Raw genomic sequence first — 72,089 nt, 5'->3', positions numbered from 1 at the left:
ATGGATCGACACTTTATGGGTGCACCCTGTTTTCCATTCATTCTGGAAAAAAAATATCGACACAAACTATATTAGTGTCGACACATTATTTAGACATATTCTCACATAAAACCAGTATAATTGTACCGGTTAGATTGAAAAATTACATATTACATTATACTTTTGGGTTCGATGATTTTGGGATCGACACTTTTTATATATGGATCGACATTTTATGGGTGCACCCTGTTTTCCATTCATTCTGGAAAAAAATATCGACACAAACTATATTAGTGTCGACACATTATTTAGACATATTCTCACATAAAACCGGTATAATTGTACCGGTTAGATTGAAAAATTACATCCTTTTGGCCATAACGTAAATTTGCCTTTTACTTCCAAGTATCAACATGACCCTTAATGTGTATAAGAAACATGTACAACAACATACTGCTAAATTTTCTCATCTCATTCATAATTATATTCACATACGAAAATATAAATCGTATACAAAATTATAAATCTTATACAAAATTAACCCTACATTTACATCATTGCATTCTTTTGTTATTCTTATGTAATATTGCAGCTTTTGTTATCTCCTGTCTTCGTTCATTTTGATTGTGGCTTACGAGATCGTTTAATACTCGCGATCGATCCCAGTCTCCAACAACCTATATTCAAATTGTCAGAACGTTAAGTATTGTCAACTACAACATTCAATATACGACTTTTAACAATTTTACCACAAACGATTTTTTCTATCGACTTACAAAATCACCAGTTGCCCCTGTAGAACCGATCGATTCCATCCACATCATCACATACATGCCGCAATCATATCTGTTACAAAATTTGAAAACCACACATGTCAATTATGATGAATACTGCATAAATTAAGCTTTCTATTTGTGATAACATCTCATACCCATTCAATTGCTTATTCTTCTTATGCTCCACAAATTTGAAATTTTTCAAGGGATACTTTCCTAGAGATCCATAGGACTCAACCCAAATGCGTTTCTTATTATAAGAATCTAATATTTTAATCTGCATTAAAATAGAAGAAGTTATGCACCAAAAAAATTATGCATTATAATTTACATAATGTCCTTTCATACATACATACATACCAATCTCTTAGCATCCTTCACTCTCTGTTTAGCTGCTTCAGTTGTAAACATACTATCATATATTGTTACAACATGATCTACCATATCCAACACCAACAGATACCAATGTGAATTATGGTAGTTTATTGTGATCATGATCTGCAACAAATTTCACACCCAATTTGACAAAATTCAACATTCTATATCCGAAAACATCATTTGCAATTGGTATGGTGTCTTACCTTCTCACAGTCGGTGAATTTCACATAGTTATCCAATATGACACCCCAGAAGGTATAAATACCCTCAACACTTTCTTTGTTGTTGGCTTCCAACGCCTGTTGCTGTAATTACGCAACAAACATTATTAATTTACCGTCTATAACACTACTTTTCAATATTTATTAATTTAACTCACCACTAAGAGGTATGGAAGGTAGCCAATCCTCCGGAGTGACTTTTGAGAATCGTAGCATATGGTCCAGGCGAGCAAATCGATAACCTAACAAAATTAATTACACAATCAGAACATATTCAATAAGTTTTAACATTTTCTACTTTCTACTTACCACACCGCCAACCCATTCCGTAGGCTTCAACGTTGCAACGTCGTAAACAGTAGCGAATTGATTTCCCATTGATATTACAGAATATCTGTATGAATCATTAGGATTAATATGTTGTCATGAAATATTTAAATATCACTCACAAAACAATATATTTCACTTACCCCGATTCTAACTCGCTATTCCATAAATAATCACAAATTGCAGCTTCGATGTCATCAATTCCGCTTGGAATATCCGCTTTTTCAACCTACAATTTTGCATACAAATTTTTGTCACAACAACATAATAAAAATCAAATTAAGTATTCTTTTATTAAACTTACCTTCTGCTTCATCTTCTGGGGTGCAGGACATTCCGAATCCAAAACTGCTGCTATAACACTCTCCGGTGTATAAATGACATCGACTTCCTTCCTCCTCATTTCTTCAATCTCTTCTTCTTCCTCCTCCCTCTTTTCTTCTTCATATTTTTTCAGTTCATCGTACTTTTTTTCTACATAGCTCTTCATCTCTTTTATTTCACCCTTCAATTGAGCTCCTTCATCCGAGTATTTATCAACCACCCCCTTCACCCCCGTAAGTTCACTCCTCAAATCCACAACCTCCTTCACCACTCCCTCAAATTTTTCTCCGTCACCATCTTAATATCACCCCTTAACACCCCAACTTCATTCACCACTTCACCCCTCAACACCTCTACTTCTTTCACCACTCCATCTATTTTTCCTTCCACTACCCCCTTATGCCTCTCGAGTGTATCTTCGACTCTCTCGAGTTTCTCTACGACTTGATCAAGTTTCTCTTCGACTCTTGATTGTCTTTGCATGATTTCAAATTGGATTTTTTTGATATCAGCCAATTCAGACATCAAAATGTCGAAGTTACTCTGTTTTGCTTCACCGTCGTCCCACTCACCGTCATCCCCCAATACAACCATCCCTCCTTTCTTCTCCTCTGCCTCCACTGCCTCCTCTACATCCTTGCCAATAACCTTCAAAATTAAATTACAATAGTAAGACATTGATTATATTCTTAATATTATTTAATTACATTTATTACCATTTCTTGCTTCTTCCCTCTATCCAACTTCAACTTCACCATCACTCTAACCACCTCTTCCTTCCCCCATGCACGGATGCGTGCCACTCCGGTTCTTTCATAAGCCGGCACTGCCTCACAGCCCGACCAAAAATCGAACAGTGCAACCTGCATTTATAATAAAATTTATATTTTTATATAAAAACACAAAAAAGTGATTCAACTCATTTACCTCTAAGATTGCTATGCACCCTTTGAGGTATCTCTGCTGCCCTTTTTAAAGGTGATGATTGATTCAATCAATCTCGAATGGATATATTCAGCTCAATTGAATTCACCCTTCAAGCCTTCATCGCAAATGAGCTTCATATATTCCTTGTTCGTTGACGTATCACCCGTTGGACAAAGAAATATCCCGACAAGGTACAGTAGAACTCGGGCCTTCAGCTCATCCCCCCAGTAAGATCCACTTTTGATATCCTCTTCAACTTCAGCATATGTCACCTTATGATTCAAACCATATTTGGAGGCAAGTGCTTTCCAGTTCTTACTCCTACAGACTTCTATAACACTTTTGCCTTTGTTTTGTACCCCCAATACGGCTGTAGCAGCCGATACCCCCAGAGGGAATGAATAATCACCATACTTAGCCATACATTGACTGACGTCAAATTGTGCCATCAAGGATCGACACAATTCCCTCCGAATAGGTCGATCCCTTACTCCGATCAACGATCCAAAACCTATTTCTCCCAGCACATTCAACTGACCCTTCTCCTTAAGGTGTTTAATTAATAAATTCACCCTTTTAATGCTGCATCTTGTCGACACTTCCTACATTTTTTAACAATATATAATGTTATAGTTCTTATATATTTTGTATCAACGTATTTACAAGTTTAATGAATACCTTATTTTCATGTGCTTTCCTCCGTTCTTTGTATTCTTTACTATCATTCCTTGACTGTGTGATGTAAGGTTCCTTTTCAGCATCACTCATTGAATTCCATTTGGACCTCACATCTTTTTTCACCTAATATTAAACATAAACGTTTCTTAATCAATACATTAACACTAAATACTAATACTACTCAATGTCAATTTCATTTTACATACCGAACCGCTCTGTGTGCCATCTCCCTTCATCCTTTTGCATTCGGCCATACTGTTAACATTTAAAATTTGTAATCAATTTAAAGTTTATCGATACTTTAATCCAATTACCATTTCAACAATAATAACAAAAAGACATTGATACTTACTAGAAGTACATATATCCACCATTTGGTTGCTTTCGAGTCTCGGCCTCAATTTCAAAGTCATCTGCTCCACCAACAATTTTCCAACCCATTGACTCCATTTTTCCTTCATATATCAGTTTACGCAAATCAAATTATTTTGTTACATACACTTTTCAATATACAAATATAGATAACTACTCTTGTGGTAAAACGGTTTTCTTCAAAAGAATTTGAATGGCCACACCAAAATGTGTCGGCACATTTATGCAACCTATAATATCATTTTCTACCTATAATATTTAATAAAAGTATCGACATTTATATTTTTCCTTGAATATCTATTTCTACCTGCAATCGGTCCCAAATGCTTCCTTACTCCAAAACCCCAAACAACACATAAAAAACCCTATCGCGATTACTGTAATAATTAAAAATTAGGGTTTCGACAACATACTTTTCGATTCGACTGCAGCAACAAACAAACAAACTTCGCTTTAGAAACGCCTTCTGAAATGCAGCAACAATTACTCTTCGATTTCAAAAACTCTTCGATTTCAAAAACTCGTCCGTTCTATCTTTTTTCAGAGGATATTTTCCTTTATATTTTCATCGGATATGTTATTTATATTTAATCGATACAAATACAAAAGTGTCGATACTTTTATGTCAGGTGTCGATACTTTCGAAAGGATAATTTCCTATTTCTTTGAAAGTGTCGATAATTTATTACACGTACTTACGAAAGTATCGACACTTTCAATATATCCGGTATCATTTTACCGGTTTTATCATTTTGATACCGGTTTTATCATATTTTTACCTGTTATATCGTTGTGGATCGATATATTTTTTTAAAGTATCGACACATTATAGGCGCTATAACTGCTTCTCTTTTAAATTCACAAAGTGTCGATCCTTATATAACGTATCGACACTTTTAAATTTACCGGTTTTATCATTTTGTTACCGGTTTTATCATATTTTTACCTGGTATATCGTTTTGGATCGATATATTTTTTAAAAGTATCGACACTTTTTAGGATTTATAACTGCTTTTAAAGTTATGTAATTTATGTTTCAATTTATTTAATAGTGTTTCATGTTTTCCACCTACAATATTAATTTAATAATTTAATTTACACAAAATTTTATTTGATTGTTTTGATATTTTATAAAATATTATTTAGAATTTAAATTTAACAATATTAACCAAATATAATAATAAATATGTTTTCAACAGTGAAATAAGTATGGACACTTTTATAAAAATGATATATACTTTTTTGAAAGTTATGTATTTATGTTTCAATTTTTTTTAATAGTGTTTCATGTTTTCCACCTACAATATTAATTTAATAATTTCATTTACACAAAAAATTATTTGATTGTTTTGATATTTTATAAAATATTATTTAGATTTTAAATTTAACAATATTAACTAAAGATAATAATAAATATATTTTCACAGTGAAATAAGTATGGACACTTTTATAAAAAGGATAGATAATTTACAATATAATAGGTAAAAATATGACAAAACCAGATTCATTATGACAAAACCGGTAAAATTTACTTAATATGTTAAAAGTATGGACACTTTTATAAAAAGGATAGATACTTACCGATAACCAAAGTTTACCGGTTACCAAATTTTTTAATAGTTTTTCATATTTTCTACCTAAAACATTATTAGTTGTCAACATAATAGGTACCGCTAAACCGAATTTATTAAATACATTTTAATGTATCCGGTAATGCTGTATATTAGCCGTATATTAACCCGCCTTTCCTGAGACATTCCCAAATTTTGAGGTTAAAACTTAATAATTTATTCATAACCACTGCCTTTTATTTAACATGAAAATTGCATCTCCAAACACACGAGTGTATCCCACAAACCAAAACATCAACAGTGGTAATGGTTGCATTGCATTATTGTTACTTATTTTAAAAAAAAACAATCATAGTAAATGTCACAGTAATTGTTAAGAATTTACTACCTCTCCCCAACAAGTGTATTGTTTCTTCCATGAAGTTTCCAATCTCGACTCAAATGTAAACGCAGAACTTCTGGTCAAATATGAATTTATTTTTTTGCTAATAATTGCAACAACGGTTCTTATTGTGTACCTCATTTTATATGTTACCTAAAAAAGCCCATTTTCTTTCAAATATATATATATATACTCACTTTATATGTTACCTAAAAATTATCAAATTAATTTTTATATATTAACGTTAATTTAATATTGTGAGCTTTTACATGTTGAAAATGACCTTTTACATGTTCTTCATGACTTCTGAGTTCAAAAATACTTTTGACCCCAAAATCATTTTTAAAAACAGTGCAGATCTAGCTTACATAGATAAAAAAAATAAGAATATCCTTTTTTTCGTTTTACTGAGCTGAGGTGCTTGTTAGAACATATAAAAGAAAGTTTTTTTTATTCCTTGCTTAAAATGGAAATTTTTAAGTTTTTAAAAAATTAAAAGGCTGTGATTTTAAATTATTTTACATTTCATTCTAATTTTCTCTCATTTTATTATTTTAATTTAGGATAGATGTATATATATATATATAGAACAACCAGGAGCTTCATTAACCAAATATAGCATCAGTTACAATAACATTAGATAACCAAGGAGGAAAATCATATGTAAAAGATAAGAGTTGTAGAAGCATAATGTGCCAAAGTATGCACTGCGACATTTGTCGTACGTCGAATATGGTGGATACGGTAGGCGGTATGAGAGTCAAGAAGGTGCCTTGCATCAGTCAAAATAAATCTAATAACCGACAAGTCAAAGCGGTGATTAAGTAGCTGATTTACCACGTTAAAAGCATCACTTTCCATGATAACCTTCGAATAACCCAACTCATTAACCAAGCGCAGCCCAAAAACCTGGTGTTGGTTTCCAGTACCAGAAACTAGAATGAACAGAAGAAGCTGATACATGAGCTGTGTGAGAAAGAGCAAGAATAGCAAAGTCATATGCCCGTTGCATTGCCCGACACGAACTAACTAATTGTCATCCGGGTAACATCCGTCCCTCGTGCACAAAATTTTTTCGTCTATTCCAAATTTGATAGAGTAACACCACCAAGAAAGTGAATAAACGATTATCCAAAGTATCCAACACAGAATCCAACCATGAACCACAACTTGTGAACAATCCATAACTTACATGTGACGGTAACCCTGCCAAAGAAAAAATTGGTTGGATAGTGGAGCAGTCCCTTAGAGCATGCAGAACTGATTCCTCCGTTAACTCGCAAAAACTACACCGACCATCGGACACACCAGCCATGCGAAGCAGACTACCAATTGGCAATGCTTCATAAGCAGCCCGCCATCCAAACAAACGAATCTATGGTAACGTAGAGAGGCGAGAAAGTGTGAACCATAATGAAGTTAATGACATCAGAGGACATTGTCGTTTAGACAGTCATTGATACCCGAATTTGACCAAATAAGCTCCCGATGAATGCCCACTCCAAACTATAATCGAATAGTTTAAGATTATAGTAGCACCAGCATTAGAGAAAACCTGCTGGACAAGACTGGAATTCCAACGTGGAGTCCCAGGAAGCATGAAATTGCCCACTCTTACCGGATTAAAGGAGCTATCATTGTAAATGGTCTCTAAATGTATAGGAGTCGTGCCTCTTCAATTATCCACATGCATAATGGAACTGTCAATCTCAACTTGCATAAAGAAACCCGACTTGAGCTCTTGAATAGTCGCATGCAATAAGAACTTCTCATGTCTTCATACTTGTGCACTAGGCATTGCATTTAGTTAATGCATGTAGTATAGTAAAATTATTAGTTAGACACTGAGCTAATAAACTCAGCGTTCGAAATGTGTTTTCATGCGCAGGTTCTTAGGAGGTCGTTCGAGGGGAGTTATTGTCGCTAGATATTCCAGTGCAGCAGTCCAAATTAGCCAGAAAAAATTTTAAAATTTTATTAATTTTATATTTAATTTTATGAATATTTGAATAATTTTATATTTAAAATTTAAAACAATTTTTTTATTGTTTTAAATATTAAATAAGTCATTGAACTTAAAAACAATTTGATCCCAAATAAAATAAAATAAAAATCATTTTAGCATATATGTCAAGTCATTAGTCATAGTGGACTATTATATTAGTATTGTGGATCGTCACATTAATATCGTGAATTATCACATTAATACTGTAACGGTTAACAACATAAAATATTGATCAAAATGTCATATTAAATTTATTTTCTAGATTGAAAGATTATATAAAAAATATTTAGATCAGATTATTTTTTTAAAAGTATATAAAAATATAATCCTCAAATACCTTCTTACCAAAATAAAACTTTTTTTTTTTAATTTCGGAACCGAAAATAGAAATCATTTTAAAACTAAATCCCAGAACTGAAAAAATAGGAAAATAAAAAGACTAAAAACTCATAAACTGAGCGCAGAGTTTTACTAAATGCCGCCAATCCTCTAGATTTCGAAAACAAAATCACAAATGGCGCTTCTCCTTTTACCCCTTTAATCTATATCTCTTTCCCTCACAACAGAGCACCCACTCTCTTTCTCTCCTCCTCACTTGCTACTATTCCCCGCTTCCTTCTCTCAGCATCTGCAAAGGATTAGCTGAAGTGTAAGGGAGTAAGAGGCGATGGCGCAACAGGAGAACTGTGTCAGAGTGACAAGGGCGGCCTCCAAGAAGCGGCCTGCCGAGTCGGCGGGGTTAATAGAGGAGAGAGTGGTGACCAAAAAAAGAGTTGTTTTGGGGGAGCTTTCCAACTTGCCTAACGCTGTTGTCTCGGGGAAGGAAAACCAGAAGAAGCAGCTTGAAGGGAAGCTGAAGGCAAAGACGGGAGTTGTAAAGCCGGCTTCGAAGGTGAGCAAAGAAGAATCTGAACATGATAAACAGGCTGATATTGATGCTAAATCTGATGATCTACAAATGTGTGGCCATTACGTGTCTGATATATTCCAATATCTTCGCCAAATGGAGGTATTTTCTCTCATTTTCTATTTTCATATTTAAAAACTCAGTCACCTTCTCTGAAGGCATTATTTGAAACGTTACGGGATTTAATCTGAAACATTGCTTTAATCTTGTCATGGTAACTAAATTAGGGAATTTGGTTTAGCGATATATTTGTAATGTCAGTCTGTTGACAATTGCGATTTATGGTCAGTTCACTAAACGACTTTCCCTTTTTTTGGGTGATGCAATTAAAATTAGGTGGATCCAAAGAGAAGACCTTTACCTGATTATATTGAGAATGTGCAGAAGGATGTTAGTACAAATATGAGAGGGATTCTGGTGGATTGGTTGGTGGGAGTTGTAGAGGAATACAAGCTCATTTCAGATACTCTGTATATAGCGGTTTCTTACATTGATAGATACCTATCTTTAAATGCTCTCAATAGGCAAAAGCTTCAACTTCTGGATGTATCTTCAATGCTGATTGCCTCGTAAGCTTCTGATTTTGCTTCATAGTTCTATATATTTTTTCTATTTGAAATTATCGTAAATGTTGTACTCAATTTTTCCCTGTGGTTGTTTCAAGTAGAAAGTATGAAGAAATCAATCCTCCAAATGTGGAAGATTTTTGCTATATAACAGACAATACTTACAGGAAAGAAGAGGTAATCTTTTCCCTTTTTATACTTGATTGTCTTTTTCTTTTTCGTTTTTCATATTTATAGTTCATTGCTTCATTCATTTCCTGAAATTTGTTGCCTAAATGCGAAGGTGGTCAAAATGGAGGCAGATATACTCAAGGTCTTGAAGTTTGAATTGGGGAATCCAACAGTTAAAACATTTCTGAGGTAAGAGTGGTTTTGAAAGTAGATTTCTTTGTGGTTTGTGCCAGCTGCCTGAAATTTAATGCTTTATTTGTGGATTGTGTTTATTTTGATGTTTTTCAGGAGATTTACCAGAGTTGCAGAAGAGGGTTACAAAGTATAAAAAATGCCCATTTTCCTTGCATTTGTAAATTCAAGATTATCCTGTTATTGACTGTAGAATTTATTTTGATCTTATATAGGCTTCCAGCTTGCAGCTAGAGTTCCTTGGATGTTATCTTGCGGAGTTGAGTTTGTTGGATTATGGCTGTGTAAAATTTCTACCATCAAGGGTTGCTGCTTCTGTTTTGTTTCTTGCAAGTTTCATAATTCAACCTAAGAGACATCCTTGGGTAAGACTCAAGAGTTCCATCTTTTCAGGCCATTTTATGCTGTTGATTTGACTCCATTCGTGGCAATAATTTGCTAATCATACTAATCATCTGTGTCCTTACCATACATGACTTGTATTTGAGTAGAAAAGGAGGTGCACTTCAAGCAGTTAGAGAGAAATACAATCAACATAAGGTACGTACATCTGGTACTAAGCATTGATATCCGATAATAATCTATATTATCACGTTGAAATCTTATTGAAATCACGTTGATTGCTCTGGGAACAGTTCAAATGTGTGGCAGCAATGCCTCCTTGTCCAGAGATTCCAAATTCTTATTTTGTAGATGTTCAAGTTGTTGAAGCTGTGAAAGCTTGACATGTGATCTCTGATGTGTTGTTTCTGTAATTCGGCTTCTTGGAGAAGGCCTGAATGTTTGTGAAATGAATATTTGAGCATAAAAAAACTAACTAGGGAAACGTTTCCCAACACGAGTAGAACTAGAAGACTTTAGTGATGCTTAGAACAGATTCATGTCGATTGGCAGATTGTAAGTTGTCCTTTTTGCCTGGTGCTCAGATTTTTGGTAATCAGAATATATTGTATTTAAATTATATATTGAAATTTTTGGATTAAATGGTTCTTCGGTTCTTCCTCCAGGGTACTTGTCAACTGTGTTGTGTACACTTGAACGGTAACGGAGAATTGTTTTATGCTACCTTATATATGCAGAGCAACTTGTAATCAAGTTCATTATTAATTAATATTTGCAGCCTGTCACATGCACGTTTTAACTTGCTTTTAGCTAAAATCTTTACAATCTTTATATCGTTAGTTAGTGCTTACTTCATTGATCTTAAGTTATGATATTAAAGTCTAGTGTGCAACGCACTAGTTTTTTTAGGATAAACTAAATATATAGTCACTGAACTTTAGGGTGTTTGTATTTTAGTCACCAAACTTTTAAATTTTGTAATAGTCACTGAATTTTAACAAGCTTGTATTACGGTGGTTGTCATAAAAAAAAAAAAGCTAACCTCGCACGTTATCTTCTTCCACTCCCTTTTTCTTCCACGACCGAACGTTCCTCTTCAATGCCCGACTTTGAACCGCTTGCCCACCATCCCTCTCGGCTTCCCATGATGAATTTTGTGAGTTAATCATTTGAAGGTATCGATAGAACTTAAAAAATAGCATTATTTAAACCCTAAACCCTGCAACAAGTCATTTTTTTTGTTCTCATTAAAGTCCTTTCAGCTAAGACCCTGCCAGAACATAAATCTCAAATAATAGAGTAATTACATTAATTGTTAATCTTTTTTCTAATTGATCTTTTTATATATTTTTCTTTGTAATTGTAAGGGGTTGTTGTTAATATTAAGAATATGAATTCATATGCAAATTTGGAGCTTGAATTTTATGATAAAATCTTGAATTTTCAAAAGGTTTTTCCTTTTTTCCATTTCCTGCTTACTAATCTTCAAAATTAATCCTATAAATTGAAAAGGTGATCCTTTCTTAAAATATCTGTTTTCATATTGCTGATGACAGATTGCAAGAAGTAGAGAGACTTTGAGGGAAAATGAATAATGTTGCAAACAAGATGAAAGGCAAATCGGAACCTTCGTAACTTCAAAAGCTCGTTGGAAGGATATTTGCTCAAGTGTTTTGCTGTTTCTTAGTGTCATTTTGTGCTATAATTACCTTTTTTTTCTTTCCTCTTTTTTGATTTTATGAGCCAGGAAAGAATCTTAACAAGCACTTTTAACTTTGTAAGAAGACCTTGTCAATCTAAGAGATGAGCTTTAGCTAGAAACTTAATGTATACCAAAAATGATTAATCTGGTAGTTCTAATTGGAGGCGAAGATCAATGATAAAAACGTTAGAAAAAAATATTAATAATTCAATATAATTAATTTATTATAAGAGATTTCTGCTGCAGGAGCAGCAACCACAACCTAAACCGAAAGGACTCTAAGGAGAACAGAAAACTAATTTGATATTTATAAGAGCAGAATTTGACCATCCTACTCGAAGAAATTTGCCACCTAGTCCTCCTGCTTTGCCAATCATAGGCCATCTCCATCTTCTAAAACAATCTATTAATCGAACTCTTCATAACTTTCAGAGAAATATGGCCCCATTCTGCTCCTTCCATTCGGAACTCGTAAAGTCCTCGTAGTCTTCTCAGCATCAGCAGCCGAAGAGTGCTTTACAAAAAATCATATCATCTTTGCCAATGGCCCTCAGTTGCTTGCTGGCAAACACATGAATTATAACAACAGCACGATTGGATTGGCTCCCTATGGTGATTATTGGTGTAACCTTAGGCGTCTCACCACCATGGAGCTCTTCTCCACAAGCCGACTGGCCATGTTTGCTAGCATCGGGCATGAGGAAGTTCAGTTGTTGCTAAAGGAACTATTCCAGGCCTCGACCCGAAACCGGCTCAGGTGCAACTTACATCAAAGTTTATAGAGGTTGTTTTCAATATTATTCTAAGGATAATCGCTGGAAAACGGTATTACAGAAAAGATGCAGTGGACAAAGAAGCAGAGGAGTTTCGAGACTTCATGAGAGAGGGTGTGGAGATCCATGGAATCGCACATATGAACTTTTTTCCTGTTCTGCAGTGGGTCGACTTCCAAGGTGTGGAGAGGAGGATGAAAGGAACCATGAAGAAACTAGACAAGTTCTTTCAGGCTCTTGTTGAAGAGCATAGAAAGATGAGGGAAGATTCAACCGATCAGCCTTTGGGTTCATCTGATGGAAGCCACAAAGGGACAAAAACAACTTTAATCGATATCATGTTATCCTTGCAACAAACAGAACCATAACTCTATACCGATCAAACCATAAAAGCAGCTATCTTGGTAAGATCCATGAACCTTAAATCCTTTCCCACCAACTTCGCAACCTCCCCCGGAGGGTCTTGGAAGACTGTCATCCCTATCTCTTTACCTCTTGCCAAAACAGCCAGTTTGTCAGCAACACAATTGGCTTCACGCTGGATGTGCGTGAATTTGGTGCTCCACTCCCTAAGCAGCAAGCTACGTATGATAAAAACAAGAGCACCATTCTCACCCTATTGGTTTGGGCCGTTAAGGATCTCCACTACCTTCAAGCAGTCAGATTCAAGTTCGACTCTCCGGTATCCAAGGTTCCATGCCTGGTTTAAAGCCTCAAAAACAGCCCGTAACTCTGCCATGTGGATAGATCAAATACCCAGACTCGTAGCAAAGCCAATGATCCAACGTCCATGCTCATCACGCAAAGCGCTCCACCAACCGCTCCATCCGTATTCACCTTTATCCAAGATGTAGGTGTTGAAAAAACAAAAGTCATACTTTGCTGCAAATTTGAATTTTAAATTTGGCAGTTTCAATGTGCGTGAATTCGGTGGTAGCACATTTTTATTGATTTTTTATATGGTAAAATTGTTAAAATTAATCATTGTACTTTAGGGTATTTATAAGATTAGTTCTTAAACTTTAACTATAAATACCCTAGCTCATTTAGTTTCAAAATCATCCCAAAGCATTCTAACTTTCTTCTAATACTAGAGAAAATTTAGAAAGTTTCTTGAGAGTTATTTTCTCCTTTTTATCAAGAGATAATTATCATTGTTATCTCCTTGGTAGATCGAGAGAAGTTGTAATTCCTATTTTCTCATAGTGAAATTCTTCTACCGTTGTCCGTTGTTTTTACCCTATATTATTTAGGGGTTTTCCACGTAAATTTTGTATCTCTTTTATCATCATTTTTATTTTCTCAAATTATCAGTTGCGATTTTGCTCTATCCGATAGCCGTATTTCGCAACAATTGGTATCAGAGCCAGATTAGAGTGTGTAATATCTACTTATTGTCTTTGTGATGGCCACCAAAAGGTGGATCCTCTAACATAAGAAAGTAAGAAGGTATTACCCATTTTTTGAAGGTTCCAGAAAACTATTCACGATAGTGAAATAATAGGAGCTATACGAAATAGAAGCTATGACAATGAAATTTGATATTGAAAAGTTCAATGAAAGAAATTTCTCATTGTGGAAATTGAAGATGAAGGCCATCCTGAGGGAAGACGGTTGTCTAGCAGCTTTCAGTGAAAGGCCGGTGGATTTCACAGATGATAACAAATGGATCTAAATGGATGGGAATGCTATGACAAACTTTCATCTAGCATTAGCAGATGAAGTATTGTCAAGCATCGAGGATAAGAAGACATCTAAGGAGATATGTGATAATCTCACCAAATTATACGAGGCCACATCGTTGCACAATAAAATTTTCCTATACTCTCCGTATGTCAGAATCTACTTTAGTGACGGAGCACTTAAACACATTGAACACTCTATTTTCTCAGCTTACATCCTTAAGCTGTAAAATAAGAGAACAAGAATGTGTTGAACTTCTACTTCAAAGTCTACATGATTCGTATGATCAATTCATCATCAACTTGACAAACAGTAATGTCACCAGTCTAGTCTTCGATGACATTTCAGCTGTTGTTCTACAATAAGAAAATTGACGCAAGAACAAGGAATACAGACAAGTAAATATGCAACAAGCAGAAGCGTTGACAACGATGAGAGTGAGATCAACAGAACGTGGCCAAAGTAGCACAAACATGGTAGATCGAAGTCGAGAAGTAAGAAGAATTTAAAGTGCTACAACTATGGAAAGAATGGTCACTTGAAGAATGATTGTTGGAGTCTAAATAAAAACTCCAATCCACAAGGCAATACCGCAAACACTTCAGATGATGGAGATGCTCTATGTTGTGAAGCATCAACCACCGTGGAAAGTAGAAAAAGATTTGCAAATATATGGCTCATTGATTCGGGAGTAACATATCACATGACCTCAAGAAGAGAATGGTTCCATCAGTATGAACCTGTCTCAGGAGGATCTGTGTATAGTTGCAATGATCATGCCTTAGAAATCATTGGCGTGGGAACCATTAAATTGAAGATGTATGATGAAATAATTAAAGTTGTTCGAGATGTGCGGCACGTGAAAGTCCTAAAGAAAAATTTATTATCTTACGGATTGTTGGATAATAATGCAAGGAAGATTGAAACACAGAAAGGAATCATAAAGGTGTTCCGTGGAGCGCTTGTGGTGCTGAAAGGCGAAAATATAGCATCAAACTTGTACATGCTGAAGGGAGAGACTATGCTAGAAGCAGAAGCCATTGTTGCCTCATGTAGTTCAGATTCTGCAATGTTATGGCATCATAAACTTGGACACATGTCAGAACAAGGAATGAAAGTCCTTGTGGAGCAAAAGCTACTTCCAAGCTTAACAAAGGTATCACTTCCTTTATGTGAGCATTGCATAACAAGTAAGCAGCACCAGTTGAAATTCAACACATCAAATTCTAGAGGCAAAGATGTTCTAGAATTGGTTCACTCTGACGTATGGAAAGCACCAGTTACATCCCTAGGCGGAGCAAAATACTTTGTCTCATTCATTGATGACTACTCCAGGACATGTTGGGTGTACCCTATTAAGAAGAAGTCATATGTGTTTTCAACTTTCAAAAACTTCAAAGCACGGGTGGAACTTGATTCTGGAAATAAGATCAAGTGTTTCAGAACAGATAATGGAGTGGAATACACAAGTGAAGAATTTGATGACTTTTGCAGAAAAGAATGCATCAAAAGACATTTCACAGTGGCGAACACTCCTCAACAAAATGGAGTGGCAGAGCGGATGAACAGAACTTTGTTAGAGAGAACAAGAGCAATGTTGAGAGCTGCAGGCCTAGAAAAATCATTTTGGGTAGAAGCAGTCAATATCGTCTGTTATTTGGTGAATCGAGCTCCATCAACTGCAATAGAGCTGAAGACACCAATGGAGATGTGGACTGGTAAACCAGCTGATTATTCAAACCTCTATGTATTTGGAAGTATTGTGTATCTGATGTACAACTCCCAAGGAATTTCAAAGTTGGATCCAAAGTCTAAGAAATGCAAATTCTTGGGGTATGCTGATGGTGTAAATGGGTATCGCTTGTGGGATCTCACTGCCCGTAAAATAATCATTAGCAATGATATTATCTTTGTAGAAGATAAACTAAAATGAAAAGAAGAAGATGGTAGCGCTGAAAAGTTAGAGACTACACAGATACATGTGGAAAAGGAGTTTGAACAAGGAGATTCTTATGAAGCAGAACCAACACATGATGAACAAGAACCATAGAGTTCTGAAGCTCCAACAACTCGTCAATCAAATAGTGTGAAAAGGCGTCTCAATTGGCACTCAGATTATGTTATAGAAGGTAATATTGCATACTGCCTTTTAACACAGGACAGTGAGCCATAAACATACCAGGAGGCAATAAACAGCTCAGATGCTTCACTATGGATGATGGCAATGAAAGAAGAAATTGAAGCCCTTCATAAAAATAATACATGGGACCTTGTGCCACTACCACAAGGAAGGAAGCCAATTGGTAATAAATGGGTCTTCAAAATCAAGTGAAATGGTGACGATCAAGTTGAGAGGTATCGTGCAAGACTGGTGGTTAAAGGATATGCTAAAAAAGAATGTATTGATTTCAATGAAATCTTTTCTCCTGTCGTTCGACTAACAACAGTTCGAGTAGTGTTGGAAATGTGTGCTACATTGAACTTACATCTAGAGCAGCTAGATGTTAAAACAACTTTTCTTCATGGAAATCTTGAATAAGAGATTTATATGCTCCAGCCTGAAGGTTTTGAAGAAGAAGAAAAGAAGAACTTGGTTTGCAGGTTGAACAAATCTTTGTACGGTCTAAAGCAGGCGCCGAGGTATTGGTATAAGAGATTTGATTCCTTCATTATGTGCCTTGGATACAACAGACTTAATGCATACCCTTGTGCTTATTTCAAGAGGTCTGGTGATAACGATTTTGTTATATTATTGTTGTATGTGGATGACATGTTGGTTGCAGGACCCAACAAAGATCATATAGACGAATTGAAGGTACAACTGGCTAGGGAATTTGAAATGAAGGACTTGGGATCAGCAAAAAAGATTATAGGGATGTAAATTCACACAGACAGAAGTAATAGGAAGATTTGGCTTTCACAAAAGAATTACTTGAAGAATATTTTGTCATGATTCAGCATGCAAGATTATAAGCCAATTTCTACCCCTCTTTCTATTAACTTCAAATTATCCTCCAATATGAGTCCTATCAGTGAAGTAGAGAGGATGAAGATGTCTCGAGTACCGTATGCATCAGCAATGGGAAGTTTAATGTTCGCTATGATATGCACAAGACCAGACATTGCACAAGCAGTGAGAGTGGTTAGTCGGTACATGGCGAATCCAGACAAAGAGCATTGGAATATAGTAAAGAGGATCCTGAGATACATCAAAGGGACCTCAAATGTTGCATTATGTTACGGAGGATCAAATTTACTTATCAATGGGTATGTTGATTCTGACTATGCAGGGGATTTGGATAAAAGCAAATCTACTACAGGATATGTGTTCAAAGTTGCTGGTGGAGCTGTAAGTTGGGTTTTAAAATTATAGTTAGTTGTGGCTTCATCCACAACAGAGGCAAAATATGTAGCACCTACACAAGCCAGTAAAGAAGCAATTTGGTTGAAGATGCTATTGGAGGAGCTTGGGCACAATCAAGAGTATGTCTCTCTGTTTTGTGACAGTCAAAGCGCCTTGCATCTAGCAAGAAATTTAGCATTTCATTCAAGGACAAAGCACATACGAGTTCAATACCATTTTATTCATGAAAAGATGGAAGAATGAACTGTAGATATGCAAAAGATCCATACCAAAGACAACATAACAGATTTCATGACGAAGACAATCAATGATGATAAATTTAGCTGGTGTAGATCCTCTTGTGGCATGTTAGAGACATAAGCAACAAGAAGGTACAATGTAGAAAGAATGGTGTGAAGATATGATTGTTCAAATCAAATCTCCAAGTGGGAGATTGTTGAAAAAATAAAAGTCATACTTTGCTGCAAATTTTATTTTCAAATTTGGCAGCTCCAATGTGCGTGAATTCGGTGGCAACACATTTTTGTTGATTTTTTGTATGGTAAATTTTTTAAAATTAGTCATTGTACTTTAGGGTATATACAAGATTAGTCCTTAAGTTTCAACTATAAATACCCTAGCTCATTTAGCTTCAAAACCATCCCAAAGCATTCTAGCTTTCTTCCAATACTAGAGAGAATTTAGAGAGTTTATTGAGAGTTGTTTTCTCCTTTTTATCAAGAGAGAGTTATTATTTTTTCTCCTTGGTAGTAAAGAGAAGTTGTAATTCCTATTTTCTCATAGTGAAATTCTTCTACCGTTGCCCATTGTTTTTACCCTATATTATTTAGGAGTTTTCCATATAAATTTTGTGTCTCTTTTATCTTCATTTTTATTTTCTCAAATTATCAGTTACGATTTTGCTCTATCCGATAGTCGTCTTCTGCAATAGTAAGGGGTCGAATCCACTTCACAGTAGTACGTTGAAGCCTGCGATTCTTTACTTTGCTCATTTCTCAAAGAAATATTTTATCTTGCATACTCGGATATAAATTTAAATATTGAAAATTAGTATTTGTTTAATATATATATAAAATGATTTTTGTAAATTCGAAAAATTCTTCGGAAGATTAAATTTTATATACACAGTTTTTATCTCTAGATTTTTAAATTTCTGGGTCTTTGAAACTTGTCAATAGACAATGATAGGTACTGGGACTGAACCTTCATCCACTATCATACAATGGACTATGTCACTTCTTCTTAATCATCCTAGAGTCCTGTATAAAGCGTGGACTGAAATAGATGCCGAAGTTGGAGAAAACAAACTTTTTAAGAAGCAGACTTTCCGAAGTTGAATTATTTACAATCCATAATTTCTGAAAGTATGAGATTATTTCCACCAACCCCATTGCTCTTACCACATGAATCATCAGAAGATTCCATTGTTTGTGGTTATAACGTTCCACGTGGAACAATGTTATTTGTCAATGCGTGGACTAGCCAAAGAGACCCCAAGCTTTGTGAGGACGCCAATAGATTTATGCCAGAGATTCAAAGGTGGTGAACCTGAAGGGCATAATTTTTTTCCCTTTGGTGTTGGAAGACGAGCATGTCTCGGAGCTAATATAGGTAGAAAAGTGGTCCACGCCCTTAGTAGCATGTCAGATTTATGCGTGGACTCACCATGCCTAAAGCTGAGCCCTTAGTAGCATTGTGCAGTCCCTGCCCTGGCATGGTCCACGTACTTTCCACAATCTGAGACGCTAGCACTACTAACATCTACACGAGCATAGCGGGATGTACTTCGTTTAACTTAATGCATATATTTTTTGAAAATTAAACAAGTGGCCAATCACTTTTCGGTGGGATTTTGGCAACACTTAATTTCGGTGCAAGACAACCAATTTTAGTTGAATTTTGGATAATGGGATAATCACATTTGGTCATTGTAATTTAGGGTATTTACAAATTAGTCCTTAAGCTTCAACTATAAATACCCTAGCTCATTTAGATTCAAAATCATCCCAAAACATTCTAGCTTTCTCTCAATACTAAAGAATTTAGAGAGTTTCTTGAGAGTTGTTTTTCTCCTTTTTATCAAGAGAGAATTATCATTGTTTTCTCCTTGGTAGATAGAGAGAAGTTGCAATTCCTATTTTCTCATAGTGAAATTCTTCTATCGTTTCCCGTGGTTTTTACCCTAAATTATTTAGGGGTTTTCCACGTAAATTTTGTGTCTCTTTTATCTTCAATTTTTATTTTCTCAAATTATCAGTTAAATTTTTACTTTATCCGATAGCCATCTTCCGCAACAATATTCACTGCTAAATTATAAAAGTAAATCAAAAAAATTTAAACTGCATTAAATATGAATATGATTAATTACTTTTATTTTATCTCAATGTCATGCACGACGAAAAAGAAGAGAGAGAGAGAGAATATGGATGGATAAAAAGAGTCCAGATGTCATAAAAGCATATCAAGGAAACAGACCTGAAGAGAAAAATGACCCAGCAAATTAAGAGGAGGTCACACACTAGATTACCTGCATTCAAAACCGTTGAAGTTAGTTTTGGCAAGCTGGAAAATCTAGCTAGAATAGTACAATACTATAATCGAATAAAATGAATGTATTAGAATGAATTTCATCATCTGAAAATTGAATAAAAAGATTCTTTTGAAATCTTAGTTCTCTATGAGTTTTCTTATCGCTAAAATTCTAAATTTCTTGGTGAGTTCACCACACTCGATCTCGTGTTTATCTATAACTTCTATATTAAGGATAAAACGTATTTTTCGACATAAAATTTGTAATGACCCCAACACTAACGGGCCTTAAGAGTGTACCTTCCACAACCATATTCGGTTTTGAAAATATCCCTTCTGTCTTCTTGGACATTTCTCTTTTGTTTTGGGTGATGGCAGCCAATGCCCATCGTGCTCGCATTAAACATGTGGAGATCGAAATTTATTTTGTTCGAGAGAGGGTGCTTGCTGATCAACTCTTGGTTAATTTTGTATTGTCGGCAGAGCAGGTTGCCGATGTTCTTACCAAATCCGTTCCTCCGTCTTAGTCCGCTGACATGCGTTATCGTCTTGGAGTGTTGCCCTTCAAGGTTTTGTAAGAGCAAACAGGGAAGATATCAGAGTAAAAAGAATGTAGAGAACTCTTGTCAAACAAGCAGTTAGATTTATGGGTGTTTATCGAGCGAATCGATTGTGAGTTGGGTAGTGTTCGACTCGTGCTTGTTAAAATATTTTGTTGCTCGGCTCGGCTCGACTCGTTGTTCGTTAAGTTCTTTAAAATTCTGCTCTACTCATGCTTGTTAAAAAATTTTGTTGCTCGAGTCGTTGCTTTTTAAGCTAATTAAATTTTTGCTCGATTTGTGTTCGTTAAAAAATTTATTGTTAAATCGTTGCTCGTTAAGCTCACAAAAACTTTTTATTATAATAAAAACTTATTATAAACATAAATTAATAAATTTAACAAAAAAATTATCAAAAGAGTGCATGAAACAAATTCAAAGTCTAAACATCAAAATAACAATCTATAAATACATTAAAATAATAATTAGAGTTTAATTTTTTTGGTGTAGTAAAATAATTATTATTAATTAGTAATTTAATATATTTAATTATCTATTAAAAATTAATAGATTAGTAATTTATCATCTTTTTTATTGTCTATTAGCAAATTAGTAATTTTTTGAATAGAATAATTTTTTAAGATAACTACTAAAAATTAATAAAAAAAATTAACGAATTGCTGTGAATTTATCGAGTCGAGTTAGATTTTTCTCGACTCATCTCGTTAAGGTCTCGAGTTAAATTCGAGTCGAATCAACCTGAATCGAGTCAAGTCCGAGCTGCTCATGAGCTGCTCACTCTTATCTTAGGTTGTTAATGAGTTGTTGATCAATTGGGCTAATTGTAACCGTTTAACTCGTGCAGTTATAATGTTGTGTTGGGCTATATATAATGAGGGCCCGTTCTGTATTACAAGCATGGAAAATTAATAATGAAAATATTTGTGTTGTTTGTAATTTGCTTAGTCTGACTTCATCTTCTATCAAGCAGTAAGAGAAAAATACAAGCAACATAAGGTATCCACATTTTATACTAGGAATTGATGCATGATAATCTCACTGGAGTAATGTTGATTTCTCTGGGAACAGTTCAAATGTGTGGCATTTGAGATTCTATTTTGAAGATGTTCAAGAAGTTGGTGTTTCATAAGTTGATTCTGTGAAAGTTTTAACATGTCATCCACGTATTGGTATGCTCTAAGGTTAAACAGATAAAAGCAAGCCGTACAGCTCATTTGAAATAGAATACAATATTAATTAACACCTCTAAGGTCAAACAGATAAAAGTAAACCATACAGCTCATTTTATTGAATATGATATATAACCACTCTGATATGTACAGTTGTCATCTATATATTTGTAAGCTAAAAAATAATTTGATATTTATAAGAGCAGAATTTTCCCAGGTTCTTCCCCCTGTAAAATTTAAAACGAGAGAGTTGTCTATTAGAATGAATTCGCCGGCGTTAGAAAACATGGAAGTTGTTAGTTTGTTCAATATCATACTCATCATCTCCTTTCTCCTCCCTGCGTTAATTTTCAAATCCATCGTACAGAAACGTAAAACTCCAAGGAATTTGCCACCTAGTCCTCCTGCTTTGCCAATCATAGGCCATCTCCATCTTCTAAAACAACCAATTCATCGAACTCTTCATCAACTTTCAGAGAAATACGGCCCCATCCTGCTCCTTCAATTCGGAACTCGCAAAGTCCTCGTAGTCTCCTCAGCATCAGCAGCCGAAGAGTGCTTTACTAAAAATGATATCATCTTTGCCAACCGCCCTCAGTTGCTTGCTGGAAAACACATGGATTATAACAATAGCACGATCGGATTAGCGCCCTACGGTGATTATTGGCGTAACCTTAGGCGTCTCACCACCATGGAGCTCTTCTCCACAAGCCGAGTTGCCATGTTTGCTAACATCCGGGGAGAGGAAGTTCGGTTATTGCTAAAGGAACTATTCCTGGCAGCGATCCGGAAACCGGCTAAGGTGCAACTTACATCAAAACTTATAGAGGTTGTTTTCAATATTGTTCTAAGGATAGTTTCCGGAAAGCGGTATTACGGGAAAGATGCAGTGGATAAAGAAGCAGAGGAGTTTCGTGACATCATGAGAGAGGCTGTGGAGATCCATGGAAGCGCACATGCGAATGACTTTTTTCCTGTTCTGCAGTGGGTCGATTTCCAAGGTGTGGAGAGGAGAATGAAAGCAGCCATGAAGAAACTAGACAAGTTCTTACAGTCTCTTCTTGAAGAGCATAGAAGGATGAGGGAAGATTCAACCGATCAGCCTTTGGGTTCATCTGATGGAAGCAACAATGGGACAAAAACAAATTTAATCGATATCATGTTATCCTTGCAACAAACAGAACCGGAATTCTATACCGATCAAACCATAAAAGCAGTAATCTTGGTAAGATCCATGAATCATTATGCGATTTTTTTTCGTTCTGTAGGTCCAACATGCTCAAAAGTCTCCCAACTTGTGCGTCATTGATAGTTACCATGTGAATAGTTATGTCATTTGTTTGCATTTTTTTCTAAAGTCCACTTTTCTCGAAGAAATATATTTATATTTTTCAAAGATTTTTATAAATTAATATATTCTTTAAAAAATCAAATCTTATATACACTATTCGTTTTTATCTCTATAATTTTTAATTTTCTATATGTTTGAAACTTGTCAATAGTCAGTGATAGGTGCCGGAACTGAAACTTCATCGACTATCATAGAATGGACTATGTCACTTCTTCTCAATCATCCTGGAGCCCTCTATAAAGCTTGGACTGAAATAGCTGCTGAAGTTGGACAATACAAGCTTTTAGATGAAACAGACTTACCGAAGTTGAATTATTTACAATCCATAATTTCTGAAAGTATGAGATTATTTCCACCAACCCCATTGCTCCTACCTCATGAATCATCAGAAGATTGTGTTGTTTGTGATTATAACGTGCCACGTGGAACAATGTTATTTGTCAATGCGTGGACTATCCAAAGGGACCCCAACCTCTGGGAGGACGCCGACAGATTTATGCCGGAGAGATTCGTAGGTGGTGAACCTGAAGGGTATAAATTACTTCCCTTTGGTGTCGGAAGACGAGCATGTCCCGGAGCTAATCTAGGTAGAAAAGTGGTTGGACTGGTACTCGGCGCCCTGATTCAGTCATTTGAGTGGAATAGGATTGGGGAGGAGGAAATCGATATGAAGGAAGGCACGGGACTCACCATGCCTAAAGCTGAGCCCTTGGTAGCATTGTGCAGTCCCCGCCCTGGCATGTTCAACCTACTTTCCACAATCTGAGATGCCATTACCAACACCTACGTGTGTGTACACAAGCATAACGGGAAATACTTTGTTCAACTTACTGCATATAAGCCCTGCTAATTTACATTCCTTCTGTCAAATAAAAGTGAAGTGTGTTTACCCTAAACTGAAAAACAACCTGCAACCATAATTGATTTGACTTCATTTCTATAGATTTACTCCAAACCCAAGCAAAATTCTGTTATTTTTTTCTTTTGCTTTAAAGGAAGATCATTTAAATCCACATTACAGAATAACATATAATATCTTTGAAAGTTAAAATTTGAAAGATGTAAAATTTGTTCCACTTTGGACAAAAGAAAATAAACTTGTGCAGATTTTATTTAACAAATTGTTTCAAAAATTAAAGACTTAACGCAAGAAATGTCTGAACTATAGGTAAACTTAACTTTAGGTGTCTTAAGAATTTTTCATTATAAGTAGAAGTCTAATGTTTTTTCCGTTATATTTTTAAATATCTAAGTAGTAACTCCTATTAAATAACTGTTACAAATCAGTGAACCAATCAATATTTAACACGTGTATTAATTTTTTAAATTAAAAATAATTTTTAAAAAATAAAATTATAAAAAGACTCATATCTTCTCCCATTTTTAACAAACATCCCAAAAATCATGAACCCCCAAATCCTTAACCTAAAGTCTACTACTGTTGTCAATTGTCATCATTGTCGGCAAACACCCACCCACTTTATACCGATTATTCATGGCGAGTTGTCATTTCTTAGTTCATCCACCAGTGGAGGGCTATTTTCCCGGTATATCACTGGTGATTGGTATTATTACCGATCTAACACCGGTCAGACTATATTTCCCGATCTAACATCCTTAGTAGAAAAGTGCCCCCCTGCACCGCGTTATATGTTGATTTGGCGTCACGTGGGTATAGCGCGCGCCCTGTCCCGCGATATACAGTGATCTGGCGCCACGTGGATATAGCGTGCCCCCTGATCCGCGCTATACCTGGATATCTGACACGTGGGGTATAGTGCGGTGCAGGGGGCGCGCTATACCCCTAATTACCAACCCTTCACGTCCCCATCCTCCCTATAAATACCCCTATCCTCAATCACTTTTATCACACCAAATTCTCTCAAATTCTCTAAATTTCTCTCAAATACTCTCTTTTTAAGGTATATTTTATAATATTTTTACTATTATGTTTTTACTTTATTTAATATTTTACTAATATAATTCTTTTGCAAATATATAATGGAAAACATTCTACTTCGCTCGGATGGAAATCATATATCCCTACACTTTGCTGATACGGTAACATTTTAACGTTTTAATTTAATTTAAATTATTAGTAATATTTAGTTGATTTATTATATGCATGATTATTAGATTAAGAATTAAATATCTCGATACTTTGCTGATACGGTAACATTTTAACGTTTTAATTTAATTTAAATTATTAGTAATAATTAGTTAATTCATTTAATGCATGATTATTAGATTAAGAATTAATTTTTGTAATTATTTATTTTTAGGAGAATGACTGTGTATTAGATCCTTTTATTAGGAATCTTAAGTTAGTGATACCCAGTCGTGTCTTGCCGTATTTAGTAGAGGCTGGATTCGGTTACATAGGTAGATATCAGGGTCACTGTAAAATAAAGGCAGACCTGATTTCTGCCTTAGTAGAGCGGTGGAGGCCGGAGACCCACACATTCCATCTTTTGTGCGGAGAGTGCACGATCACGCTTGAGGATGTTTCTATGCACCTGGGGCTTCCGGTGGATGGAGATGTGATATCAGGGATAGCTTCCGGTTCTTGGACTACTTTATGTCGGGATAGTCTAGGACGTGTCACGAAAAATTTTATCGGAGGTAGGATACCGTTAAATTGGTTAGATGCCAATTTTCGGGAGTTGAGCGCAGACACCTCTGAGGATGAGGTTAAGATGTATGCACGGGCATGCATACTCTGGTTAATGCAGGTTAAGCGACGCCGGATCATTCAGTTGGGGCTCGTCAGTTTTGGCTTTGCTGTACAAGGAGATTTGTGGAGCCGCTGACTACAGACGTAATGCTATCGGCGGATGTCTCATGCTGCTGCAGTCTTGGGCATGGTATCGATTGCCCTTTTTATGTCCTGTTGTGAAGAACTCATTCGTATTTCCACTACTTCTGAGGTAATTATAAAACTGATTTTGTATATTAATAATTTTATACAGCGTATAACAAAATTTTTTTCCTTGAATAGGTGGTCTACTGATAGGAAAAATCATCAGGAGCTACCTGATGATTTAGAAAAAATTAGGGTGCTAATCGATCAGAAGGCTGACACACAGGTATGAATTTTAATGTTTAAAAATCGATTTTAGATTATAGTTATATAATTAGATTATTATTTTGATAAAAATTATATATTATTTGTTTTATTTTGAACGGGTGCCATATTCTACTGATGATGTGAGGGCGATGATCCCACCTGAGTTGAGGGGTCCATTAGATGTTTGGATGGCGATGGTTCTTCTGATCTGTTATGCGATCGTCGAGTGGCACTCCACTGATCGCGTGCTCCGGCAGTTTGGTTGTTTTCAACCAATTCTGGAAGCACCTCGCAATATGGACGAGTTGCATAGCTTATATAGACGCGGCAAGACATATACAGATTGGCTGGTGAGGCATCATGGGTGGGTCGTGTTGTGGGAGGATCGACATTGGTGCCTTCCCCGTAGAGAGTCCATTTTTTATGACCTCTTGATGTATGCTGAGGATTATTATGAGTGGTTCAACAGTAACGAGAAACCGTTTCTACTACCCGAGGATGCAAGAGGGCAAACCTTTCCACGACGTCGATAGAGACGTTCACCGATACAGCACCATCGTCCCCCGACTCGTGGACGGAGAGCATGTGCTTCCGGTTCATCCTCAGCTGCACCAGCAGGACCTTCCCAGCAGCCACCGTAGCCATATATGATGCCGCAGCCATATATGATACCGCCATCGCCTTTCCATTACCAGATGCCGCCGCCGCCTTCATATGGTTTTATGACCCCGCCACCGTCACATATGACCCATCTTGAAGGGTATTATGGGTCTATGTTTGTAGATCCGACTTGGGGTTCATATACTGGATATTTGGCGGGTTCATCCTCATCACCTATGGTCGTACCACAGACACCTCCTGTACAGTTTTCACACTCAGCGATGTCTGGGTTTTCCCAGTTTTCCCAATTTTCGCATGCCGGTGGGATAGTCAGTCATACACCTCCAGGGTCCTTATTCTATGGAGGTGCTTCATCGTCATCATCTCCTCATCAACATGATGTACCTGCTCAAGACGACGATGATGACGACGACGATGGTGACGACGACGATGACGATGACGATGACAGCGAGGAGTCAAAACCAATTATACGAAAAAATCCTCCTCGAGACCGACAGCCACCGCCATGCGGAACACATTCGCGACGCAGGCATCGATAGATTTTTTTATTATATTTGTATTTACTTTATTTTGTTTAATTGTATTTTTTATTATTTCTCATTTAATACTTACTTTATTTTGTTAAATTTGTTGGACTTTTTTTAATATATTTTAGTTAATTTTGTTATTACCATTTAATATCAGTTTGTAATTTATCATTTACCATTCTTATTGTAAGTTTGTTGTATTTAAATATCAAATTGTTATTAGTTTGATAAAATTTAATAATAGTGTTCGTTTTTTAATCTTCATCAGCGATTATCGTATGAAACTTGAAGTAAATGCAAATTAAAATACAAGAATTATTTGATAAACAAATACATCATTTCCTCATCAATTGTTACTTGATAACAACAGAAGTGGACATGTTTTCTAGTGTGTCCTGGGTTCTACAATGGCCACATCTTTGTCTGTCTAGATCTTTCTCGAATATCCATATCGCAATGAATTCGATTGGATTTTGGACGACCACGCTCCCTCAATAAACTCGGATTTGGTACAATCGGAAGCCAATCTTGAACCTCATCAGAGTCTTTGTCATTACCTATGGGGGGAAACTAAAATCCGTATACCTTAAAAACTTCAGATAGTAGGTATACGGGATCCACAAAATGGTTATAGTCTTGACGTGTATGCGAGCAAGCTGCTATCACATGAGAGCATGGATACTTGAGAGCTTGAAAAAACCCACAGTTGCACGCTCTATCCCTTAGATTTACTCTTAACGACACAGCTTCAATCCCTTGAAGAGGTCGGGGCAACTGTGACACGAAACATTTCATGCCTTCTAGAGAAGCTTGTTACATACATTCCATTTGATGCAGCAATTTTTTTCTGTAGATCTGCAACTAATCTATGGTGATAGACATGACCGCCTTGCATCCAGGTTTTAGCTTGTCCCCCGAGCTTCGCAAAAAGAGCCCCCAAACGAAAATATGTAGTTTTTACCAAAGCCGCTACAGGTAAGTGACGTGCACCCTTAAGGTTGAATTGATTGCCTCAGCCAAGTTGGTCGTCATGTGTCCATATCGATATCCACCATCATATGCGTTCGTCCACATTTCTTTATCGATGAGGCTAATGTAATCGTATCCTTCCTCGTTCTTCACCTACAAATCTTGAAGCATTGATTCAAACGTTCGAGGAAGTGGTTCGTAACCTGATCAAAAAATGTATAACTTACTAACTTGCTTTCTTTACAAAATTAAAATGATCAAAAAATGTATAACTTACTAACTTGCTTTCTTTACAAAATTAAAATGATCAAAAAATGTATAACTTACTAACTTGCTTTCACTTACCCATGCGCACAATTAATTGATGCTCATCATTCTTCTTGTACCTTCCATGATAGTTCACAGCAATGTGTCGGAAACAATACCTATGTTGGACAAAGGGTGGTTGCCACATTGGACCCAAAGACTCCATTGCTGCTTTGATCCCAGCTCCGCGATCTGAAATGACACAAATTGTTTCCCTCATGATAACATGTGCACGTAAATTTCGGAGAAAAAAAGCCCAAGAATCTGTATCTTCTCATTCGACAAGAGCAAAAGCAACTGGCTGCCAATAATAAAACTTGTTTGTATTTTCCATACAAGAAAGTCCCGTCGATCTGGACCACAGGCTTGCAGTATTGGCAGCATTAACGCACTGTGGGTAACTCCAAAAAACCCGGTAGAATTGGCATCGATCGCGAAGAACTCGATCATTATGGTATGCATAGGAGGTTTCGAAGTCCACAATTGTCCCAGGATTCAACGTCCGCACCAGCCTAAACCAACCTGGAAGTTCGTTGAAAGATGCATCCCATTCGCCATGATGTTTGACAATGGCATTTTGTTTTGCCAACCAAGCTTTTTAATAGGAGACGGTGTACCCATACTGCGATTGTATAGCTGAAATCAACACTACAACAGCTATATGAGAGCTTGCTTTTACCATGGGCATGATGGCTTGGCATATCACTTCAGAGTCCAAGTTCGGATGATCTTGGTTGACCCCTCCAGCACAACATGTATGAGGACCATTGTATACTGTTAGTTCTCATATGTTGTTTTTCCTCTTCATTTTCGATACGCGAACCATCCAATTGCATCCGTTTTTACGTCGGGCACATTAGCATACATACTGTTAGTTCTCATATGTTGTTTTTCCTCTTCATTTTCGATACGCGAACCATCCAATTGCATCCGTTTTTACGTCGGGCACATTAGCATACATATTTTTTTGTCGTCGATCGGTTGACTCTGGACTGAACAGAATTACGAATATTGTAATTTTTGATAGCCATCATCGCTTCTTCTTTGCTTGAAAACTCCATGCCTAAAGATAACTCACCATTATTTATTGATGAGTAATATCCATAGTCACCGAGATGAGGCATATCCGAAAATTCTGGCCCGTACATTGCACCATAATCAGCTTCATATATGTATGCATGAGGGTCAGTTTGTGCCACATTTCCTTGAACTTCATCATCATCGGAGTTGAATTGCGGTGATTCTGGGTGAATGAATAGTCCAGTCTCAGCACCATCCGCACCAGGCTCACGAAGCGGTTCTTCTGGTGGAGATGATGGTTCCTCCATGCTCTCCACATTTAGGTCGAAGAACCTACTACTTGCACGCCTTCCCCTTGAACTGAAAGGCATATCGACATTGAGATCGAAAAAGCTCGCAGTCGAATGCCTCCCCCTAGAGCTTGAAGTCATCGTGTCAAATAGAAACCGCACAGATGGTTGCGTCGATGGCATCTCTATATGGTCAAAGAAATTTGCAGATGAATGCATTCCCCTTGAACTGGACGCGGTGTTGCCATATGGATTGTTCGTGGACCCACGTCGGTACATATCGTATGAAGTTGCGGATGAATGTCTCCCCATTATGGCATTAAAATCATTACACATTATTGTAGTCGGGCTGTCAACTTGATCAACTTGTTCAGCCAGCCCATAGTGTGAGCTTAAAGATTGACCCTAAACAACACGCACTTGAACAAAATATGCATACATCTCAATAGTGGGGTCTGAATAATTACTTTGAGCTTCAACCATCATTTGAACATCATCATTGTTCGAAAGTTCGAACACTGTATAAGTTAATGGCAACAATGATGTTGGAAATATGTATTGCAACGACGACATTCTTCTGTTACTTCCAACATGAATCTTCCTTGAAATCTTCGTTATTAGCTCCTCAAGAGTTATGTTTCTCTTGAATGATATTTTAACACGCTCATTTGATACGAAAACAACGCCGATTTCATCTTCTCGAATTTCATCATCATAATAAACAATAGCTGAAAGTCGCGCCATTCTTTGAGTTTAAAAGTGCGGCAATATTATATCTGTAAAAAAAATAACTTAAACAAACCTGATTAAATAATTTATATATGAACGAAAATATAACACAATAAATTTTTTACACATCAACGTAAATAATTTAAATAATATAATTTTATATTATTACCTGCACCGCAAAACTATTTCGACGTATGCTCCCACTTTTCAATTTTACAAACATAAAAATTAATTGAAAATAATTCGTTAAATATAATTTCGGCGTATAGCGCGGCTCCTGATCCGCACTATACCCCTACGTGGCGTATAGCGCGGATCAGGGGGCGCGCTATACCCACGTGACGCAGATCATCGTATATCGCGGGGCAGGGGCGCGCTATACCCACATGACGCCAAATCAGCATATAGCGCGGTGCAGGGGAGCGCTTTTCTGTTAAGGGTGTTAGATCAAAAAATATAGTCTGACCGGTATTAGATCGGTAATAATACCGATCACCGGTGATATACCGGGAAAATAGCCCCCGTGAAGGAGAAGCAAATGGTAGGAAAAAAACCCAAATCCCCGTAAATGTGTCCCCTCTCCCGCGTTTAATAATGCTGGCGTTCATCAATTGAAATTCTCATGTCCTCCAGCAGTCATGTCGTCTAGCATTCTCTCATTCATCAATTGAAACTCCCATGTCGAACAGAAATTGAAACCCCCCATCATCCAGCAATTTGTTCCTAGTGTGTGAGCCCACCCCTTTACTCCTTCGCCCCTCTCCAGTGACACTACTCCCATAATCGTCAAGACCTCCAGACTTTTCACGTCTCATCAGTGGCCCCTCGACGGATGTAAGTTCCTCACCTCTCACTAATGTAGTCTCCGACAACATGGGAATAAGGATAGAGATTTGGAGTTTTTTAATTTCAAAGAATTTAGAGTTATTTTTATACAAAAATAATATTTTAATTTTTTATTTTAAAAATATCAAAAATATATAAACGCGACATATGTCAGATAACAGTTTTTTTAACGATAATTAAGGCCTAAAGTTAAAACATCGGAAATATTTGACACATTTTAAAAAAAAAAATCTTTAAAATGAAATTATGTTATTGTTAACCCATACACTAAAACATGAGAAAAAAATAATTTTGTAAGGCGTCGTACCACTGTTGAAGGAACAAAATTCTCCGAGCAAAAACATCCAGCACAGCAACAAAACAAAACAATGGTCAATTATCGGAAAAAATTTCAAACAAACAATCCCGTACTCTTGTAACAAGTTTTCCCAAAATGAGTTGCCGGGAAAGCACTTGCATGGTGCTCAATGCTCCTATAGCGAGCAAGAAACTAGGAATAGTCTCAACTCAAAAATCTAACCACGGTGGGAAAGGGAATACGGTTAGTTGGACAAGAGAGCTATTTCGCAAGGCAAATGAAATTGCACAGCAGTCAAGGAAAACTGTCTGATATTGAACTTCAAAGTTCAATCTAGTTGGTTTATGAAGTTATTTTTAAAATATGGCATCCATAATTCAAATTCTTTTGTTTTCCTAACTTACACAATTTTTTCTATATGCAAGAAAAAACTCCAACAATAGGGCGAATGCAGCACAAAGTTTATGAGAACGGAAGCTCACAACTGTCGAGCAATCACCAGATAGAAATGAAGCATTAACAACATAAAATATATAATAATATTTCATCCAATCAAGATGCTAGCTGGAGGTATGGGATAAAGAATGCCACCAGAAATTTGACTATGTTGCAATGCAATGCTTAAGCTACGACAAGAATCGGAAATAATAGTTGAGAGGAAGGCTTGAAGCTGTTAGAGAAATCAAATAATGCACAACCGGCAGAAAAGGACTATGATGCAATGCAGCACAGGGATGTGTGGCAAGCAAAGAGGTTCTGTGTACATAAAAAGAATGTTCATACAAGTCGGAGAAAAGAATCTGAATTGTATTCTTCAAACATTTTAAATGTAATAAAGAATATGACCTATCATGTTCATACAGAAAAGGGATAGGTCGTTCAAATTCAAATATGTATCTACCTCATTCATATCAACTGGATCTTTATATTACAAAGAGATAAGTTCATAAGAATGCATTTCCAATGAATATATACTCTTTCTCTATAGCACCAATACTATCCCTTGCCTACTGGACTGTAATTCACAGCAGAAATCCCCTATAATTTTCATATCTTGATGGCTATAATGAACCTAAGAATTCCTTCAAATGCAAATTAACTTTCCAAACCAACAATTATTCCCCTCCCCAAAAAAAATGGAAAAAAAATGAATTGAAGAAATGACCTAAATAAAATGCAGATACCTATTCCGTAGAAATCCTACATCTAAACTCATACATGATTTTCAACTGGATCACTCCTGATTCCATAATGTTCTGCAAGTTCAGAATAACAGATGTCTAATTCCTATGAAACTAATGACTGAATTTGTTGAAACGGGTGATGAAACACACACAGTAATAAAGTTACAGAATGCTGAAATGCTGATGAGTTACTGGATACAAAATCATCAATGAATAACAATTCAAGCACCCTTCATTTTTCACTGTATCAATGAACAAAGCAAGGATCCATCAAGGTTACAGGAAACACAGAAAAAAAAACGCAAGATACTGACAAATATTATTATCATGCTATATAAGCAAGCAAGTAAGCATCCCGCAATACTTAATGGTCCGAGATCTAATAAAACCCTAGCAATACCGTTTATCAAGCTAAACAACAAAGAGGACCCTAAAGAGACGAGAATGTTCAAACTCAATCCTCGTCCTTGACCGAGAAGGACGAATTCTCCTCAGAAACCGCAGTTCCCACTTTATTCGAGTCTGCCTCTGCCGAACCTGAGGGAGCAGAGTCAGTGGCAGCTCGAGCTTTGACAGTATCGAGCATACGCTTGCTGATTTCCTTGGAATACACCTGGAGAATCTCGATGCCGTCCTCGTCAGTGGAAAACGATTCCTGGGCAACCGAAAAAGCCTCCTCCTCGATCAACTTGGCCACGGCGTAAGCCTCCTCCATAGCGATCGTTCCATAGCGTTTGGAAAGGACGGATTCGGACGACAGCGTCTCCACGAGACGGTTGAGGACAGCGTCACGTGTTCGTTGGGTGGGTGGCCAAATTTTAAAGGTGAGGTTGCTAAGCTTGGCGGCGATGTCGTCTACTTGGGTTGGCGTTGGTGCGGTAGAGTCATTAGCAGTCGGGGATTCAGGATCAGCCATTTCTTTGGGAGGGGAAAGCAGAAATGTTTGTTAATGATAGTAAATTTGAGGGAAGGGGAAAAGAAATAGAATTGAATGTGGGTTGGCTTGGGCCGAGGAAGGTTGAAATGAAAGGGACACACCAACTTTACTTAGATCTGCATCTGCTCCAAATGGAATACTTCTCAATTATTAAAACACTTCAAATTTCTGCGTTGTTTAGGTGTTTGTGATTTGGTTGTCAACAAATCAACTTTTGATTTTCGATTAAGGCAGGCAAGGCAATGGACAACTTTTTATACCCGAAGAAGCAACCCCAAAACTCGAACCCAACTCAACTGCCAAGTGCTAACAACTTAAGCCCCATGGGCTTACTTCGCAACAAACTACCTTATCCCCACAAACCCATTTTACTGTCCCGTCAGAGTTTGCACGTAAGCTGGTAACGTTCCCACAATTTTCTTCTTAAACCAAAAAAAAAGGGGCCAAACTGAGAAGCTTTACCTATGTTGAGGGCCCATTTTCTGATTTTATTTTTAGTTTAATGTAAAAACAAATGTTAAATTATACTTAAAGTTAATCTAATAAAAAATATTTTCAATCAAACTTATCACCTCAACGTGACGACTTTGTCCTTTACCGTAGTAAATGTTGTAGATTCCAAATTAAAATCTTTATTGGCCTATTGGGCCAAATAATTTACCCGCTTCGGGTATTGGACAAAAACACCAAGAAAAAGGCTCATAATATTTAGACACGGCTAGGCCTGATATTGAAGCTGGGGCCCCTTAATAATTTAGTTCTCAGATCATGGGCTGAAATATGCCCCACCAATCTCTAAGGTAACCGGACTTCAAATCCCCAGGGTTAAAACAAAAAAAATTGAAGTCACGAATGAAGATGCGGTTTGGATATATAACGTACAGTAGACAGAACTATCAATTTCTTGGGAGATTTCTACAAAAAAAAAAATCATGTTGCGCAACAAAACAACGTTATATTCACATCAGCTGTATGAAGGAAACATAAACTCCTAAAAACGTGGGTCGGTCCCAATCACGTAACTTGCTTCCACTTTAGCCTGATTGATTATTCAGGTTCAACCATAAAAAATGTCAGGAAAATGAGCATTTGATGTTAAATGATTGAGAATTATCTTTAAATATATACTACCTTCTACTTACCCAGATTAATGGAAAAGATCTCAAAGAAAGTAAATTCAAAATTTACCACTTTATAGATAAGGCATGGTTCTGTCAATCACCTAGCTGTGTCTTATGGGTAGGGTTGGATTATTCACCAGATGGACCTCTCTTCTTTTATCCTAGATTACTAACGTTTGAGCTTGATGGAATTAACATGTGATTTGTTGAGTACATATCCTGTGCTTTAGAAAATTGTGTTAGACTGATACTATCGCTGGCTTCTGTTGATGCTTCATGTATTAATGGTAACAATGTGTTATGTCAATTGTAACGATTAATTTTTTTTAATTTAAGTGAAGAGCTATAGTCGGTTGTTGTGTAACATGTTCAAGACAATAAACTATGCATGAAATGAGAGAGAGAGCTATAAAGGATTGCAGTTGAGAGAAAGAAAGAAATAATAAGGGTCTCTTTGATAGGTTGAAATGAATTTTGAAAAATGAATTATATTTTCTGGAAAAATAATTCTGAAAATCATTTTCTGGTTTTTAAATGAAGTTGTGTAAATTATTTTACGCTGTTTGATAAGTTTTTCTGAAAACAAGTTTCAGAATCTGGTTTTAGTAAAACAAAACATATTATATTTTTTATTATTTGATTGCCTTAATTATATCTAATAAAATTTAAAATTAATATTATAATGTATTAACTTGATCAATAACTAAAAAATTGTATATATATGAGTGTTGAATTTTACCTATATGTAAAAAATCTCATGATGAACGCAACATGTAATGCCCTTAAAAATATTCAGTATCAACTTACACTATCAGATAACAGCCCTTCTTAGCTAGATAAACAACATCAAATCAAGGATGGAATTTATTTCACCATAATCATTGGCCGACAACACAATATATAAGTACTACATCATTGTTCAAGTGCATAAATAAGATTACACCACATTAAAACAACAATAATATTCAAATACATAATTAAAAGTATATCATAATAATATAATAATATCGTCTGAGTACATAGTTAGTACTATAACGTATTAATACATTAATATTGTTTAAGTTCATATTTAAAACAACACATTAAAACTACATATTTCTAACCTCGAGTAAACTTTTGAAGCTGAAGTTTCCTATGCTTCGTTTTCTTAGCCAATAAAACTTTGGCCTCATACTCATTCTTTACTAGAAAACCGAACATTAAATTTGTCATGCAAATCCTTCTTTTTTCATCAACATCACTTCTTTATAAAGACATGGTGTCTTATCCTCGGTAATTTTTTTAATGTTTCAGTAATTTTACCAAGTTTCTCACCCATAAATTGAATATGGTCATCATCAGCACTTTCTTGGATGTTTTTTCTTTTATGTTTCGATGATCTAGATGAAGAATTTTTTATTCTTTCCTCGACAAATTGAATATGCATGCATGTATGTATGGAAGTGATTGACCATATATGGACTATTAGTGTTGTTCACATTTGGTTGATCGTAATTAACCTTATGAATACGTGAATGTTGTATCGGGTTGTACTCTTATATGGTTCTGTGTTTTGATCTAAAATGCTAATGCCACTTCAGTTAATTTTGTGAAGAATTTTCACTCATCTCTCCTGCCATACTCATACAACCAATAGTTTTGGTCACTCATCTAATGAATTTAATCACTATTTATAGAATTTTGCTAAAACTGATTTAATCGATTGAAACAAAAAGATGATTCTTTTGAAAAATCAGATTTCGATTGGTTTTACAGAAGCTTTGGTTAATCAAAATCGATTAAATTAATTAAAATTATTTCTTTATCACATAAACTGATCCTACAATATATAAATCTAAGAAAATAGGCAATCTAGTGATTATCTAAACTTAGGGTTTAAAAACAAAAATTGATTAACAAAAATATCAGCAGAACAAGATACCCAAAGTAATAATGAGGTAAATCTTGAAATTCTTAATAATTAACAAGATTTTAAGTAAAAATTTGAAAGAGTAAAGGATGATTTGAAAAAATCCAAACAAAGTATGCAAACATGTTAGGTTTTTCCCATCTCATAATTCAATAAGTTTTATTCTCTTGAAAAATATTCTCTCGTTCTCAGAAAATATTCTTTTCCTCCCTTAGTTTTTTCGGAGATAGTCGAAGGCAAGGAAAGTTCTTGATCACTACTGTTTTGTTATTATAGCTTATCATCAAGTTATTGTATCTTAGGAGACAGATGACCAAAAGATCTCGAGCACCAAGGAGTGGCCGAAAATCTGTCTTAAGAAAACTATACTCTCGGGAGTCACTACTTTCGGAATCAAGACCAGGAGAGTAGGATTTAATGCCTCAGGTAAGATCCTGCTAAAAAAATAGACCGAGTGTAAGAGATCACCGAGTCCCCCACAATATACCAATTATGCTGGTAGAAAGCGACATGGAGACCATCAACACCAAGAGCCTCCAAAGGGCCAATGTCAAAGATGCTTTCCTAATTTCCTCATTAGAGACGGGGAGAGACAACTTATCATAACTGCTTCTATCCACAATCGGAAAGTAACCTCTAATATTCCAACCATAACCATCGACACCAGAACTCGTAAACAGAGTAGCAAGCAAAGCAAGTTCCTTATTATCAGTACACCACGAGCCGCCATCATTTCTCAAAGCAGAAATAGTGTTCACACGACGTCTGGCCGTAGTGGTCATCATCATAATTTTTAATTTCTTTCATATCTTTAAGATTTATTTGCATTTTATAATTTGTTACATTTTTAAATATTTTTTAAATTTTATTACACTGACATGTCCTTATTAGTTTACATAACTTTTTTAATGATAACATCGAAAGGAGTTGTAGACAAAATAATAGTATAAATGATAAACTAAGAAAAAAACATAATACAGAAGTTAAATTAAAAACTAAGCTAAAGTATAAGGAAAATGAGATATTAAACCAATCGGTAAATATATTTTCTGTAATATTCCTTGAAAAGAAGAAAACAAAACAGAAACAAGACAACAGATAAGCCAGTTGGATAATTTAATGCTAATGTTATGAGTTCTGACTTTAAAAAATTGGGTAAACTAAATTCAAGGTCACTTAGTTATAAGTTTAGTAATAACAATATCATGTTTTAAAAAGTTACAAACAGGCCACTTAATTCAAATATCATTATAAACTAGTCATTTGTCATTAAAATTGAAACATATGATCTATTGTGGTATGATATAATAGCATTTTTAGTCCCTAAACTTATAAAATCTATTAATTTTATCATAGTTTGAAAAAAATCAATAAATATAATATTTTGTATTCTATAAATTTAATCATTTTTCTATGATATTGTCAAACTAAACGAGTCTATTGAATCAATTCAATAGTTGGATAAATATACTTTATCACAAAGTAACAATAACATACTACTAAATTATTTTTATATCAAGAAAATAACATAATAATTTTTCAAGAATAACAACCAATTCAGAAGAAGAACGAAGACAAATAATTCAAATTTTAAATAAGAATGCTTAAATTAAAACGAAGACAAATAATTAAAATTATTGGATCATTTAATATTAGGATGAAATAGATAAATTGTATAATTTTTAAGAATTAAGACTATTTTTACGCAAATCAGATGACTATTATATATAATATTTAATAATATAGTGCTATGTTATAATAACATTTTAATTGAATGATATATTTATAATTAATTCAAAAAATATGATATATTTATTACTAAATTCATAATAAAGAGACTTTATGTGTAATTTAACCTAAAAATAAAACACACCCATATGGCAAGCAAAATAATAATAAAAACAAAACACTAGACAGACATCGTGATTTGTGAATTCTTTATGAAAAAAATAATAAAAGGAAAAGAAAGGAATCGAAACTCGAACCCTCCCATCCCAGCCCCTCAAACCAGGCCAGGGTCAGCGTCAGGGTCAGGCGACCTCAATTATCCATCACTTGTTCTCTTCGATATCCGACAAAACCAGCTCCCATTACCACCCACTCCCCATCCCATTCTCAATTCAATCTCAACCAAAACAGACCAGGCTTCAGCTTTTCCCAATGAAACGTTGTGCCTCGGATTCTCAGGTACCCTTACCCAACCCCAAAATGAAGAAAATTAAACAAGAGCCCGATGAACAGGAAACTGGGTTCATGAATTTAGATGAAAATCTGCTGTACGAGGTCTTGAAACACGTCGACGCCAGGACTTTAGCAATGGCTTCCTGCGTTAGCAAGCAGTGGCAAAAAACTGCCAAGGACGAGCGGCTTTGGGAGCTGATCTGCACCAGGCACTGGGCTAACATCGGCTGTGGAACTCAACAACTTAGATCTGTGGTTTTGCCTCTGGGCGGCTTCCGTCGGCTTCACTCGCTTTACCTTTGGCCGCTTTCAAAGCCCCAATCTGCTTCCGCTTCGTCTTGGGCCCCTCCGTTTCCCAAATTTTTCAACTCCAAGCCTCCCCCTCGGTGGGGGAAAGACGAGGTTCATCTTTGTCTCTCTCTTCTCTCCATTCAGTATTACGAGAAGATGAATTTCACTAACAGAGGCAGATAATTCTAATCACTAACCGACCATATATATATATTTCACTTGATTTCTAGTTCTGGGTTTTGCTTTGTTTTGGGTTCTTGTATCGTTTACTTATATTTGGCTTGTGATTCTGTTTTATTTCTTTAATTTCAGAAATTTATACCTAAGATGGTGTACTATGAACTAGATCTTCAATTATGTACGAATATTAACTTTGAAATGAACCTATTGTTCCTTATATTCATGATTATTAGATTTAGTTTTTCCGTTTTGAAGCAACACGTTCTTGGCCTGAAAAAAATGTCAGGACCAAATGAGAAATGGGGTATTGATAGGATTCGATTTGGGAAGATAAGTCTAAGTTTGCAGAACGAAAGTCTTGGGGGAGGTGGTCCAAATTGGTAGTATTCATTGATGTCTGCTACTGCGAACTTTTATCTGCGAATTTATTCGATGGCCAGATTGTAAGATACAGAGAGAGGTCGATTCTAGTGCTTTGTTATTTGCCTTCTAGATCTGTTCTCTAATCAGCCAAATACCTGACAGCAAGATATTGTCGTATTAGTCTTGTTGTGTTCTCCAAGGAATATTATTAGTACAACCTTTACTTTAGCATCAAGATTGAAGCCCCAAGTCCGTTTCTTGGAAAATAAAGAAGAATCCCATTGAGGTTTTGAAGCCTGAGAAAGCTTATTTCCTTTTGTTTCCGGGAACGACTTTCAGGATTTGAGCTTGTTTTTGCTTGCATATCAGGGAAGACTAGTCACTGTTAGTGGGGATTCCATGTGAGGAGTGTCCTATCTTTGATGGCCAAATTGCCGGTATAGGAATGGGACCGGTAGTTTTGTCATTTTCTCCTGTGTAGTTGGAACCAAGTAATGTGATCTATAGGCTTCAGCCAAAAGCCCCATGCTTTTAGTTCTAGCTATCGAGTGAAAGCATGTGGATTTGACTTAACCTAATGAACTTGTTTTACAAGTTTAATTCAATGCTAGTTTTGTGTCATTCTTTGAAAAAGACTCTTAAAGGAAATTAATACAAGAAAAGGGATACTTTATATGTGAAGCTACAGTCTATCCCTGGGATTCAACAAAAATAAAGGATAGGGTTAAATTTATTCATGTGTTTGGTCAAGACAACCCAACATATCCTTAATATATTTGATTTGATTCTACAAGAAAATACGTCAACTATCTTGCATGATGATAATGTTACATATATAGTTCAACCGAGAGGAGGATATATTAAAGGAAATTAAATGAATCGACTTTCTCCAGAGTTTGTTTTTCATACCCGATCTTCAGAATAATAATAATAATAATATAAATGTTCAACAAATTCATTCAAGTTTTGATTTGAATAATCATTTTGGCATTTCCTACTTTGAAAACTTAATGTACGATATTGGAATCTAACGACTTAGAAATATTAAGTGATGTCATAAGGGAGCAAAAAACTTTTAACCAAAACATTATAGCAATGAATGTTCTTTCTCATAAGTTGAACATTCCTTGTGAAAAGGACATTTTTAAGTACCATCCCAAGTGCTACAAGATAAAAATCACCCATCTTGTGTTTGCTGATGATCTCATGATATTCTGCTAGAGAAATCTTGAATGTCATTGGTGTGTGGAGTATTTTAGAGGTTTTTTACAGCACGTCAGGTTTACAATTGAATTCGACTAGAACTGGGGTTTTTATTTCTGGGGTAATGCAAGGTGATTTTGATTTGATGCTAGCAAAGTAGCAATTATAGGTCTTAAAATCAGTGTCCTCCAATCATATACCTTAATCTTTCTCTGGTTACCAAGAGGCTTACTGAAAAAGATCGTTCTTCGTTGCTTGAAAAAATAAAAAATGGGCTTACAAGTTGTAAAGGAAGGCATCTGAAGATGCAGCTCCTTATATCAGATATCTTTAACTTGCAGAATTTTTGGTGTTGCCAATTCATTTTACTAAAATCAGTTTTGCAACAGATACGTCAGATGTGCCTTTGATTTTTCTGGAAGGGACAGCTTGTTAAGGCTCAAGGTTCTCGTGTCGCTTGAAAGCAAATTTGTCTTCCAAAATCTTAAGGAAGCCTGGGAACTAAGAACTTAAAAGAGTGTTGCAATAGAGTTTGTATAATTTTGTTGATCATAAACATCCTGGCTGGTCAGGGTTCAATTTGAATGGGTTAATGTCTACTTCTTGAAGAATGTTTCCTTTTGGCAAGATCCAGTGAGGGCTAATTCCAGGGAAGAAAAGCTTGAAATTGAGGGATATGGCAGCCTCAGTCTTTAATTCAGTTGATCCTAATTGTGAGAAATTGAGGATTACAAACATATGAAATGTTACAAGGAATGAAGATCCTAAAGTCTGTTGGCAGATGGTAGTTTGGTTTCCTTTCCAATGTTCCTATGTTCTCTTCCATCTCCTGGATGATTATCCTGAACAAGTTGTATACAAAAGATAGGCTGATGAAATCCTCCATTTCAGAGTAAACATTGACTGTCAACTGACATTTCGGGATATGTCCCTTTTCTGCTGCCTTGAGATACTCAAAATGTGTGTTCATAGAGTTCCAATGAACTGGGAGGATGAGTTGCAAGCTTAAGGGTACATCTCTTATTTAAACTATTCTTAAGCTTGATTGGACGGAATTTTTATACCCTATTTGGTGTGAAAGGAATATTTCAACGCTCAGCTGGCTAGCACAGAAGTGATTTTAAATGGTAAGTGTTGGATTAACTGGTGCTTGTATAAATGGGTCGTAAGTTAGATTAGATAAATAACTTCATTTCTGTGAGAAAGACGATTCAAGACAGTTTACCATTACCATTAATCAGTGATAGATGATCTAACTTTGAAGATTGAGAATTCGGACCTACAAGATGATTTGACTCCTCTGTATCTTGTTAGAAGTTTCAGTTCATCTTATCTAATTCTACCTCAGAAAAAAAGGGATTTTGCTAATTTGTAAAATCAAAGAAATATGCATTTTTTCAAATACTTAAATCATCATGCCTCCATATTATATCCGCAACAACATAATGGAAATTTGATATTGCTACCATAACCCTTTTCAAAGTGTTGAAAAATTCCATTCAATGAAATTAATTAATTAATTAGTCTCATCATCATACGCATTTGATAGATTCAGAGAATGGCATGGAATCTGGTAGTCAACTCAACAATACAGTTCCCGCATGGTCCAACCGAGTTGTCATCTATCTGCTGCTGACTTCTCTTGCTCCTTGGCCTCTTGGGTTCATGAGTGTAATAGAGAAAGTTGTGTTAAGTAATTGATGCCTGGGAAGTAAGCATTCATGCCCGTCCTTATTGACTCTGCATCTGTTATTGATAATATTTCTGAAATTTTGCTACAAGAACGACCCTGTCAAACCCAAATAACAGGGTATTACGTTAGCGTCAGCATCACCAAACACCTTCGTGCTCGTCCTGAGGATATTCATATTTATATTGTACGCTTGAATGCCGCTTTGTCTTTTCAACCTTTTGTGATTTTTCAATACACCTTTATCCTCATTTCAACAATTAAAAAAGGGTGGGATTACGAAGTTTCCCATGCATGAATTATGACCTGGATTCCATTGATTCTCTTTAATTCATTTTTAACGGCAGCCTGTCACTTCTGCGTTGGACATTTTCCTCCCATGGAGGCTGGTCCCGACTCCTCTTGCTTTACGCACTCCATGGCGTTGTGCATTTTTTACTATCTTATCAGTTTGATTTTGATTCAAACTCCTGTATTTTCCAGGCAAGTCTAGTAATTAATGACACAAGTAGCAACGATTTCGAACCTCGTACTCAAAAACTACTTGATTTTCATCAACTTACGACCTACTCCTCGCACAATAAAAATGTAGGTGGGTGGCAGCTTAACCCCTAGAAATATGTCACGTGTTCGAAATGGGTCACACCCCTTAAGCTCTGACGAACAGGCTGATATCAGCTTTCAAGTTACTGTTTTGAGGCTGCGTGGAAGAGTAGTATATATAGGCATCTGCATGCAATTTAATTACACACAAAAAATTGGCAATCAACGACCAAATTTTACCTCTCTTAGCTGCGTAAAACAATCCCAAGCGTTTCTCAATGGCCAACTCTTCCTGTTTTCTCCTCGTTCTACTTCTTGTTTCATTTCTTTTCACTTCCGGGGCTCGTCCTCTCAACGGTGCAGTGCCGGGCTCACGCAGCTCTATAACCAAAGGGATGGAAGTTTTGTTGGATGATTTGAGCCTCACCATTGAAGCAATCAAGACCGGCGGTCCAAGTTCCGGCGGAAAAGGTCATGCATTCGTTGACGCTGTCACGGTCACCAACTCAGGCCCAAGTTCCGGAGGAGAAGGTCATGCATTCGTTGACGCTGTCACGGTCACCAACTCAGGCCCAAGTTCCGGAGGAGAAGGTCATGCATTCGTTGACGCAGTCACCAACTCTGGTCCAAGTTCCGGTGGTGATGGACATTAAGCTTAGCGTCTTATGCAAACCCTACTATCGGTCTAAAATTTTAGAGCTTCTATATTATAACAAAATCCTTAATACTAGCTGGGTTTTTTTTTATTCTTCTCAATTAAATGCTTAGTTCATTTTTGTAATGTGTTCCAATAATTATTGTTTATTCAATTAATTTTATTCATAAAATAAACTTTTAGATTTTTTTAAATTGTGCAATTTACGTTTAATAGGATAAGATTTACCGTGACGATATCTTTCAAAATATTTTTCATATGAAAATTTATATCTTATTAAAACGATAAAATACTAAGCTCGAACTCGTTTATGCCATTAACATTTTAACTTTGTCAATTTTAACACTGACATTTATGTTTAACTGCAATCAGTGATATATTGATAAGGCGAGTGGGGGCAGTTGCCCCTGAAATTTTAAAATTATTATATATTTTAGATTTTTTTCTATGTATTTTCTATTGAAAATCTATTTTATCCCTTAGAATTTTAAAAGTTCAAGTTTGCCCCCAACATAGAATTTTGCATCAGTCCCTAACTGTAACTATGAAACTCCGTCGTTAATCCATTAATGACACGATGACATGACATCTTTGTGCCATGACGATGATGATGTGACTTCCTCACCAAAACGTCATCGTTTTAGCGCTGAAAAAACCCAAACGACGTTGTTTTATTAGAATCATTTGATGAAAAATTGCTTTCGATAGAATTCAAACAATAACTCTTCATAAATCAATGATAAACACCCAACCACCAAACTAACTTAAAAACTTATTATATTTTTAACAAAATTAATATATATATTTAATGCTAAACATTCAATCTATAAACGCTTGAGTGATACCAACCAACTTCTTGACGAAATGTCAAATTCAGTGAAAAATATTTTTCTGCTTACGATAATGATTGTTTATTCAAGATAAAATAATTTTTTATTCAATTAATTTTATCCATAAAATAATTTTTTTAGCTTATTTTAAACTGTGTATTCTAATTTACATCTGACATGATGAGATTTGCCGTCACTACATCTTTCAAAATATCTTTCATATGAAAACTTATATTACTTATTAATATAATACTATATGTAATATTTAATTTGAATTAATAAATAAAAAATTATAACTATTTTAAATATTTTCCCCTCAAATACTTTGATTATTGGTCCTTGCAATTACAAGTATAATTATAAATACACAGTACATCTAAACATTAAAAAAATAATCATTATTGAATAAGAATAGATTAATAACTAATTCAATTAAAGTAAATCTATATATAATAAGATTTAAATCAAAATAAAATTTATACTAAATATTTACACAGTAAAATCTTATATTCATAATTTTAAATAGAATTAATATGAATAACTATACAGTTTTAATAATTAAATAATATCAATAATAATTTATTTAAGATTCAAAATTTATCATCTCCTAATTATAAAAAAATGTAAATTAAATTAACGGATTGTACCTTGTGAATCACGTCATATCATCTTATAATTGATTAAAAAGTAAATAAAATAATTGTTTACAAATTATTGAAAAGTGAATTAATATTAATACAATTATTAAAAAGTGGCCGTGGATTCAATGACCAAAGTCGAAAATGGTAATTCTTTTGGGCCTTTAAAGCCAAAATCCAGAATTAGTTATTGCATAATTTTTAAGGTGCCACGAACTTTTATACAAGGGTAAACTACACAATTTCTCACTGAATTTTATTATCTCCTATTTCACTTATTATACTTTCAATTTTTTAATTTACTCACTGAACTTTCAAATTACTCATGTTTTGATCATATTGAATTATTTTATTATTATTTTGATATGATGTGACATTTTTATTATTATTTAATATAAAAATAATTTAAAATAGATGATGATAGTTCACTATTCGTAGATGGTAGTTGTTCGGTTTCAGATTTCATTGGTCGCTTTGTCTTGACTCCCTGAGTTTATGGGTTGCTTCGCCTTGACCCTAAGTTCGAAACCGACTTTCATTTTCTCGAAACATGCTCTAAAGTGACATTTTTCGAGAAAAAACCATTAGATTAGGACTCAACATGTCAAAATGAGTCTCTCGGGACATTTTGAGATCAAACGATTGCCGGTTTCGAAAGCCAACGTTGATCGAAAGTGATGAGAAGATGGTGGAAGGGGAGATGAATATTTTAAATCTTTTTAAATTTAATAATAATAAAATATCATTTTATTATTTTTTTAATTTTTTTTCATATTTTAACAATAATAAAAAATTCCACATCATAGAATAATAATAAAATAATTTGTATTTTTAAGTGATCAAAATAAGAGCAATTCAAAAGTTTAATGACCAAATTGAAAAAATTGTAAGTTCAATAAGTAAAATAGGAAAAAAATAAAGTTTAGTAAGAAACTGTGCAATTTACCCTTATATAATGACTAGAGGTGGGTATATGGGCTAAGGCCCGCGGGCTATCCATTTAACCCGCGGCCCGTGCGGGTTTTGGACATCAAAAATTGAAGCTCGTTTAAATTGCGGGCTTTTTAGCCCGGACCGTTAAACTCGCGGGTTTAATGGGTATAACCGCGGGTAGCCCGCGAAGCCTGCAAAAGCCCGCTTAATTTAAAATTTATAAAAATTTAGAGAAAATAAACTTAAAGAATTTTATAGAAAAAGAAAATAAATTACTTATAAATATGATGTTACTTATAACTATTGTAGTTCTTAAATTTATTAGGACATTTGTCATAATTCTACCATTGCTTGATTTTTTTTTCATTTACAATGTATCAAATTATTCTTCATTTAAAAAAAAAGTTAAAAGATTTATATAGTATTTTAGTCTTATAAAATTTACATCATTATCACTTGGGTATTTAAATATTTTTTTATTTAATTTTGACCTTTATTTTTTTCATGAAGTATGTTATACATTTCGTTCTTTAATTATAAAAAGTCACGTGATATTCTAATAATATATCACATGACACGTAGTATTTGTGTTGAGTTAATCGATCTATGAATATGGCCAAGAGGGGGGTGAATTAACAAATAAAAATTTCGGTGGAAGCTTGTGCAGAAAATTGAAAGTAATTGCCCAGCGATTTGGAGTGGTTCGACTTTCTCAACCAAAGTCTACGTCCACTACCTTAGCTATCCACACTAAGGATTTTCCACAGATTCACTAATTTGTCTTTCTTTTGAGGACAAAGAGTAACCTTACAAATCCCTCAAGAATTATATCCAAATTCTTGAGAACACTCTCTCCCAAAGAGAACAATACAAATTTTGCAAACTTACAAGAAAATCCTCACAAGGCAAGATGTTTGCACAATTCTAGAACAAAGAAAGAACAATCAAGAATAATACAATTGAGCACAATAAGTGTTCTTGAAAGCAAAAATGAATATTGAATGAAATAGGCTTGAAAATGCTCAAACTTGAGGTTTGATGCTTTCTCTTTGATTCTCTCTTGATTCTTGTTGATACTTGTTTCTTGTTATTGATCAATGACTTCTAAGCTTGTTTAAATACACCTTCAATTGATTATGAACGTTGGGGATGATTAGTGGAGTCAATAGAGCCATTTAAGTGTGAAAACAATTAATGAAAGTGGATGGGAGCGTTAGTGCATCGATGCATACCATAGGTGCATCAGTGTAAAATTCAATTATTTTGACCGTTGGACTCTCAGTGCATCGGTGCACTAAGAGTGCATTCGATGTTTCAAAATAGCCAGAGTGCATCGATGCATGGCTGGTGCATCGATGCATCAAATGCATTCGATGTTTTCATAAAAATCCTCAGTGCATCGATGCATGAAATGCATTCGATGTTCAATTTAATTCATGGTGCATCGATGCATGGATTGGTGCATCGGTGCATCACTATGAAAAATTGATTTTAGGCTTGATTTTGGTTCAAAATACTTTGTGAAAATTATTTCAAAAATATATTAAGTATAAAACACAATTTTACACATTTAGTAAGGTTTGAATTTGAACTTGAAAGACTTGGAGTAATAATTTGATATTCGATTAATTAAATCGAATATACTTAGAAAATCATTTGTAAAATCTTAAAATTCATTTAAACTTAATTTGTTATATCGAAACAAAAAAATGTTTTCAACAATTTGGATTAAAAATAAGAAAGAAAAGTAAAAGAAAAAAAATTGAAAACATACTTTTTCAACTTTTAAAGGTTTTTACAAAAGAAAATTTGTTTGATTTGTATAATTTTTGACTTTGTTGAATTTTTTGTTTGAATTTCTGCTTGCAGACACTTATGTGTCTTCATATTATAGCCTTAAATAATAGTGTTTTATAAAAGTATAATGTGGTTATTGTTTTATTTATTTTTCAATTAGGTGATATAAGTTAATATTGTTTTTTTTTTAATTTGAGTTTAAGTAATTATATCGTTATATATATTAATGATTAAAAAAATTAAAAAATATTATTTTATAATCATTTTCTGCTATTTAAAATAAAATTTAAATATTATTTATTATTTTTGACGGTGCTACCTTCTTTTTCAAGTTACTAGATCATTTTTAAAGGTGTAGTAAGTTAGAACATTATTTTTTATTGTATTTAAAACATTTAAAATTATTTTTATTTAACGGGCCGCGGGTAAGCCTGTTTAACCCGCGGGTTAAACGGACGGACCTTAAAATTCAAAACCGATTATGATTGCGTGCTTTTTAAATCGCTCCGTTTAAGCATGCATCGTCAAAACCCGCGGACTAAACGGGCAGGTAGTCTGTATACCCACCTCCAATAATGACCAACAAATTAATGCCATTTTTTGAAAATAGAAAAAAATGGTAAAATACACTATTTCTTACTGAACTTTACTTTCCATTCTATTTCATTCACTGTATTTTTTTTTCAATTTACTCACAGAATTTTTGAATTATTCTTGTTTTGTTCACTCACTAAACTTTCAATTTTCATTGTTGTTTAAAATAAAAATAAAAATAAAAGGTGGTTGTCCATTGCTCGACGACGTTGGACGCAATTGTCTCGATCCCTCAATCCGAATCTGACCTCTATTTTATCAAAACATGCTTCAAATCCGCTTAAAAAGAAGAAAACCAAAATGCCACATGCCGTCAACCGCCACAAATGGTGGTCATTCGATCTTAGATTTCATGGGTTACTTAGACTTGACCCCTTAATTCCGAATCTAACCTCAATTTTGTTAGAACATGCTCCGAAATTCACGAATAGGATATTAAAAGTGAGGAAAACTGAAATATTTCAATCGAGATTCACGGGCTTTGAGATATTTCGGTGAAAGAACCATTAGATTCATACTCAAGGGGATGGGCAAAGTGACTCATGATATTTAGGATCGAACGACTATCAATTCCGAAGGTCGACGGTGGACGGTGATTATTTTAAATATTTTTTAAATCTAATAATAAAAATATTATTTTATTATTTATTTAAATTGTTTTTATATTTTAATAATAAAAAAATTCCACATCATACCAAAATAAAAGTAAAATAATCAGAGTGACCAAAAGAAGAGCAATTCAAACGTTTATTGAGTAAACTGAAAAACGTGAAAGTACAGCGAGTGAATTTAGAGAGAGTAAAGTTCAGTGAGGAATTACGTAATTTACCCATAGAAAATCCCTCCTTGCGAATTTACCTCTGTGCCCCCTCACCGACCTTTTATAGTTCACAGTGAAAAAACCGATCAAGAGAAAAAGGATTCCGCCAACCGATAAACTAAAACTTCGATAACTGAAGCCCTCGAACCGAAATCCCTTCCCACTCTCAAAAATGGGAAGTTCAAACGCTGCCTTGACCGACGACGATTCCGCCACCGTCACCAAGACCGACTCCGATTCCGATTCCGCTACTGAAACTGACGAGGAATTCTGTAAACGTTACGATACCTTTCTTTTCAGAGAAGACGAGAAAGTCCTCGCTTACCATAGCCGCTTCATATACTTGGCTAAAGTAACTAAATCAAAGGAAAATTTTAAGCTTTTTCCTTCCTATTCTCCTTAAAACCCACTTCACTCATCGCTTTACTTGCCAGGTTCTAAAATGCGAAAAAAGGAGCAACGGCTGGCATTATTTCGTTCATTATCTTGTAAGTATAAAAAAATTCCATTTAATCTCTCTTTTTCTTATTTCCCCATAAAATTGGTTGAAATTTAATTCTTTATTAATCAATTTGCTTGTTTGTTTTACAGGGGTGGAAAAAGAAGTAACTCCTCTTCTCTTTCAAATTATATGTATATTTTCATGGAAAATTGAATTCTTGATGCTATTTTTGGTTTTCACAGCTGGGATGAATGGGTAGGTGTGGATAGGTTAATGAAATTTACAGAAGAGAATCTGCAAAAACAGGAAGCACTTAACAAGAAACTGAAGGAAGAAAAGAAGGGTGAATTTCGAACTTCAAAGAGAGGAACATCGCTCGTGTCCATGAGGCATCCCAAAGGTTAATTTTAGTGTTCTTTTATTTGCCAAAAAATATGAAAAAGGAGGGTTCAAGAATTAAGATATGTTTATCTTGCAGGTAGTAGGGGCAAAAAGCAAAACAGTGATTATATTTGCAAGGTGTTTATTCCCCATTGTTGTTGGATATGATTGCCTTAGCATTTTCAATGCTTATTGGTTATTTTGGTTAGAAATTTAGTTTATTTGTATTCATTGTAAACATATGTTACTAGTTAAAAAAAGCTAAAGACATCCTTGATTTAAGCCTAAAGAGTAAGAATCTTGAACTTCCATTATATAGATTTCATGTTTAATTTAGTCTAATTGATAATTGATTGCTAAACTGTTCTGAACTGTTAGGATAAGCAGAATGTACTTTCAGATAGTTCAGAAAAGCTTGTGAACATTCGAATTCCGCTCACTCTGAAGAAGCAACTAATTAACGATTGTGAATTTATTACTCATTTGGGAAAGGTAGGTATATCCTCAGGTTTGGATTTGCAAGCATTATTCCTTCTGTTTCATTTTAAGACTTCCCTGTCAATGTCAATCATCAGAATTGATTTATATCTTATCTTACAGCTTTTTGCACTTCCGCGTACTCCAAATGTGGAAGACATATTGAAGATGTATATTGATTACAGATATAAGAAGGATAACACGTAAGTTTGTTCCCTCCTTTTTTTCTCATTGTTATAACTTGCAGCATTCATCTCCTTTCAGCATGGCCAGCTCCTGTAATGGTAAGCTAGATGAAGAACCAGCTTTATTTAATTCATTGGCACCACTTATTGTCAAGCAACTGTTAAAGACCTGATGGTCCAAAAGACCTGCATGATGCTATTAGAATGTACCTTGAATTGCTGATGTCGTGAAAGATGCAAGAAAAACAACCTAGTAGGATTATTGACACAGAATTCTTTGCACTTATGTACAGTTTATACTAGGTTTGCTAGTTTTTAGTTTCTAATGGAAGAACAATAACAGCAGAAGTATCCACTTGTAAGTTAGTTGTGAGTGAAAGTGCCTCAAATCTTCAATCCTAGTTAATGCCTTCGAAGTTTGATAAATAATTATTTTACCAAGCTCCATTTCCATATTCTTGGCCCTATGTTTTTAGTTTTCTAATAGTTGACATGAACATGTTATGCATGTAGGGTATCCGATTCAGTAAGAGAAATCTTTAAAGAGATATGTGCTTACTTCAACAAAGCTTTACCTGTGATACTTTTGTACAAAAGTGAGCGTAAGCAGTATCGTTGTATTTTTACAGAGGATCTCTGTCCATCCATCGTATATGGGGCTGAACATCTGCTGCGTCTCTTTGGTATGTTTATCCCATCGCAGTAGACAAATTTGATTAACTTGAAAAAAAAAATAAGTACCTTGCTTGCTCTCTAATAGTACATATAGGGAGGAATTCTGCTTGCTAATTCAGAAATCTTTGCCTACTCTGATAATCCTTTTTGTAGTTCGAGTCCAAACTCGGAAATCATGTAATCTTTTGCTATGTCTATACGTGGTATGCATGTTTGTTGCAATTATTGCAGCTCATTCCTGATATACTCATTAAATGTTTGATTAAGGCTACTCCCTAGACTAACGAATTTTCCATGTGATGGATTTTTTTATTATGAAGTTCATTCTTCTGATGTACTGTTCTTTCATTTGCAGTGAAATTGCCCGAGTTATTGATGCGTACAGACATTGAGCAGAAGACGTTATTGGAGTTGCAGCAAAATTTAGTTGACTTCCTCAAGTGCGAACTCTATCCCTCACCTTAGTCCCCCCTTCCCCCCGGATCCCCCAATTATGCCTTTTGTAAGGCACATTATTCTTGCAAAACCCCATTAAATATGTTTATATTGCTTCTGGGAAGGTGATAGTTTATTATCATCAATCTCTGCTGAGTGCTGATATGGATGACGGTGTCTTGTCATTGCAGGTTCTTGCAGAAGAATCAGAATGCCTTATTTCTCTCCATTGACCATGTTGTAGAAGATGTTGAAACGAGCACCAGTAAACATGATAACTAAATGCAGACACTTCTTCCAGACCGTTTGTACAATACACCAATAAGTGGTTGAAAGTTTCTTCCACCTTACATCAATGCTTTTCTTTTGGCTTAGAAAAGAGGTTACTGAAACATGTGTTGTTTGTCTGTAATTGGATTGCCTTTTTAAGAACAGTTTATATCTATATATTTGTAGGAGCTTTTGTGCTTGTCATTGTTGTTTGACTTGAAGGCTTGTGTTCGTTTCCCTTTTGGATACCATCTTTTGAATCCATTGACCAGACAGCCGGTCCTAATCCATGGAACATGCATCAATTCTTAATCAGCCACTCAAAATATTAGAGGAAGGTTGTGTATTATATTTGTGCCTGAATTGTATTTCTTCAGTTCATATCGGTCCATATATTTGACTTCCAAAATTTAAGGCTACTATTACGCTTACGCACTTGTTTGTGCCTCAACTTTTGTATAAGATTTATATATACAGGGATAAGATTTATTTAGACTATGTAAAACTAATAAATTTTATATTATTTTATAATGGTTAAATTTAAATAAATAAATAAATAATTTAGATTTAATTAAAATTTATAAACTAAAAAAGACTTATTTTTTCAATTCACGGTAAAATAGTCTCTTTTTTTTATCATAAAACCCTTCTTCTCGGAGTTCCTTTTTGGATTAATATGAAAATAATTACTTAAATTATATTTTGAAATACGATTTGGTAACTAAACAATTTTTGTTAAAATTAATTGTCTAATATTTTCTCTGTTACATTTTTAGGTGTCTACTTTTATATTTTTAATTTTTTAATAATAACAATATTATTTTTTTAAAAAAAATTAAAAAAAAAACCTCTTCCCCTGTCATCCCTCTCCCTCCTGCCGCCCCACATCTAACGATAAACGATCGTCTTCGATTAGATTTTGTTTGGAGCAAGACGAGGAGCACAAGAATAACGACAGTGTAACGTACGGACTGTAGCCATCAAAATAGTCTGAAGGGATCTAATTAGAGCCCAATCCACATCTTTGAAAAACCCGTGCCTCTTGATTTCAAAAGCACCCCGACCAACTTCCCTCCATTCTTTTGTTTGGATCTTTCACCAGTAGCTTTCTTATCAAATCAGGTGCCTTCCCCATCGACCACTTTCATAACATAGAGTCAATGAGGATGATGATGGTTGGATTCGATGGCGATGTTGTTAATCTCACAGATATATACATTTCCCATACCGCCACCGCCAACTCGATGCAAGAGTTTGAAGAACTGGATTTCGACTCGGTCGTGTTCTGATAAAAGTTGGACAATGGGTGCCCAAGCAGGATGGTTCCTTTGTGGGGTTTGTGATTGGTCGAACCCAACGAAGACGAGGACTAATTACGGCTAAAGCTAAGGTTGTTGTGTGAGGATGAATCTAAGCTTGGCGTTGTCATTGTTTTGAGAAGTTTCGTGTGTTCTTAGTCGAGGATAATGAATTTATAGTCAATTGCTCCCCCAATTTATAAGCCTAAAGAGAGATTATTTTATATAAAGTTATATTGGTGATGCTCATGTTCAAGCAAAAAAAAATGAAGAAAAGCAAAAAGGAACGCTGGAGAAGAAAAGCAAACGGGTCATTCGGATCGGGTTTAGGTATGCTCATTTCGGATTTAGATTATATTTAGTTTAATTTTATTTGGGTCAGATTAGGCCCGGTTTGAATTTAGTTCGGGTGTATTATAAATCGGGTCGAGTCAGGTAGCGTGTCGGGTCAATTTTCGGGTCGACTGACTATCAGATCGGTTATTTTATGGTTTATATCAATATCATATCAATTGCTTTTTGAGTCGAGTTAAAACCAGATAGGTTAGTCGAATTGTGTTAATATCTGATAAGTTGATTTTCGATTTGAGTCGAATCTGTGGAAGACCACCCGGCAGTCAGAATTATGAATTGTCTATCGTGAGACTCGATCCCACGACCACAAAGTTAAGAGCCTTGCGCTCTACCAACTAAGCTGGACGGGCAATTCACACTTTAAATAAAACAATTAATATCAATTATTTACCACTTCTCCTATTATTATTTCTGTTAACTTTTATGAAATATATTTTTTGAATTACAAATGTTTTTAAGATATACGTCACCAAATACCATTGAAATATAGCGTATGTATCGAGTTTACTCACTGAAGGATGCATATTAAGGGTCGATGGGGACGTGTCCACATGATATTTGAATTTTCTTCAATTAATCATTTATTTTATTGATAGTGACCATCCTAAAAATTTATTATGCCTATCCTGAAATATGAAATTCTTCAATTATGACATATTTTATTGATGATGTCCATCCTAAAATTTTATTTATGCTTACCTAATTCAAAAATTTTATATCCTTAACGTATGTGCGTCCGCCCTAAAACATATTCCTAGATCCGCCACTAAGTTTACTAATACACTTTAAATTGATTCGATTAGAAAATTCAACTTCCGTTTTACTGCAATGTAAGTATTGGACCATTAAAATTCTAATGGTATCATAATATGTATAAATAAAATTTTTGTTATCGTGATGCAATCAAGACGATGTCATTTTTATGGTCGTTGATAGCTGTCATTTGACAATTATTGTTACTCATGATAAGTTTGGTATCAAAACATCACTGTTTTACTCTTTTTTTTCCTTTTTAGATAAGTTTTTCGTGAAATTCACTCAAAATAGACGTAAAATCATCTAAAGATTAGACGTACTAACGCTCCGATCTTCTTTGGCCACCATAAGATGGGATTAGTTTTGAAATATGTTCTTCATCTTCTCAAAACAATATTTTTCACAATCAAAGTTTCCAAACAAAACACCCAAATCTCTTAAACCCAAGAAAGCCCCAAACTCCAAAAAAAAAAATAATAGTTTCTTTTTTAATTTTCATGAGTTTTAAAGAAATTTTAAAAAAATTAAACGAAAAATGATAATAAATAATGAGACGAGTTGATCAGTATCTAAGTGGTCATAAAAGGCATTCGAGAGACAATTTTTAGCAAAAACAAAAAATGAGTGAAAACATAAATTTTGACGAAGAAAATGATGAGTTAAATAAAAAATATATATATAATTTTAGCTTTCACATCACTCCCATGTGAGCATCCAACTGTAATGTCAATAGGATGTTAATGAGTTAAAGATTCAGTGTTATATTAATTGAAGTCATTAAATTTATTAACTTATATCACTACCATGTTAGCATCCAAGTGTTTAAAGTTCACTAATAAAATTGATATATCCCTAAAGTTTAGTGATATTTAGTATAATTCGTCATTACTTTTATTAACTTATATAGTGTATGTGATGAAATCTAATATTATATAAAATAAATACAAATTTATTTATTTTTTGTTATAAAGGAAAAACGTTAAAAAATACTAGCTCACAATGAATCCTTTAGTGAAAGAGATTCCTCTATAGTCAGCGTCCAAAAACGACGAGATTTCTACCGGTAGAGAATCGAAAATTACAAGTTCTTCGTCCAAAGAGCAACCCATTTTTGAAAGGATAACTACACATAAGTTTCCTCTGTGATAGGCATGTTGAAAAGTAAGAACGTAAATGTCGCTTTAAAACCATAAAATTATTTGGAAATAAAAAAAATTCTTCTCAAATATAAACCCAATTAATTTTATTTTCATTTATATTCGTTCGCTTGTGTTCATTTACGTTCGCTTATTATTTTAACGAACGAACACGAACAAGCTAAATTTTTAAATGAACGAACATGAACAAAAATTTTTGTTAGTTTATTAATTCGTGTTCGTTGATTTATTCGGTTAAAGTTAAAAGAACGTACATAAACATACATTCATTCGTATTCGTTCGATTCGTTTACAGAAACACCTAAGTTTGATCCTTCTTGTCGCTTATTCTTTGTTTATTTTAACTTAATTAGACCCAAGTTTAATATATTGTTAATTTTAAAATATATTAATAATTCTTAATATTCATATTCTCCCGGGATAGGAGGCCTCGTCGGTGGGATGGTGCAAGGTGAAAATTGACGGGGCAAGAAAATTAACGTTATCATCAGTCACAATATTTGGAAAATTATTCAATCATATAACGGTCCAAAAAATATTCAGTTCCAAAAAATATTCAATTATTAAAGGTTAGGCACTTCTGTGATTCCGTGTGACACTCGAATCCGTTGAATTTAGGTATTACAAACCTACTCTAAATCTATGGTACGAAATACTCTTCTCACTCGACCCAAATTAGAGTCCATGCACTCGTTTGTTGAGAAAGTTGATGGATTTGATCGAGAGGGAAATATTTTTGGAATAGAATCATGAAAAGAATTACAGGTCCAGAGATTGCCATGACATTGGCGAACACCATCCTTGAGAACTCAATATTGCAGCCATGTGTGTTTGTTTGTTTATCAAAGAAATGAGTGAATCAAAATGATGCTTTTGTGTTTACTCTGTTAACCTGAGCAAATTAGGGTGATTCAAATATAGTATAGGTGGTGGACTGTTTGAAAAAAATAGAAATTATTTTTTGGAATAAATTAAATATAAAAAATATTGTTTAGGAACCTATTTGATATTTTAAGGATAAAACTAAATATTAAAAATTTTAATATTATCACATCATCAATTTAACGAGATGAGGATAGAAAAGAATATGCCATGATATTATGATTGTGCTATGCCATCATTCAACGGAACATAAAGAAAAGAATATGCAGCCCCCGACCATAGCAAATCATTGAATTTAATTTTTATTCAAATTATAAATTATAAATTTTAATTTAATCAAATTAAATTGTTCAATTTTTTGTTACTAAAATAAAATATTGAAAGTGATAACCCTAAATAATTCTAACAGAAAATTTAAATTAATATTTTGACATAACATATATTACCCATAAAAAATGGTTTATCGATATTTTAAATGATTTTTTATTTAATTTTTCTCAATCATTTCATAAAAAAATTAAAAAAAATAGATTTTTTTTTATAAATTCTAATAAGAAGTTATATATTTTTGGAATGTTTTCCTATAAACCTTGGAATTCTTTATTTTAGGATTGTTTTACCTTGATTGTTATTTCATACTGGTTTTGATTCAACGATTTGTTAGCCTTGGACAGTGGCGGGGATTTGAATGATTTTGCGTCTCCGGATGAGAGATGGGGGTGTCCCATTTGAGCCAATATTTACAGTTTCGACAAAGATGGGTTACTTGTGGTTTGTTGGATACCAAAATTTCATGCTAGGGTGGTTCTTCAAGAAAGGTTGGATCGTCATCGTATGCTTGTTAATGTCTGCAAGATTTGTTTTACAAAGTTTATCCACCGTTCTTCACGTTACGCTACTCGACTTCCCTGCAACATTTACGATTCTCTCAACGTCATGTTGATTGAATTTGAGGCCGTTTAATAGAGCTGAGTTCTTATTCGGAACTGTGGTAAGGCAGAAGAGTTTAGTTGGGTTCAATGCTTACGAAAGAAACATCACATTTAACCTTATCTCTGATACAGAAACTATCACGCATGATTCTGGATCATGCAGATTAGGGTTATGCAGATCTTTTAAAATTTCTCGTAATGGGCCTTTACTGACTCATTTAATATGAGGTAAAAAATAATTAAATTTTAATTTCTTAAATTAGAGCATGATATCAGATCAGCACGCTTAGACGAACTCACCAACCATGCCTCCATTAATTCGGTGTAAAAGATGAGTGATGTTGGTACTTTGGGATTTAAAATTCCATTTAAAGAAAAAGGAAAAGTGATGAGTGGCATGGCCTCTTAGGTCAACTACTACATTTTCAAAAAAATTTGATAGAGTAGTTTCAACCTATCTTATATATATATAAAGCTATGGGTCGTCTGTCAGTGTCATTAAACTCAAGACCTAGCGTTTGATTCTTATTAGCATGAAGACAAACATAAATCAGATCTGTAGCTGGTGAAATATCATTGGCATATGAAAACGAAATGCTATTTTGAAGCCGTTGTAAGAAAATGAAAATCACACATATATAGAGAATATGAGAGCAAAAGACAAGAAAAACAGCAACCAAACATCTTTGCTTTGAACATGGCCCTGCTTCCTGTGTGATAGAAGGACTGAGAGGTAGAAAGCTCAACATCCTTTTTGCCGCAAAGTCTCTATGTTTTCTTTCATTGTCTTGGCTATTCTGGTTCATGCCTCGCATATGCAATGTCAAAATCTACTTCATCGTAACTTAAACATAATTATCCTGGCCGGACAAAGCAACATGGCCGGCCGTGGAGGTGTGACCTATGACATTTCGACGGGTACCTGGAAATGGGACGGTGTTGTTCCAACACAGTGCCAACCTAACCCTTCAATCTTCAGGCTGAGCGCGGACCTGGCTTGGGTTCCAGCCCGTGAGCCGATCCATGCTGACATTGATGCCAGGATGACAGACGGGATTGGACCTGGAATGTCTTTTGCCAATGCGGTATTGACTAAGGATTTCAACTTTGGGCCGATAGGGTTGGTGCCATGTGCCGTCGGAGGGACATCGATAAACCAATGGCAGAAAGGGGAGTTGCTTTATGAGCAGTTGGTGAAGAGAGCTCAGATGGCGCAGCAGAGTGGAGTTTACAGAGCAATACTTTGGTATCAAGGTGAGGCTGATACGCTCAGTCAAGAAGATGCTGATTTGTATGAGGCTAGATTGAAGACATTTTTCAATGATTTACGCTCCGATCTGAACGCACCTACGCTACCAATTTTCCAGGTACCATTTGTTTGGTTGATTCTTTTATTCGTTAGTGATGATTAAAACCATAGACAAAGATTGCATTCATAGATGATAATTACTTCAGTACAAATGCTTTTGTTCAGAATTAGTATTATACATAGGGTGACTAAATCTGGACTCGACTAAAAAATCGATTTTTTTAAATTTTGAATTATTCGAGTCAACTCGAATTATAAATTCGGTTTTCGGTTCGAGTTAAAATTTTGGAATTTCGAGTTACCCGAAAAACAAAAAAAAACTGACCAAATATTTTAACTATTTTTACGATTTAGTTCCTCATTATTATTTCTTTAAGAGAAAATCGCCTCAGTGACTAAAAATGCCTTATAATATACGATTTTAACCAACTTTTTTTGGATTTGCCAAAATGACCAACAAAATCGCAACGCGAAATAAAAATCGCAACGCGATCCCCAGAATCGCAAATCAGTTTCCAAAATCGCAACGCGATTCTTGAAAATCGCAATGCGATAGTACAAATTCGCATTGCGATTTTCAAGAATCGCAACGCGAATATGAAAATCGCAACGCGAACACATAAATCGCAACGCGTATCCGTAAACCGCAACGCGTATCCGTAAATCGCAATGCGTATCCGTAAATCGCAATGCGTATCCGTATATCGCAACGCGTATCCGTAAATCGCAACGATAATCCGTAAATCGCAACGAGAATCTGTAAATCGCAACGATAATCCGTAAATCGCAACGAGAATCTGTAAATCACAACACTGAAATTTTGGGTATATAACTACGCAACAGCAGCAAATCATAAACTAAATCCCTAAATCGCAACTCATTCCATCTCCATCTATCACTCTCTCCGGCGACATCCGTTCCTATATCCAACGACATCCTTCCCAATCCGGCAACAGGTTTTAGTTTCGCAGCTCGTCTGTTTAGTAAATTAATTTACAACCATGAAATCATCTAATGTTGATCATGTTTGGATAGATTTGTGTTTTGGAGGGTCATGGGATAATGTTCATGGTGTTTTACAATATATGCCTTTACCCATGAATCTTCAACTAAAATTGTCTTTACAAAAGTTAAGTTATGAAACTCTAATGCTACGTGTTTCAAATAAATTGAATTTAGAGCCCCTAAGTGGATTTAGGCTATCTTATCAGAGAAATGGTAAAGTTTATTTGTTAACCGACAATGAAGATGTTGAACGATTCATTGCTTACATTAGTGTTTCACAAGATGATGTTACATTGTATGTTGTTGAACCTAGAAGTAGTATTGTTGGGTCAGTAGCGGGTAGTAATCAACTAAGTTTTTCTCAAAACCCACAACCTTTCTCTAATCCAAATCTCAATCAACTTTCAGCACCAAATTCCGGTTTTCGTATTGACCAGTTAGACGATAATGAGCCAACAGAAAAAATTGTGAGTACTAGTCAGTATTCGAAATTTGGTCTTGGTCAATATCCGGACTTTGATATTGGTCAATACACGGATTTTGATGATGTTTCAGAAGAAGAAACAGACCCTGCGTGTAATGATTTTGATATTGGTCAATACCCGAATTTTGATGAAGAAACAGCCGTTGCCGAAGAATGTATTGTTGATGATAATGAGGAGGAAGTTACGACTGTGAATGAACATGTTGAACATCCATTCTGTAATTCATATAATCCTGAAGAAGAAAAAGAAGAAGAAAAAGTCCCCGAAGAAAAGAAAATGCCACGGGCGTATAACTGGAATATGCCAGAATTACTTCAGATACCGGAAGAAGAGTTGGTAAAGAAAGCAGTTGATTGTTACAAAAGTTATTCGTATCAAGAAAGATGATTGTTTTGATACAAAGGAAGACTTGAAGATAGCTTTGTATACGAAATGTGTGGAAGATGGCTATCAACTAAAAGTTAACAAATCAAGCAAAGATCGTTTCGAAACAAGGTGTATGATTGGCAAAAACTGTACGTGGCGTATGATTGCAAAGAGAATAAAAGATTGCGAAATGTTTCAAGTTAGGACTTTTATTGATAAACATACATGTTCAAGAACCCAAGTTTTTCCTCACCATAGACAGGCAAACAAAAAGGTGTTGGGTGGTTTTCTGGCTGAGTTAATGTTTTTGAATGGCAGGGTATATCGGGGACATGAAATTATGACTGACATGAATGCTCGGTTCAAGATTAGTATATCATATTCTTAAGCTTGGAGAGCCAAATTTTATGCCTTGGAATTGTTGAGGGGGTCGCCAGAAGCATCGTTTGCCCAACTGTCGGCTTATTGTCACAATTTAAAGCTGAAAAACCCTGGGTCGGTAACTCATATCAAAACAGATAGAGATGGACGCTTTGAGTTGCTGTTTATCGCCATTGGTGCTACGGTTAGTAAATCAATATAATTTTGTTGACTCATTTTGTTAGTTACATGCATTTCACATTTAAATGATTATATTTCTTGTGTATATTATTTTGTAGATTCGTTCGTTTATTACTTGCATGCGCCCAGTTATTATAGTTGACGGAGCACATTTGAAAGGTCGATACCTTGGAGTAAACTTATTAGCAGTAGCCATGGATGCTAACAATGGGATATTGCCAATAGCTTACGGGGTTGGCAAATCTGAAACCTCTGATTCATGGACATGGTTTATGGGGCATCTTAGGGATTGCATAGGTCCTATTAGCAATCTGACAATCATATCCGATAGGGCAAACTCAATTGACAACGCTGTTAGAAGGTGTTTCCCAGATGCTTTTCATGGACTTTGTGGTGTTCATTTGTATAGAAATCTAAAATCAAGGTCTGCTGGTATAAAAAAGCACAAATGGACATACTGGAAGGCTGTAAAAGCTTATCGGGAAGTGGATTTCAATAAGCATATAAATTGTTTAAGACGTGTTTTGCCTCAGTGTGCTCAAACACTAGAAGATGTCGGGTTTGAAAGATGGTCAAGAGTACATCAACTTGGAGCAAGATATGGTTTCATGACGTCTAATAGTGCAGAATCAATCAACGCTCTAAGTCGTCATTCCCGGAAATTACCCATACTATGTTAATGAAGTTTTTTCGAGCCTCTATTCAACAGTGGTACTACAAGAAAAGAAACCATGCAGGTATTATTTCTTTGAATTCGTAACTTATCATATTTATATATTTACTAAGTATTGTTTATTTAAATTTACAGGAACATTGGAACATCGTGTTACACCATGGACTGAAAAAAAGATAACGAAACGTGTTGTGAAGTCAACGTCATGGAGAGTTGAACCATGTTCAAACACTTTGTTTCAAGTACTGGATAATAACTTAAATGGGCTAGTCGATCTAAATGCAAAGACGTGTAGTTGTATGAAATGGCAAACATCTGGTTATCCGTGTGGCCATGTTATAAAAGTTGCTCTTCATTTAAACCAAGATGATTCAAGCGCATACGCTATGGATTGCTACACTACAGAAGTTTATCGACAGACTTATGCCGAGATTGTCTACCCTATTCCACATCCTTCTGAGTGGAACATACCAGATGACTTACAAACAGTTTTGCCACCAGCCATGGACAGAAGGCTACCTGGCCGACCAAAAAGTCACGATCGTATACTGTCTAAGGGTGAAGAGAAGAAGAGATCGACATGTAGTCGGTGCAAGGAAAGTGGTCATACAAGGTTGACATGTGGATCACCAGTGCCATCAAAATCATCTTTTCCTCTACCAAAATATGGATCCTCATCAAAATCCAAAGCTCATATGGTGTCAAGCAAAAGGCAATCATCTTTAAAATCCCAATCACAATTGGCTTCACCTTTTGGGACTGTTAACTTAGGTGATTTTTAAATGCAAACGTTGTATTATGTGGATTTTATGTGTGAACTTTTAACATTTTCAGTTGAATTAATGACTCAGGCCAACCATTTTGACTTAACCAACTCTTGTTATTCAGTTGTTATCACTTATTAGGCATGCATTTGACTATCGCAACACGGAAATTACAATCGCAACGAGAGAATCGCAATGCGAAATGAAAATCCCAACAAGAAAATCGCAATGCGGAAATGAAAATCGCAATGCGAAATGAAAATCGCAACGAGAGAATCACAATGCGGAAATGAAAATCGCAATGCGAAATGAAAATCGCAACGAGAGAATCGCAATGCGAAATGAAAATCGCAATGCGAAATGAAAATCGCAATGAGAGAATCGCAATGCGGAAATGAAAATCGCAATGCGAAATGAAAATCGCATTGCGATTCTCTCGTTGCGATTTTCATTTCCGCATTGCGATTTTTATTTCGCATTGCGATTCTCTCGTTGCGATTTTCATTTCGCATTGCGATTTTCATTTCAACATAATGCAGATTGAAATCAACAAAATCAACAATTACATTTCAATCAATTAAACAAGCACAAATAAGAATTATGTTCGCATCAATTACACAAATCAACTTTTACAAATCATCTTTTACAAATCAATTAAACAATCAAAAAATAAGCAATAATTCTTATTTCCAATCATCTACTATTGAATCAACTTTTACAAATCAATTAAACAATCAAAAAACAATCAATTAAACTATTGAATCAACTTTTGCAGCCATACATCATTTTCACGCAGTTCACTTCTGAGATTAACCTGCAGAAACCAAACATTTGCTCAAACAACACTTTCTACACATCTAAAACCTACAAACAACAAATTATTCTATTCTAGGTACTTAACCAAACATTTTCAAACCAAAAGTCTATAAACTTACCAATTGTTTATGGACATTTTTATAACGCGGATGCAGGTAGGCAGCGTCTCGTATATATCGATTTAGCCATATAATGCCGAAACCACAAGCCTACTGCAGCTCTATCTCTATCGGTGGGAGGTAGATACTTGGTGCTTCCCATCGTCAAACGCTCCAACGCCAAGCATACGAGAGGACCACAATCTCCTCTAGCTCCTCCCGTTTGTTGTGGCACAGTCTCGTCTCTAATAACTGTAATATTGAGCTTCTTTGGCTTCTTGTTTCCAGAACGAGTCCAATAATTGATCACATCCAAGAATTTAGCCAAATGAGAGCTCCATCCCTTAATAATCTCTCTTAAATCAGCCAATGATATGTAATTTATCATGCTGTCATACACTATTGTCTTAAGGGATGGGAGCTGAAGCTCGACGAGAATCTAATGTTTACGTTCCAAAACAGGGATAAACACCTGCAATCATAAGTAATAATTCATTCATTTGCGCACTTATTTCATAAAACCTTTAAACTCAATCTAAAATAAATACTAACCTTATCGACCTCCCACCATGCAGGATAAAGTTTAGCTTGTCCATTGCCCAAATCAAATGATTCATCTCGTGCATTCTTCAAGTGAACGGCGTTAAAAGACGTCGGCATAATTGTATATCGATATTTTTATTTTTCTTAAGTTTTCTTATTATTAGAAGACGTGTCACCCACGCATCGATATGCTGTTTTACAAAAAAAGACATATATTAGTGACTTACATAAATTTAAAAAAAAAATTAATCAAATTGAAATATAAGAAAAATATAAGACTTACCCCCCCATCGAAATAGCCATTGTCTTCGACCCCTAATAATACGCCCACCAAGACCGATCAAGCAACAAATAGATATCATCAGTGAGCTTGCATATGTCAGTGAAACACCCTGGCTCCGCTCATGTAGATAAAAATCAACTGCGGTCTTAGCCCAAAGGGTGTTATCCAGAATTGTGTCCGGTAGTTGTTTCCTCTCCTCTTCAGATACCGGTATGGTACTGGCCGGTAACTCATACGAGAGCCAACTTGAATCCATCATGTCCGGCACGTCAGAGGGTTTCTCAAGAAGCCTACATATGACGCCATGTGAATCGGGCTCTTGAATGGTGGGAGGGACCTCTTCAATGATGACAGTGGCCTCTTGAACGGTGGGAGGGGACTCTCGAGGAATGATAGGGGGGCCTCTTCAACGATAGGAGTGGACTCTTGAGGTGACAGGCGAGTCGGGCTTCTTCTTGCGGTGTCTTCGCACTATTGGGGTGTACGGAGACTTAATAGCACGTGCACGCTGTTTGATACGTGAACTCCGTCGTGCAAGCATAACCCGACGTAAAGCATCCACTCTATCGGGCCGCTAAATAATTAAATACAAAAATCAGTAAATAAACAGACATGATATTTAAACAGTGAAAACAAAGACAAATATGTTTCAAACTTGCATTGTATTCACCCAAGTCATTATTCTATCATAGTTCACAAAATGCATCAGATAACAAAGAAAAATATGTTTCAAACTAATACCCTGAAGTTAGTATTTGTCTTTGTTTTGTCTATTGGTTGAAGTAATGCAATCCATTCAAGTTTCAATTTGCAGAAGAAGAAATAGTTTACTTTCGCAACACGAAACTTAAAATCGCAACGCGAAATGAGAATCGCAACGAGAAACCAAAATCGCAACGCGAAATGAAAATCGCAACGACAGAATCGCAACGCGAAATGAAAATCGCAATGCGATTTTGGTTTCGCGTTGCGATTTTGTCGTTGCGATTTTGGTTTCGCGTTGCGATTCTGTCGTTGCGATTTTCATTTCGCGTTGCGATTCTCTCGTTGCGATTTTAAGTTTCGTGTTGCGAAAGTAAACTATTCTTCTTCTGCAAATTGAAACTTGAATGGATTGCATTACTTCAACCAATAGACAAAACAAAGACAAATACTATTTCACAGTGTTAAAGAATACACAGTTTAGCAGAATTGGCAGTAACCGAACAAATTTACTTTCAACCAAAAGACAAAACAAAGACAAATACTATTTCACAGTGTTAAGAATACACAGTTTAGCAGAATTGGCAGCAACCGAACAAATTTACTTTCAACCAAAAGACAAAACAAAGACAAATACTATTTCACAGTGTTAAAGAATACACAGTTTAGCAGAATTGGCAGCAACCGAACAAATTTACTTTCAACCAAAAGACAAAACAAAGACAAATACTATTTCACAGTGTTAAAGAATACACAGTTTAGCAGAATTGGCAGCAACCGAATAAATTTACTAAATAATCTAAGTGAAATGGCTAATCTAAGTGAAATTACGAGTAAATTTATCATTAAGTTAAATATGGAAAATCTTAAACTTACCTCGTTGCATAGAGTATGAACCTCATTCTGCAACGATACTATCATCTCACGTAGAGCGGCAACCTCACCACGTAAAGTTGACACCTCCACACGCCATGCACCATCGTTATCGCGTAGAGTACCGATCTCCTCACGCAAGGCATTGACCTCATCACGTAACTCATCCCGTGGAGGTGGAGAACAAGGAGATAAATGTCGTGGCCTCTTTACCGGTCGCCTATCATGAGGTGATGGTGGAGAAGAGGCTCGATGATGTGACGGGATAGGTGATGGCTCTCGTTCTAGAGGTGTATAGTCGGGTCGATCGGGTGATGGCTCTGGGTGAGGTGATGGCTCTCGAATTGGAGGAAGTGGATGCTGCTCATCATCCGTGCCATCAAAAAAAACTCTGACTAGCTTGCCACCAATCAGTGGCAAGCTCTTCCTCCGTGGGTGTCAGTCTTTGTAATGGAATGTTGGCCTCCTAACAATATAAAAACTCAAACAAAGTTAAACGTCTACTATTAATAACTTGTTTATATATTATATGAAAGTATTTGTGTTAACTTACATTATTTATTGTCGCATATGGTATTAAGTCTTCCCAATCCAACAGATTTTTCCTCTTCCAGGAAATAGCCCTGGGAATATCATTTGACGTTTTTATTGCATATGTACGCATGCTGGGGAAAGCCTCGAATATCCAAATCTACAAACAATATAATAACAAAATTAGTAATTGTTAAATAATTAATTATAATTTTAGAAACATATAGAAATTCTTACCTTAAAGGCCCAAACAAAGCCTGACAAAGTGTATTTCGACCCATCGCCACGCAAACTTTTGCGGTCATCAAAGGCAGTAGACAACTTAGTCCAGGTAGCTTTCCATATACGAACCCCATGGAAACAGATTCCATGCATTCAGGTCCTCTACCAATATTATTAGCTCCCGAGGAATAGGTTGTCTGGCCTCTCTGCCTAAAAAGCCGGCATACACAAGTAGTAGAAGGCATACTCGGACAACATCGACGTCATCCATCCGAGTGAAACCAGCTTTCTTATTAAACAATTTTTTCAGGTCGTCGACGTGTAGGTTCGGCTTCTCCATTGACTCATCCGGAAAAACCCGGGATAACCATGATGGCGGGCGATATGACGAGTGTACCGGCCTACATCATCGTGTCCGAATCGTAGACCAGTGATTAAGCAGAACTCCTTCCGCCCAAAACAAGTATACGCTGGTGGAAAATGAAACTATATCTCTTCCTCACCACGTTGTATACTGTCGGGTAGATTGATGTCATGGTCTGAAGCCACAAATGGGTCAAATTAGCATCTCCACCCGGATGCTGTACTCTCAGCCATGGCCCGAAGCAGGTTTCCTCAAACAATTGTCTTTGTGCAGGTGAAAGCTTCGAAGCAATTGTAGTGGCTAGGCTAACTTTATTCCTTAATGTCAATGAAGCCGAAAAAAATTTCTACAAAACAATAAACATACCAAGTTAGATATACCAAAAACTACACTGAAGATATACCAAAAACAATAAACATAAAAAGTAGTAGTTTATTCTTGAAACTAAAATTTGCAACACTGTTTTGTCTTTTGGTTGAAATGAAAATCGCAACGAGAGAATGACTGTCGCAACGAGAGAAATGAAAATCACAACGAGAGAATCGCAACGCGAAATGAAAATCGCAACGAGAGAATCGCAACGCGAAATGAAAATCGCAATGCGATTTTGGTTTCGCGTTGCGATTTTCATTTCGCGTTGCGATTCTCTCGTTGCGATTTTCATTTTTCTCGTTGCAGATAGTCATTTTCACGTTGCGATTTTCATTTATCTCGTTGCGACTCTTCTGCAAATTGAAACTTGAATGGATTGCATTACTTCAACCAAAAGACAGAACAAAGACAAAGACAAATACTAACTTGAAAATCGCAACGAGAGAATAGCAACGCGAAATGAAAATCGCAACGAGAGAATCGTACGCGAAATGAAATCTAAGTGAAATGGTTAATCTATTATTGAAATGACCAGTAAACCTATCATCAGTTTCAATATGAAAAACCTACAATAATGCAAAAATTTCAAAATAAAATAATTAAAAAAACTAACCCTCGGAGGTTGATTTTCCATTTCTGAATATTGTGAGGGATTTTGACCGTGAATGGTTGTGAGGGATTTCGCCGGAGATGGGGACGGAAATTCGGAGATGGGGACGGATTTCGCCGTAGAGAGTGAGAGATGGAGATGGGACTGAGTTGTGATTTTAGGTTTTAGGTTATGAGTTGCGATTACGGGATTTTGTCTTAATATTCGTTTTTGTAATTTGAAAATAAAATACGCGTAGCGATTATAATGGCGCTTTAAAAATCGCGTTGCGATTTACGGATACGCGTTGCGATATACGGATACGCATTGCGATTTACGGATACGCGTTGCGATTTACGGATACACGTTGCGATTTACGGATACGCGTTGCGATTTATGTGTTCGCGTTGCGATTTTCATATTCGCGTTGCGATTCTGGAAAATCGCAATGCGAATTTGTACTATCGCATTGCGATTGTCAAGAATCGCGTTGCGATTTTGGAAACTGATTTACGATTCTGGGGATCGCATTGCGATTTTTATTTCGCGTTGCGATTTTTTTGGTCATTTTGGCAAATCCAAAAAAAGTTGGTTAAAATCGTATATTATAAGGCATTTTTGGTCACTGAGGCGATTTTCTCTTTCTTTAATTCCTCTTTCATTTTAAGGCTATTTTTTTATCAAATTTGAACCACATGCTCCTAAACCATTGTAGAATAGATATGTACTTTCGATTTCTCTTTTTGATAACAAATTTTTTATTTTTCAATTTAGTCCCTTAATTTTTCATAATTTCCTTATTTCTTCAATTCATCTTTTATTTTAAGTTCGTCTTCTACCAAATTTGAGCCACATGCTCATATACCACAAAAAAATACCCATGTAACTTCAATTCTTACTTTTTATTAAAAATGTACTCTCTCTCTCTCTCTTTATATTTAGTCCCTTAACTTTACATTTTACTCAATTTATTCTTTTGACTATAATTGTTTGCAAATTATTTCTTCCCATCATTCCTTGGCTCCTTTATACTCTTATCAATATTTTACCCTCAAAATACTTTCTTTATAATATGATATTATGAATATATTTCATGATTTTAGATTGCATTTCATATATTAAATAACATTATAAAATGAAAAGAATATAATATATATATAAATATGTATGATTAGAGAAAGTCAGAATTGGAACAATTCCTCGCTATAATACTATAAATAATTATAATAAAATTAGTATAAAAACTCAAATAACTCGACTTGAAAAAATTTCAAATTAAGTTCGGATTGTAAAATACTACTCGTAAACTCGAATAACTCGAATTTTTTTATTCGATTCGATCCGATCGAATGCTCACCCCTAATTATATATCTGCACAAATTAAATGGAGTTGTGAGTCTGTTCCATCTAAAGTCTAAACATTGGCAATGTTGGTTACTAGGTGGCTCTAGCATCAGGAGAGGGGCCATATATTGAGGAAGTGAGAGAAGGGCAGTTAAATATAAGCCTCCAAAATGTGAAATGCGTGGACGCAAAGGGCCTACCATTGGAACCAGATAGATTACATCTTACCACTCAGGCCCAGGTGAGACTCGGGAAGATGTTGGCAGATGCATACCTTGGGTTCATGCCCAGTTCTTCAACAACTAATAATGCTCCTTCCACCCGTTTTTCTACTTCTGTTCCTCGTGTTTTAATAATTGCTCAATTCTTCAGAGGTCTCTGGATGATTCTCACTTTCTGATAGGGATATATATATATATATATATATATATATATTGCATTGTTTCTATGTATTCATACTAACACAGGATGAGAATAAAGAAAAAGAGATTCATATGAACTGAGAAAGAGAGACCCATCTGCAATTGCTGCTGGATCGATCTTGAGCTTATTATTTGATGATTAAATGGCAAGTAATTTAAAAATCAACACCCACAGTGGTTTTCCAATGTGAATAACCTGACTATTGACGGACTAACAACCAATTTCATGCAGTAACACCTTATTGTATATCCCTTAGGCTATAAATTCTCCTCGGCTTTGATGTTCAACATACCCTGGATTATAATAATTTGATTCGAGCATCAAAATTCTATGTGCAGTATTTTTGTGAAAGAAAATTGAACAAATTATTTTTGAAATTTAAATGTAAAATAAACCAAATAAAACAAAACTTAATCATGATATGAAACCAAATAAAAGAAACTTCATGAAGATAGATTGTTACTAGCTAATTACATTATCGAGAAAGATAATTATTAGTCGGTATTACAATGGTTCTTCGCCTAATAAGCCTAAACACTAGATAGACCGACATTGTATGAAGCTTAAACGAGTAAACCACCAAAAGCAAAAGCTTCGAGGGTGCCCCAAACAAGCACAAATTTTAATCTGGAAAAATTCACCAGATGGCGACTTCCATAAACCCATCCTCAGTGGCGCAGCCCCTAAACATCCCCATGGTGTTAACCCACAAGCAACTTCACCATTCTTTGACACAGCAATTAGCCCAGCTTTGCCCTCATCCAACCTGTTCTTTATCACATAATCTACTGCCTCTTGCAGATTCAATCCTTTGTATTCCATTACAGCCGCTACATCCCTTGCCAGGGTGCTTCGGATAATTGCTTCTCCTTCCCCAGTGCACGACACCCCGCACAACTCACATGCATAGGTTCCCTTATATAGACTCTGTCAGATACTGATTTCAATTGGGCTCTGCCACTTGTTCGAAGGGCAGGAATGCAATTTCACATTTGCTCCGTAAATAACGATTTCTTCCTTGCATATTTGCGCTTCCACTTTTGCGTGATTACGGTCTCGCTCTTATATTACTTATATATATTTTTTTATTAATATGAGACAAGTGTCAGGTAATTTTTATTTAAAAATAAATTTTTAATCTTTCGACAATGATCATTAATATATAACATTTATGGTGTTCGAACTCAAATCTTCAATAATAATAATAATTTTTTTATCACGGAAAACACTTGTTCGTGCCCTTGTATTACTTCTAAAACTCTTATATTATGTCCCTTCCAGGTAGGGGTAAACTTGCCATTTGAGTCCCTCAAATTCGACCTGGCCTTTACAAAACCTTAACGATTGGAAAACAAGAATAGGAGTGTATAGTGTTATTTAAAATGTTATTTAAAAGACATTATTAAAAATGTTAATTTAATACAAGGTTAAGAAAAGACATTATTAAAAATGTTAATGAATTTTTAACATTTTTTGTATAGTGTTATTTAAAATGTTATTTTTTACAAAAATATTAATATCGGACTTTACTTAAAATGTTTTTTTTTTATTGAAAATGTTAATATCGGAAATATTTATTTTAGGTGACGAAATTAACATTTTCGATAAAAAAATAATATTTTAAGTAGTGCTTTACCAGAAATGTTAAAAAAATATTAACATTTTTTATAACGTTTTTTCTTAACCTTATATTTTTTTAATATTTCTGATAGTGTCTTTCCTTACCTTTAT

At 35.2% G+C, this 72,089-nt stretch overlaps 6 protein-coding genes and 1 pseudogene across 7 annotated transcripts; 6 read left to right on the top strand and 1 right to left on the bottom strand.

Moving 5' to 3' along the window:
• Positions 1-8,572: 8,572 nt before the first annotated feature.
• LOC120168302 (cyclin-A3-2-like) lies at positions 8,573-9,420 on the top strand. The gene is made up of 2 exons (XM_039177079.1): positions 8,573-8,949; positions 9,184-9,420. The coding sequence occupies exons 1-2, from the start codon at positions 8,608-8,610 to the stop codon at positions 9,418-9,420; spliced, it is 579 nt and encodes a 192-aa protein (XP_039033010.1). The 5' UTR covers positions 8,573-8,607.
• Positions 9,421-10,759: 1,339 nt separating this feature from the next.
• On the top strand, positions 10,760-19,381 carry LOC120168312 (annotated as a pseudogene).
• Positions 19,382-22,111: 2,730 nt separating this feature from the next.
• Positions 22,112-24,155, top strand: LOC120168300 (cytochrome P450 81Q32-like). The gene is made up of 2 exons (XM_039177078.1): positions 22,112-23,123; positions 23,401-24,155. Exons 1-2 carry the CDS (start codon positions 22,161-22,163, stop codon positions 24,013-24,015), a joined length of 1,578 nt encoding a protein of 525 aa, XP_039033009.1. The 5' UTR covers positions 22,112-22,160; the 3' UTR covers positions 24,016-24,155.
• Positions 24,156-33,312: 9,157 nt separating this feature from the next.
• LOC120168297 (WPP domain-containing protein 2-like) lies at positions 33,313-34,204 on the bottom strand. Its single transcript, XM_039177076.1, has one exon. It carries the CDS (start codon positions 34,020-34,022, stop codon positions 33,561-33,563), a length of 462 nt encoding a protein of 153 aa, XP_039033007.1. The 5' UTR covers positions 34,023-34,204; the 3' UTR covers positions 33,313-33,560.
• Positions 34,205-39,044: 4,840 nt separating this feature from the next.
• Positions 39,045-39,941, top strand: LOC120168306 (F-box protein GID2-like). Its single transcript, XM_039177085.1, has one exon. It carries the CDS (start codon positions 39,234-39,236, stop codon positions 39,726-39,728), a length of 495 nt encoding a protein of 164 aa, XP_039033016.1. The 5' UTR covers positions 39,045-39,233; the 3' UTR covers positions 39,729-39,941.
• Positions 39,942-49,831: 9,890 nt separating this feature from the next.
• LOC120168307 (protein MRG2-like) lies at positions 49,832-52,838 on the top strand. 2 transcript variants are annotated; one of them, XM_039177087.1, is made up of 10 exons: positions 49,832-50,143; positions 50,226-50,279; positions 50,383-50,396; positions 50,476-50,633; positions 50,712-50,752; positions 51,002-51,106; positions 51,215-51,294; positions 51,790-51,959; positions 52,307-52,391; positions 52,578-52,838. In XM_039177087.1, the coding sequence occupies exons 1-10, from the start codon at positions 49,964-49,966 to the stop codon at positions 52,666-52,668; spliced, it is 978 nt and encodes a 325-aa protein (XP_039033018.1). In that variant the 5' UTR covers positions 49,832-49,963; the 3' UTR covers positions 52,669-52,838. The 2 variants fall into 2 exon arrangements, with proteins under 2 accessions (XP_039033018.1, XP_039033017.1); XM_039177086.1 differs by having other exon boundaries at positions 50,993-51,106.
• Positions 52,839-58,719: 5,881 nt separating this feature from the next.
• LOC120168304 (probable carbohydrate esterase At4g34215) lies at positions 58,720-70,360 on the top strand. The gene is made up of 2 exons (XM_039177082.1): positions 58,720-59,402; positions 70,033-70,360. The coding sequence occupies exons 1-2, from the start codon at positions 58,806-58,808 to the stop codon at positions 70,333-70,335; spliced, it is 900 nt and encodes a 299-aa protein (XP_039033013.1). The 5' UTR covers positions 58,720-58,805; the 3' UTR covers positions 70,336-70,360.
• Positions 70,361-72,089: the final 1,729 nt, after the last annotated feature.

Source organism: Hibiscus syriacus, unplaced genomic scaffold, assembly GCF_006381635.1.
Source record: "Hibiscus syriacus cultivar Baekdansim isolate YM2019G1 unplaced genomic scaffold, ASM638163v2 tig00111719_pilon, whole genome shotgun sequence".
NCBI classification, from domain to species: domain Eukaryota; kingdom Viridiplantae; phylum Streptophyta; class Magnoliopsida; order Malvales; family Malvaceae; genus Hibiscus; species Hibiscus syriacus.
The sequence above is the reverse complement of the archived record's forward strand: the minus strand, read 5'-3'. Positions and strand labels throughout refer to the sequence as shown.

Bases quoted from the DNA above. Each gene is read 5' to 3' on its own strand.
- LOC120168302 (XM_039177079.1), top strand. From the start codon at position 8,608: ATGGCGCAACAGGAGAACTGTGTCAGAGTGACAAGGGCGGCCTCCAAG. The intron at 8,950-9,183 runs GTATTTTCTCTC...AATTAAAATTAG, and splicing joins AATATCTTCGCCAAATGGAG to GTGGATCCAAAGAGAAGACC.
- LOC120168300 (XM_039177078.1), top strand. From the start codon at position 22,161: ATGAATTCGCCGGCGTTAGAAAACATGGAAGTTGTTAGTTTGTTCAAT. The intron at 23,124-23,400 runs GTAAGATCCATG...ACTTGTCAATAG, and splicing joins CCATAAAAGCAGTAATCTTG to TCAGTGATAGGTGCCGGAAC.
- LOC120168297 (XM_039177076.1), bottom strand. From the start codon at position 34,022: ATGGCTGATCCTGAATCCCCGACTGCTAATGACTCTACCGCACCAACG.
- LOC120168306 (XM_039177085.1), top strand. From the start codon at position 39,234: ATGAAACGTTGTGCCTCGGATTCTCAGGTACCCTTACCCAACCCCAAA.
- LOC120168307 (XM_039177086.1), top strand. From the start codon at position 49,964: ATGGGAAGTTCAAACGCTGCCTTGACCGACGACGATTCCGCCACCGTC. The intron at 50,144-50,225 runs GTAACTAAATCA...TTTACTTGCCAG, and splicing joins GCTTCATATACTTGGCTAAA to GTTCTAAAATGCGAAAAAAG. The intron at 51,295-51,789 runs GTAAGTTTGTTC...TTATGCATGTAG, and splicing joins AGATATAAGAAGGATAACAC to GGTATCCGATTCAGTAAGAG.
- LOC120168304 (XM_039177082.1), top strand. From the start codon at position 58,806: ATGTTTTCTTTCATTGTCTTGGCTATTCTGGTTCATGCCTCGCATATG. The intron at 59,403-70,032 runs GTACCATTTGTT...GTTGGTTACTAG, and splicing joins CTACGCTACCAATTTTCCAG to GTGGCTCTAGCATCAGGAGA.